This window comes from Uloborus diversus, chromosome 8 (assembly GCF_026930045.1).
Source record: "Uloborus diversus isolate 005 chromosome 8, Udiv.v.3.1, whole genome shotgun sequence".
NCBI lineage: Eukaryota > Metazoa > Arthropoda > Arachnida > Araneae > Uloboridae > Uloborus > Uloborus diversus.
Window position 1 is genome coordinate 16416194 of NC_072738.1, and position 72089 is coordinate 16488282.

The 72089-nt window shown below is 35.6% G+C and overlaps 1 protein-coding gene across 1 annotated transcript; it reads left to right on the plus strand.

Moving 5' to 3' along the window:
• The first annotated feature begins 9612 nt into the window (after positions 1 to 9612).
• On the plus strand, positions 9613 to 39231 carry LOC129227942 (trypsin-1-like). Its single transcript, XM_054862565.1, has 6 exons — positions 9613 to 9616; positions 9799 to 9884; positions 15887 to 15996; positions 16990 to 17261; positions 19446 to 19603; positions 39070 to 39231. Exons 1-6 carry the CDS (start codon positions 9613 to 9615, stop codon positions 39229 to 39231), a joined length of 792 nt encoding a protein of 263 aa, XP_054718540.1.
• Positions 39232 to 72089: the final 32858 nt, after the last annotated feature.

Here is a 72089-nt window from a genome sequence, read left to right on the forward strand (position 1 = left end):
CAACTCATATGATTGAAACTACGCAATATGCATAGGGTTAGTCCAAAATTATCTAGAATCTCACTTACCTGCAGTTCCTGCAAAGCTACAGAATCACATCAAGAAATTTATTCAGTCTCATGGACTGCTCAGTCACTTTGGACAGCCCACAATCAAACTGAAGGTGATATACTTAATAAATCCGCTCATTTAACCTTTAAACTGGTATTTAAGAATATTTTGCACAAGAGTAAGAAGTTTGCTTTCGTGCAACTTGGAGCAATGCAGGAAACTTTTAGTCAAAAATGTCCTACTTGATTTTTGCAGGAAGTTAATGAAAACTAGTGAAATCCGGAAACGTTCCACGGAAATGATCAGTGACGTTAATTTTTTTTACAGTGTCAGAATACTGCTTTCTGATTTGGAACTATGTCCGATGCCAGAATCCACTTTGCGGTTGGCAGGTAATTGTCAAGTGACCTTTTCAATTTTCGTTTTGGGAAGCTGTTACAAAAATAATCACACAACTTTGATTTTTATGTTAAAACTTGACTGAAAATTCCGCACTCGGTAAAGAACTTCAACGATTTTGAAAAATTAAGCATCTTTCAAGCTTTGCATCAGAAAATATCTCGTGTCTACAACGTCCCCGTTCGCAAAGGGAAACTTTTGTGTGCAATAGTTTTTCAATATAAATCTATCCAAGAACAGGGGGACTTAGATGGGAGGTCACAGATTGGAGGTCACTGTGACCTCCCCCAAAAATTCTCTTTTCAGGAAAGTTTGACAATTCTACAGATTCAGAGAAAATAGTGTAACACTGTTTTTTTTTAGTTTTAAAAGATGACCGATGTTTTTTTCCCATTTGAAGTGGGAAAGTGAGCATTTCGTATTTTACCATGCGGTATAATTTAGAAAATTTTTAAACTGAGAATTTCCCCCTCCCAAAATTGTAAAACCTGTAACATTCTATGACCCCTCAAAACAATTTTGAAATTTAGATTTATCAACGCCCATCCAGGTTTCAACAAAATATTTGAACTTTTTATGCAGTCGGCTGCGCCCGAATGGGGGACCTCTAGAGGTCACTGCGACTTTCGAAAAATTTCTTTTTTCGGCAAATTTTGTCTGACCATTCGTAAAATTATCATTGTTCGGCAAAATTTGGAGTTCCAATCGGCAATAGATTGTCTGCATTCCCAAAAAATTAAGTTAGGGACGCTCCTGCCTGCAGTTAATTAAAGACTTAGAATTTTTCAAACATGTACAGCCATCTCCAGTTCTGATCGCTTCTTAGATTCGCTATTTAATCTGCAATGCCTGTTAATTGAAGTAAAATTATAGATATTTACTCAGCTTCTTCCTTAAAAATATTGCCCAACAGTCCACATCACAGAACCCGTATGCAGAGCCGGCCTTAAGCCGATTAGAGCAAAAGAGTCTAATCGGGCCCCGCGTTAGCAGGGGCCCCACGCTAAATTTTTTTTTCTTTTAGATAAACAAAAGAAAAAATGTATGAAAAGGGGGAAAAAAACCGTATAAATTTAATATTTAAATGACGCTTAATCTGGCAGAGTGGAGCTTTTTAGCTAATTTTTAATTTACTAAACGCATCAGGAGTTAGCAAAATATATTTCCAAAACTACTTGTGTCAAATAAATTTCCGGAAAAAGTTAAGCTAACAGTTCATTTGGTCATCTGAAATCAATGGAAATACCGACTATACCTTGTCCCTATATTAACCGGTCAGGAGAAAGGGAACTATGTAATAATAAGTCTTGTGGCTAGGGCCTCAAAGAACAAATTTTCAATGATTATTGTCTATTAGTACGGTGAGTAATAAAATTAAGGTCTCATCTCAGGTCCTAAAGCTATCGCATGAGCAAATCGAAAAATGTCCCGAAGCACCCAAATTTTCTGGCCCCAAAGCTGTTTTTTAAATTCAATGTGTATATTTGTTTTATTTATTTTGGCAGAAAAAGTGCAAAGATTCAACAACGATGAAATTTTATGTCATGTACAATTTACAACAATGTACTATATCAATGTATATAATCTTGAATACCAGTTGCTCCAAATATCATCAGTACTCTTATTATTGTGCAATTGTGAAGGAAAAGTATCAACATTTAGCCTGAAATTTGTTTTTTAAAACCTCAATGTCAAAAAATTGTCAAGGGACGTCTCCAAACTGTACTCTTTCTTCTAACGTGATCGTTAGCAATTCTCCACAGATTGCCTCAAACTATGCCTAAAGTTTTCAATTTCAAAACATTTCCAAGGGATTTTCCCAACGTGGGGAGATTCCCCTCTCCAAAGCTAGCATCAAGTTGTGATTTTAAAACTCCAACTTCGGTAAATTTCAGGGAAGCGGCCCCGAACCTTTTATCCCTTTACTTACGATCACCATTGATAGCTTTAAATTCAGCTTTAAGACCAGGTCCGGATTTAGGGGAGGGCAGGCGCGGCTACTACCCCGGGGCCTCCACAACAAAGGGGCCTTCACAATAAAATTTTTACAAAATATCCTAACTTTCACGGGTCAACAAATTTTACGTTTTTTCTCCCCTATAAATTCTAATAATAATAATATCAAAAAATAAATAGCAGTAACTTCAAAATGTATTTACTATTAAATACTATTAAAGTGCTGATCGAAAACATCGGATATATACATATATATCAAAACATTCGGATATATATCAAAGTATCGGATATTTTCGAAAATGTGATGATCTTTTCGAACTCTGATTAGGGTCCTCCACTCCTTCATTGCCCCGGAACATAGTTCTCCTCAACTTTCCTTAAAATAGACCTAAGTTGACGTCAGTTTCGAAAACCATACTTGAGGCTGCCATCTTCTTTTTCCACTGTCGTTATCAAAAGATTAAAATTGTGTTTCCACACTTCAATATTGAAAAAATGGAGGATCATCCGATCCCCTAACATTGTCAAACTTAGCTTAAATTTGACTTTAGTTTTGAAATAATCCCCCCCCCCCCCCAGTCGAGAATTTTTATTATGTATCCCTTGATTTGCTCTTTGAATAAATTTGCTGTTTTGGGTTTAGTTTTCAAAGTTTTTCCGGGAGTGGCATTTGAACCCCTCTCCTTTCTCAAACTTCTTCTGACTAAAACTGAGTTTTTAAGTCTTCAATTCATAAACTTTTCCTGGGGAGGTCGCCCGGCCGGCCTTGGCCCGGCTCCCCACTTTTGTCCTATTGCTGATGTCACCAAAGACAGTCTAGAATTTCATTTTTACGTTTCAGCATTGGTACATAACTTTTCTCTCAAAGCACTGAATTGCGGATCAAGAATCTCTCTGTGTTAAACTTGTCTAACTTTTTTAAAAAAATCGCTCTTATTCTGTTTTTTGTCTCAAATTAAATGCAATAATTCATAAAGGGCACCGCCAAGATTCTCCAATCGGGCCCCGCGTTCGTTAAGGCCGGCTCTGCCCGTATGGAAATGAATAGTGTTTACTTTGGAGTTCGAAGGTCATTTCAGGAGCCGACAGAGAGAGAGAAAAAAAAAAACAAATATCCTTTCACTGGATCATGTTGTCAACCTTGTTGACAGTCGCTAAATACAAACTGCTAATGTGAAAAAGTCATCCGCGTCGTGATATTGACCCTCAAATCGGCTCCAAAAAGTGAAAGGGAAACCGCCTTCATCACAAGGTTAACGCCAGCCACCTGTCGGAGACCTCGGTCTTTAACCCTGGAACGCGTAATAAAAAAAGAAAGTGAATTAAAAGACAAACTTTTTCACTGTTGTTGATGATAGTGCAGTCGGGGCAGTAGGTCAAACCAGCATGCGAAAAAATATTGATCAGCCGTTTGACCCACATGATCTTGAGGTGATGTTTAAATACTTTCTCCGATGACAACTTCGACTCCATCATTGTTATTCTCTTCATTATTAGACCTGATTTCGATCGCGAAAGAATGCGAAGTATTAGTTCGGTGTTGATCTTTTTTTGTGTCGTTTCCGTGGGATGTAGATCAACAGGTGAGTTCAAACATTTTTGCACTTATTTCAAATATTTTTTTACTATTGTATTCCATCTGTTATTTGTTTATTTATTTTTATATCCTGTAAAATCTTTAAAAGTAAGGGAATATGGGACGAAGTGAAACGGTTAAGAGGTTAAGATTAACTTCTCTTTTTAAAATTAAACAAATTATGTTTTTTTTCTTTTTTCTTTTTTTTTTTTTTGAAAATTACAAAGCGTACACAGAAAGTATATACATATATATATATATATATATATATATATATATATATATATATATATATATATATATATATATATATATATATATATATATATATATATATATATATAGCTATATATACTTGCATTGAAATATTATGTTTCATTTTTGGCAGTAAATTTGTAAAATTTGTGCCTTCTATAAACAGTGGGAAATATATCTTTAAAAATATATTGGACAAAGTGAAAAATAAAATATTTTCTATAAAATATTTTTTACTTGATAATTAAAAATATTTTTCATCAAATGAAAATGTAAATTAAAAAAAAAAATAAATGATTAAATAAATAAACTAATAAATAGATGAGAAAATATTATTGCATGAATAAAAATGTTAGTACATGAATGCATAAATAAGTGAACTAATAAATAAAGAATTTCAAATGAATCAGTTAATGGATGAATACACAACAATGATGCAATAAATAAGTAAACAAAAGGAAAATTTTCACTTTGCCCCACGAGCACTTGAAAAATTGTATTAAGCAATTAAAATCGAAACATGCTTAATATTAACACATACGTTTTTTACTGGACATGAGTAGTTCTCAATTAATATTCAAATTGTTAGCAATAAAATCTGCATCATTTTATAATAATGAAAAAGATTCTTTATAAATCATAAAATATTAATCCATAGTAAGCAAATTTTGAAAATGACCCGTAAGTGAGATATACTGGATCTTTAGAATAATTTATTGTTAGTGTTTCTACACATAGTATGTTTAAGAACATTGTTAAAATATTGCTAGGTAGGTGGCAATTCAAACTGTGAAAATAATTTGCCACTTCTCTTAGCTGTACATTTTCCTACTTTCGATTTATTTATTTCGTTGATACTTCAAAAATAACGACTGTGTGGGCCTGATTTAATCATACAGTCATACAGAGAAACATTGAGCCCCAATTTATCTACTTGAAGCAACCAAATTTCTGCATATTTTTTTTTTAAATTAAAGAGTAGAAAAGTTATTTCATAACTTTCCCGGGAAAGTGCTGTTCAATGCTTCTTTTAAAGTGAAATATACTATACATGTTCGAAGTGGTGCGAAAATAACCAGCGTGGCTCAAACTAACCCTGAATGACTGCATGTGTCTTCAGTCTCAGTTGTAACTGCATTATTCCAGTACTTCGCACATCAGGGACGGATACAAGGAGGGGCGATGGGGGCAATCGACCCTCTTTTGAGGGACTCTTCTCCGGTAATTTTTCGAAAATGACATTCAAAAAAGGCAAATTTAGACGAGTTTTATTAATGTTGGGAGAAGGTAGGTTTGGATTTGGGAACCTATCTCAGAACTGTTTCGGAATTGAAGTCCAAAACCTTTGTGATCAATATTTTAAAGTCAGTATGCATAGTAAAAAGTAAGTAATAAAAATCAATCGCCCATCCTTTTCTGCATCCGTCCTTGTCGCACATAAAAACAAAAAAACTGTGTTTTGTACACTGTTGTGTTGAACATTTTATAGTGATGATTTTTTGTCCGTTCTTTCAAAGTAAATAGAGCTTTCTTGTTAACAGGATAAACCTAAACACAAAATTGCGAAAGGAAAAAACAATATTTGCCAGTTTTGACTCCATTTCCTCACAGAAAGTACTCGCTAAAAGGCTAAAACAACCCTGTGAGCGCTCAATTTCCAGCTTCAAATTACTTGATGCCAATATTTTCAATTTATCGCCAATGCAATTTACACATTTCTGTTGACAAGTGAGCAGGGCCCGATTAACCTCTGAAATTAGGGGAAGCTCGGCCTCATTTTGGGACCCCCCACTTTTGTTTGGAGAAATTTTTATAAACATTCTATGCACATTGATACAGCACTGGCTAATGCGAAGCGACCCAGCAGAATACAGATTTAAGTTTATTCTGTCTTACCGACTAACAGAAATTTTGTTTATTACATACGTTGCACCTGAATTCTCAGCAAATATGGATAGTAACATGTTGAATCATATTTGGCACTTCACAAAGGAAATTTACTGCCATAAAAGTACTTTGTAACAGCGTTGAATCAAATCCCACATTTGAAAATACAGCTTGTGGACACATTTTATCAAATGCGTCTTCATTTTCCATAATTATTTAATGCTGTCAAATATTTTTATTCAGCAAGAACCAATTTTTGAAATCTCTTTAAAAAACACAGTTAAAAGCAGAATCTTAGGGTCATATTTGGGCCCTCTAAAAATTCTGAGGGGAAGCTCAAGCTTCCCGAGCCTTTTGGGTAATCAGCAGTGGCGGATACAGCCGGTCCTGCTTCGGGCCGGTACAGCAAAGTATTTCGGGCCTCTCTACTAGCAGCAAAATATTTCGGGCCTGTCTACTAACAGCAAAATGTAAATTTTGCACGCATGTGTTTAGAATAACGCAACTTCACAAAACACAGCCTCAGCTCCTCTTTATGCATTGGCTAAAGCTTGCGGGTGGAGGGAGGCAGGGCCGACACCAAGAAGGGGGGAGGGGAAATTTCTGAAATGGGGCTGCCCAGGACCTGATTACCACACAGGCTAACTAGACCTAGGCCTGGGACTTCATATTCCTAAGGAGCCCCAAATTTTTCATAGAATTATCCATAGCATTGCAACGATATGAAAAATACATGTATTTAAAAATAAAAAAAATATGACTTATTAATTGGAAAAAAACTACTTTAAAGGGGAATTTTTAATCATTCTGCTAGTAACGAATTTCCTTGGTCACGATTATGAGGGGGCCCAAAGGGGATTCATAAATGCACATAAGTAATTTATACATAGTTGTGTGATTAGACAAAGAGATCTCCAAAAGTGCATTCGTGCTTTAAAAATGTAAATCAAACACTGCATAGTCTTCAAGGGGCCTCCAAATCAATATGGACCTAGAGCCTCACTTTTAGTTAGTCGGACCCGGGGGCTGCCAATATATTTTTAGTGGTATAATATATTTATATAGTGGTATAATATCTCGGAATCTATCTCGACTTAAAATCACCAAAGATCTTCAAAAACTGCGTTTTCAGAGCTAATATATTTTTAAAACTTTCAGAGGAGAGCCCCGGGAACCGCTCTTCATAGCATGTACTCGAAGATAAATAAAAATTCTGTTTTTGGATTTCCACGTCCGAAAAATTGCAGCAGGAGAAACCCTGAACCTACGCTCCCCTAACATCACCAAATATTGTCTAAAATTGAGTTTTTAAGACTACAATTTTGAAAATTTTCCCGGGGAGAGGCCCCCTGGACCCCCCTATTTCAGACTCAATGTTAATCTTTCCATTACGTTTATATTGCTAATACAATAATGACTCCCAGAAGCTAGAAAGCTAAGTCCACTCTCTCTCTCTCTCTTTGTATTGATACATGCGTTTGAAGAAAAAAAAATAAATAAGAGACTGTCAAACTCGTACCCGACCCCTCCCACCAGGTTTTTGACCTCGTATCGAGTCTGGGGGTCGTCAGAGTATGGTAGTATAAAAAGAGGAATGTTTATGGACAGGGCCCAATAATGTATGTTTGAGTCGAGGGACCAATCACGTTCTAAGACGGCAATAGTCTTTTACCCATGAACATCGCTAGATCAGTTTCATAAAACAGGGAAATTAATTTACTTGTTATGACTGCAGAAAAGGACATACTAGCCAAACAGTGTTATCATTACGGAAATATTCAATCAAGTTCCGGGCATTATAAAAATACGTAAATGGAGAATTACAATCACAATTTCGACCCAAAATAAGGTTTAGCTAAAACTGCATCAATTTGTTCATCATTAAAGCGTAGAAGTGTTCCTATCTGTTAAATTTTGTTTAAATAAAACATATTTAGTTGTTAAGAATAATTTCCTCATATTTAAGTGATATCCCAATCGTTAGGTAAAATTTAATATCTATAAGAGCTATGGGGCCGCTACATCTCCTAATGCCAGGGCCGATTTTTTCAACCAATCCGCCACTGGTAATCAGGCCCTGCAAGTGAGTAGCAGCCAAAACTTTGAAGCTGTAAATATCTTTGATTCCTGAATTTGATTTAGTATCATTGAGCTATAATAGTAATTCGCAACTCCAGTGCTCGAATACGCTACCTTGCGGTGATTAACAGTACTAAAGGAAAAGGTAAAACATTCCATTCTACGTGTTTCTTTGGGATAAATTACAGGCTTCAGACAGTTTGTGATGTAATGTAATTTCAGAGGAATAGAAAAGAAAGCTTCCCACAAACACGATGAAAAATTACTGTCATTCACTAAGCGTCAAAGCAAGCCATAAGTTACGGCATTTGTTTGTTTTACCTTTTTCATCCGCCATTAGACAGTGGCTGCAGTGCCCCTGTAGTTTTTTGGATTTGCGAAGAGGATAGACAAAGAGAGTATTTCTCATTCTTCGCTGACAAAGCTCGCAGTCTGGGTTTCGAGCGAAGATGGCTAACCCTCCGCATCTTGCTTAATGCATGGAAAACGCCCGCCGTGCCCAAAATAAAGTTTCAATTTGAAAAGAGGGCTTCTTTGCGATTTTCGTTTGTCGCTGCTGACCTTATTATTGTTTTGCTAAATCATGAATTTAGAATTTAGGTTGTAGAAAAATTAAAAAATAAATCTAGAACAGAGTTTCCTGAAGTGGTCGATACCTACCCTCTGGGGGTCAATAAAGCTCACAAAGGGGTCAATGAGTCCTAGGAAGTCAAAAAAATTTTAACCCTTGAAATAAACCGTTGTGAATGGCCCCTGGCGAACTGGGTTTTCAGAACTTTTAATCATTCAAAATTGTATTTTCACCAACTAAACCTTGATAAAATTAAAACTGCTATTCGGCATGAAAAAAAAAAAAAAAAATCATGTACTTATGAGTCAGACTACAGTTTTCTGAACGATTTTAAGAGCAAAAAACCAGTGAGGATGATATTTATCCTGGTCTGAAGTTTATAGGCTAAAAATGGGTTCGTAGTTGTCAAAACTGAGATAGCCACAGTAGATCTTGACTTTAGAGCAGAAGTAATAAATGGAGGGAGCAAGTCTAATCATTGGCTTAGCAAAAGCTGAGGCGAAGACCCCCCAAGTCACGTGACTCAGCAACGACGAATAGCTGACACACTTTGTGTGTGTGGATAGGGGAGGTAGTATAGATCATTGTAGGGTCATGCCCAGTATGGAATACAGAAAACGGATGGAGGCATGCTAGTTCGAAGCAGGGCGGAATACGCCTAAAAATGTCATTTATGCAACTGATTATTTCTTGTTCAAGGAATTTAAATGCTCAATAAATAAATAAATAAATAAATAAGTCAATAAATAAAATCTGAACTCCTACTAAAAAATGTTTTAATGGTGCACATTGCGCCATGATCCTCCACTGTTGGCACTCTTGAATATGGCTTAAAATCATGGGTATGGAAGGTTCGCCTTTTCACAGCGCCCCCTAATCGGTCAGATTTTTCGGATCAGTAAAGGGTCCTTGGTGTGTGCTGTGGGCAAATGACTTTGAGGAGCATGAGAAACAACAGGATGCCCCTTTCATCTTATTTTTCTGAATTACTGCATTTTCATTCATTTTTCTTTATTTTACTTAGGACAGCGTAGGTGTGGAAGGCCTCTTCACAGGACATCAAAGATCATTGGTGGAGAAAATGCTAAGAAGGGAGAATTTCCGTTTTTGGTAAGTACATTTTATTTTTTGACCAATTACAAAATCTCTCTATTCAATCTATAATTTAATTTCTAATAAATTTGTTACTTACGACACATACATACAATGTGACATAACTTGTGCACAAAAATACATAAATGCGGACTGACATCTAGAAAAACGGCCGATTTCATTAAAAAAAAAGAAAGTAAGTGCGCAACTAGATTGTGTGCTAAACTTTCTGCACACAAATACATAAGTACGTATTGACGTCCGGACAAGCGGCATATTTCAATTAAAAAAAAATTAAGAAAAAGCAGTTGCATGCATAGATTTTGAGTTAACTTGTGCGGCCCCTTGTTCTTATACCAATATCAGTTAATTTAAAAATAGCTACAATAGATGTACCTGACTTTTAAAATTTCCTTTCTTTCTAAAACTTTGTCTTACAATATTATCTGTCTCTTTTTTTTTTTTTTTTTGAGCAATCACATTGCTTATTGTTCTCATTTGACTGTTTTGAATTCTTCCGATTTTATTTTACCCCGTATCCCTCTGGCAGCACCACCGTCCACCGACCCCTCCCAATCTGCTCCTCTAGCGAGCAAAGTCTCCAGGTTGCATCCATATCCTACACACACATGCATACATACACACACACACACATACCCACACTCATGCCTGCATACAGATACAAACACACACACACTCGTGTTTGAGAAAACATAATTTAAATTCAAGATGTCAAAATTCAAATTAATTTTTCTTTTTTTTATTTAGGTGAAGCTCTCTCTCTCTCTCTCTCTCTCTTTTTTTTTTGCGCAACTTATACTAACTACTTAAGAAGGACGAAAATTCCAAATCAGAAAATGATAATTTTCCGATGAAGTTGTGTGGAGCAAAAAGGATTTTGTTTGAAGTGCGTTCTTAAAAGCTAATAAAGGAGGATTCATCTAAGCCTACACTTAAGCTTTTCATTTTTTAACGTATATACAATGATAAAACATCAGAAACGTTCAAGGAAAATATTGAACAGTTGGTGTGCCTAATATCTGCCAGTAACATATCTGGCAAAACTAGGAAAAATTATCTTTAAAAATCAGTAACCTTCTTGAAATTAACCCGGAATCTTTCTGAAGAGTTCAGAACATTTTGCATAAAAGAGAATTCCAAATTCTGGAATACATCAGGAACCTTTCAAAAAATATTAACTTGGCATTTTCCTAATATTCTAGGCATTGTCCTGAATTAGCTGTATAGCCAAAGCTAAAGCAAAATTGCAAGCGCATACTTGAAAATAAATTATAAGTTCAAACTTAATATTTTGGAAACAGCATAACATTGAGAAATTATTAAATATTGACCCATCATGATTTTATTACGAGCCAGAATAAAAATGGAGATTTCTACGAGAAAGTGCTTAAGATTTTTTATTTATTTGATTGCTTATTAGAGAATTATACGAATAATGTAGTAACATGAAAAAGAGAATCGAAGTAGGTAGCAGTCGAAAGCAGAAGCGGAAACAGCGGAGGTTCATAGGGGTCAGCCCCCTCCCTAAACGGGCGAAACTTTTATACACCAACTTTGTGTTCAAACAGTTTATGAATAAAAAATTTACAATTGCAGTACTCTAATTAATTCATTAAAATATTTCAAAAGTAAACATTTGAAATACAGCTTGTCTTCATTGCTTATAAAATTAATTAGTAACGTTTATGCCTTATGATATACCTTATTCTTGACCGATTTGGTGCTTTTTATTGACACCGGAGCTGTTTCAGAAATATTTCGTGCCTAAAATCGTAAGTTCGTTCTTGGAAATGGGGAGAGGGCGGGGTCATTCCTCATCAAGACCCACCCTAAAATGGTAGTCTACCCGTCTCTGATTGAAACCAGGGTCTTTAGAAGAGGAGACTAGGGTTGGACCATCTCCCGAAACAGGTTGTGGGGGTATGAAATTGGTGACGTAGCTCCGGAAGCACTCGCGGAGCACTTTAAGACGATTTCAATAGGAAATAGCATTGCTTCGCTCCTATTTTTGGACGTAAAAGCATAATTCGGGGGGGGGGGGGGGAATTAAGTCTTCGTGTCTTAATTTACCTTCTTTGATACTAGTGTCTCACCCATATTTTACGAGAATTATTTTGAATTCGAATAAAATGGAAGAACAAAACTTGATCATGAGTGATGTCAAACGATAATTATTATGAAACTAAACCAAGTTTGAATACAACTTAAAATAATTTTATTCGAAGAAAATGGTAATCTATAAGAGTCATTAAATTCGTAAACTGCTACAAAAAATCTTTTCCTGATTTGGAAGAGAAATTACTGTTATTCATTTACTTTAAAGTTTATCTTCAAAAAATTGTAGAAGAGAGAAAGAATCATTATTAATATTAATAATATAATAAATTAATATTAATTCTGAGAAGTAAAAAACGAATTTTTCAATGAATAATGATTGAATTTAATAATATATAGTTACTATATTAGTTCAAAATAGTTATATATTTACATTTATAAAATATATACAACAACATAGAGGGGAAAATACAAATACTCAGAAACTGATTACCACATGGTAATGCTTCATTTATACGTCTTTTATGAAAGAAATTAAATACCTCATGAAGCATTTTTAAAGCAATTACTGTTATTACAAGCAGATATTTCCCAAGTACTGTTACTCGTGTATAATGGAAAGATTTTATAACTACTATGTTGATTCAAAATGCAAATAGCTGTGTACATAAATGACTACAATAAATACATATATTAAAATATTATTTTTGCAGAATATTAAAATAACTATAGAGGAATATGTACGGAATATCAGAAGCTGGTTGGTACATAACGTTTCTTTAATAACCCCCCAAAAAAATTATCCTATGAAATATTTTTAAGATCAAACCTTTACTTTAAACTGATATTTCCAAGAACTATTGGCTGTGACTTTTCAAATGGGTACCACTAATAAACATTCAAAGTATGATCAACTATGTAATTACTGATGTCTATGATTCAAATAAATGAAATAAGCTATAATAAATACATATACTGCAAAAAAATTGCATTTGTAGAATATATGCGCAACTGTAGATGGAAAAATATGCGTTATACGAAACTGACACAACAGGTTGGCACATAACGTTGTATTAATATCCCCACAAAGGAATATTATTCAATTGAAACATTTTTTAAAACAACTACCTTTACTTTAAACATATATTTCCAAGAACTATTGTTGTGACTTTTTAACTGGTTATCAATGATAAAAATTCAAATTATAATCAGCTACGTAATTACTGATGATTATGGAACAAGTAAATGAAATAAACTACAATGAATACATGTACTGAAATGTTTGCATTTGTAGAATATATGTACAACTCTAGATGATAAAAATATGTATTCTCCGAAAATGACACCACATAACGAGTCGTTGAAGTTCATCATCCAATGATTTTTTGTTCGTTCGTTTGTTTTTTAACAGTTTAAGATGTTGCTAGAAATTAATCCATGAAATATTTAAATTTGCAAAATAGATAAAACAACTAAAAATGGAAAAATATTGATTCTTTGACATTTAAACCACTCATTGTTCCAATATTTAACTGCTGTATTAAGAGATTTATTATCCTATGAAACATTTTTGAGAACTCATACTATATTTCAAAGAGATATTCAAACAGCACACTCCGAATTGAAATGAAAAGATGCACAAGTCATCAAATATATGCATATTTTTTATTAATCTCCAATTAATTTACATTCTTAAATAATTTCATTCAATAAACATCATTGATTATGAAATAACAAAAAAGTGCATAACATTTCGAATTCAAAGGTAATTTTTAAAAAAACCACTCTGAAATCCATAACTATTCAGGGGCGGACAGGATTCCCCAAGATAGAACCAACCTTGACTCCCAAAGGTTTCAAAAGAAAAAAAAAAAAACCTCGAAAGTCCGCAGGTTTAAGGGGGGGGGGGGAACATCCCTAAAGCGCACAGGTTTTAGTCCGTAAAAAATTAAGTAAAATAAAATAAATAAACCGAAGGTACACAGGTTCAAGAGATGAAAGAAAAACTGAGCTTAGGTTTGAGGAAACAAGGAAAAAAAAAAAAAAGAGGCTCAGGATTGAAGGGGTGCAAAAAAATAAAAAAAAAAGAATGAATGAAAAAAAAACCGAAGTCACACAAATTTGAGGGTGCAAAAAAGAAAATAATAATAACCAAGGTACGCTGAGGGTGCATCGGCCGGCGGGCCCGTCCGCCCCTATCACTGTCTGACCCCTTTTTTTCCAATTATACCAAAACCTATGTTGCAGCTGCTCTTAATTTTCGTCATTAGTTATTTTATTTTTGCTTCTGTGTTTTAAATTCATTATAAACTACACCCCCCCCCCCTCACCGAACGAAAAAGGGAAAACAATATAGAAAGGAATACTAAGAATTAAAGAACTTATTTCAAAACACTAGGATAGTTTTTGAAAAATAATTTAAATGAAGTATAAAAAATTCTCCTGGTTCTTGGAAATGTCATGCCCAGGGCACGGGCAAGGGGACCCCGTGCGATAAACAGTGCGAGCAGAAAAATTAAAATTGAAGATGCAAACCAGTATTGAGCTATGGAAATACGCAAGTCAGTGCTTCCAGGATGTCGTCAGACACGGCCGTTTCCCCCCTCCTTTAGCCACTAAGCGGCGAAACTGAAAGATCAAAGACACGGTCCCACCCTCCTTTTCCTTCACCCTGGATTGAAACAGCATATTGAGGCATATTTTTGAATGCGTAAGTTATTTATCCACGCCCGCCTATTATGGAGATATAAGGTCCTAAAGTCTACCGAAATTTCAAGAAAAGTCGCCAAACTTAAAGACTTGATTAGAAATGAAAGACTACGTGACTTTAATGTCTGCATGTTCAGGACATACATCTAAAAAGCTTTGAAAGATGTGTAACCTTTCTCACCAGAGTTCGTTAAACTTAGATTTTTCGTAACATTTCGACGGACTTAAAAACTAAGACCACATATTTCGATAACAGGCTAGCGGGGACAAATAATTTATGCTTCCAAACACGTGTTTTCAGTCCCTTAATTGCTATTTTTTTCGATTAGTTGTTCATTATTTAGTTTCTCAAAATATACCATCACTGAAACTAACAACTAATATTAGAGACGCCATCTGTTGAGTAACTAGTCGAATACAGCCCTACATCGCCTGTAACAATATTAATAATTTTTTAATTCTTACTGCCGTTGGTTACCAGGGTTGCCAGACGTCCCGGATTTCATGGGACAGTCCCGTATTTTGAAAAATTGTCCCGCGTCCCGGGGAACTTCCATACGGGACGGCTAAAATCCCGTATTTTAGCTGATAACACTATTTTACAGAACGAGACATTACTTTAAGGGAAAAAATAAAGTAAAGCAAAAAATGCAAAATAATGAGCCAGAAGAAAATCTTGTGGCAGCAGACAAAGAAATTATTTTCTTTTAATTTGGTTTGTATATTTTTGTTTCGGCGGCAGACCATGACGAACTGAATGGTTGCTTCTTTGCTCATTGACTGATGTTGGAGAATATATTTCTGAGGAGTGCCCACCCCCCAATAGCCAACCCCCCCCAAAATGAAACCACTTAAAACATCCCCTCCCTAAACATTTCAATGGCGTAGTCTGCGCCATGACCCTCCCATAGGTAGGCACCTCTGCATTTCTGCGCATGCGTCGTCAATTGCAACGAAAACAATTTTTATACTTTGATAGGCGACATTTTGTGAAGTTTAATGCTCCGTTGAGATTAAATTTTTCAGATTCATCATGCATAGACGTGTCATTAATCTCCCCCCATTCCCCCTTTTCACTCGTAGAAACCTATCCCGTATTTGCTGTTCTTAATTCTGTCAACCCTGGTTGTAACAAACTTCGTAAGCACGTTTGTGTAATTTTGCGTTTGCTGTTTGCTCCCTGTACTTCTTGCGTTTCGAAATTGGTTGCTGACAGATTTTCTTTCAATCCTCAGGTGTCTCTGAGAGGACCCGAAGAGCCTCGTGCTGTCGAGATGCTTCATAAATGTGGAGCCGTCCTCTTAAACGACCGATGGGTCATGACCGCAGCGCATTGTGTCTTCGAGTAAGTTTACCTTCAATAATAAAACAAGCAAAGAAGAAATCAGAGTTACATGGTATAGTTGCAATAGAAAATTTTTAAGTTAATATTAAGAAAATTATTTCGAAAAGTTGAATTTGTTGCTGACAAATTAAAGCTCGCGTTTTCAAGGGATGCAACGAACTTTTAAAACGCTCTTTCTTTTTAACGAGCTTTTATTCTCTGTTCTCTATCGAAGTCTATTGTGGATTACTCTTGTCTTCAAAAAATATAGTTTTTTCATTCATTTAAATCTACATATTCATTTTTTTTTTTGAGCAATCACGAATTACTTTTGCTCCCACTTGACCGCAGTTGAAGTTTCTTTGATTTATTTTGCTATGTTTGTAATGCAAATTCCTCTGATACACGAACCTCTGCGAGCATGTGCCTCCCCCTGCGCGGCTGAGTCCATGTTCCAAGGAATCGACTTTATTTATAAACGATCCTCTCGAATTTGCACAATCTTCTTTAGACAAATTCAGCATTCAGCTCAAAACCTCGTGCATTCAGCCCTTAGCATTCATTTGACGTCTTGAATTCAAAATATTTTTTTTGCAATTATGATTACGATAGGAACCATTTATAGATACAAAAACCCAACGTGTAGGGTCCTATCGTGACTACGAAAAACTTAACTTGAATTCAAGACAAATTCAAATGAGTGTCTGGGGCAGAATGCTGGATGTTTTCCTATTTATTTTTTATTAATTTTATCATACTTAATATTATACTAAAAAGCTCTTATGCAACATAATATATTTAAAAAAGTTGCACTGTAATGCAATGATGGCAAACCTATGACCCGCGGGCTAGGCGCTCACCCTCGAATGCTTTTTAACCGATCCACCCGTTAATTTTCATATTTCATTTTATAACGACAAGGGTAAAATCACTTCAACATTATCTCTTCAAAGGGTTGATAACAAAAAATGCTTATTGAACTCTGTACGCACAACTTCACTAACTCTTTTTCAGATATCGCAGGAAGAAGCATTTAGCCCTTCTACGAGTCCGTCTTCTTGAGCATGACTTGTCTTCTGGGACTGACCACAAGGATTTCAAAGTGGAAATGTTGGTCACTCATCCGCTCTACCAACAACCCCATCAGATGAGCAATGACATCGCTCTTCTGAGGTTAGAAGCGATGGCCGGACAAGAGGCTTGGCCAGTTTGTTTACCACGCCCAGACGAGAATATTACGGGTTTGAACGCAACAGTAGCTGGATGGGGGCAGAGTTTTAAAGAAGGTAACGGACTTTCTTCGTATTTCAATTAGAGATGCAAAACTCTGAAAATTCCCCGTTTATTCCAGGGAAGTCCCCCTCCCCCCCACCCAACACTGTACATAAATTCCGATACGTTGCTGGTTATTTCCGTGGAGCGTCTCGAGATTTTACAGACTTTAATTTATTTCCCCGTAAAATCAGGTATCTTTGCAAAAAAATTTCCTGAATTTCTACAAGTTGCACGAATGCAGACTTTTCACTATTGTGGAAAATATTTTTTGCTCCCAGTTTAAAGATTGACTGAGCATGCTTATTAATTGTATCGACTTAACCACAACTACTGCCCTTGCAAATAGACTGCGCATCCAATCGGAACGAGTGAGTTGCTGTATAGCTGCGGTCCTCGTAAGGCAAATGAAATGTCTGGTTCTTACTTATAATTCTGCCATGGCAGTTTTAATGCTTCTGGAGGCTTTCTGTGTAAATCAGGAAGGCTCAAATAAATTAAACCTAGCTAATTTTTTTGAAGGTTCCCGAGTAATGACTGGCTTCAACGTGGGGGGTCTCCCAATTCTTCCAAAAGCTCCAAAGATAATTTCAGAAAGGTTACTTACTGACTTTCAGCTGAAAACGTTCCTGGTTTTTCCAAGATATGTTACTGGCAGAAATAGGGCACATCAGTTGCCTATTAGTTTCCAGGAACGTTTCTGAATTGCTTTTACAGTGAACCCCAGGGAATTTAATTTGAAATCGTGAATTTGAAAATTTTCATTTCACGGAATTACCCAAATTTTCATGTCAAGATTTTTTTTTTCTCCTTCAGCAACTTTTTTTTAACAATATATTTTGGTGATTTGCAAGACATCGTGACCTTGGTGTAATGACAAGAAAATATTTTCATTAATCAAAAATATTTTGAATATTTTTTTTCATTTAATATTCACAGGTGTTTCCACTTTCTCAGCATTGTAGTAAAGAAAGATGAAAAAATATTTTAAATTGATTGTGGAATGGATTACCTTAATGAATTAAATTTTAAATCTCTGTTCTCTACATTTATTGTATAAATATACTGTGCGTAACAAATAAACAAATTCAACCAAGAATAATCGGTGATGGATTTACCTATAAGCTTACCTATAAGCTAATAGGTTCAGGAATTCCACTTTGTTGGGGGTCTCCCTAGTAGCAACAAATTGCATGATTCGTTCCTAAAAATTTTAAATGCTTGAAAAAAAAATAAACTTTATTTTCAAGTGCCTGAAAACCTTGAAAATTTGGGAAATGTAATTACACGTCTTAAATATTAAAACTTCTTACAATTACGAAGATAAGGGAAAAGGCAAATATGTGCAAAATTCAGCCCATTGCTACATCCTGGATTAAAAATTTAAAAATCGGGGTTCTCATGTTTCTGTAACATATTGTTTGAGATAAATTTTTGTGACTCGCATGTGTCATATCTTGCTAATTATACAAACCTAATTAGTTTCTTGAAAAGTACAAAAAAAAATTTTACATGTTATTTGGTATGCTGATTTCAAAAATCCCCGCCATTTTTCTCCATCAGGTCTGAGTTTTTGTGAAGTTGATTTTTATTTTTACTGAAATCTTCCATGTTAAAGAAAACTCTCGGATAATTTTCGTGCAAAATCTGACAACATTGAGCTTTTTTTCATTTGAATATAAAGAAAGGAATTTTTTCTTGGCGATACACATTTATTAATCCGTATTAAATTTTTTTTAACGGTTTAAATGAAAAAAAAAATCTTATTCAGCTCACAAGAATTACCTCTGCACTGTAAAAACGATTCAGAAGCGTTCCTGGGAAATGCTACCTGCTTTGGTGAGGTAGCGTGTTTTCTTTCTTAATTGTGGTAGTAGAGTATTTTTGTTTCTTGATTAACACTATGTTAATCCACGCTACTTCATTCTAGCAGACATTGCTCATCCATTGCTCATCCTAACTCTCGACGTTTAGCGACTTTTCTTAAAAGTTCGGCAGACTTTCAGACTTCATATTTCGATAACGGGGAGGCGAGGGCAACTAATTCATGCACCTAAAAATATGCTTTACAACGTTCTTTCGATTACTACTCATTTGGACTTTTTCCATTGCAACACTATCGCACGGTTTCCTGTTTAAATGTGCTCCGTATCTAGTCAGTAATAAAAATTGATATTTATTTTCATCGATATTTTCAGGAACTTACTTTAGAAAAGACATTTTGCAAAAAGTCGTAGTTCCTGTCCTTTCAAATGGAGATTGTGTTCAAATGTATGGTGAAGCGGGTCATATATTTCCTTTGGAGGAAAATCAAGTATGCGCAGGTTACAGAGAAGGTGGGAGAGATTCATGTCAAGTAAATATGTTTTGAATATTTTACTCATTTTTTGAAAATTGTGTAAATTATATGATGAATATCATGGAAAATATATTGAGCACAATGCGCTTGCAGGCATGAAAAATAATTTAAAACGATAAAAAAAATAATTTATAAGTAGTGTTACCGTACTTTACGTAGTCTAATTCCGAAAACCTTTCTCATAGTGGCAGGGGGGGGGGGGGAAATGAAAGCAAAAGCATAATATTGAACCAACCAATTTTTAAATTATACTTGGCAAGAAAACGTTTAGATATGTTGCTCAAAACGCTAAGGACCACTGCCGAGTACGGCGATAAAATTGATTCAACTGCCACACCGAAGCGGTTTCGTTATTCGATTTTTTAAAAAAATTGTAATCTTATATCATTAAAAACTGAGCGTGTGTACCTATGTATGTCTAAGTTTCTTCTTCAGAACGACAGTGAGCTGACCATCGAACCGATATCGATGGATTCGTAATCTTTCCGTCTTTATGTTTGGCTATTTAACATATTCCTCTGATAATAATTAGCGGAGATATCAATTAAAAACTATTAATTATGACACTTAGATTTTGACATGATATCCCTATTTTTCGAAGGCTTTCCTTCATTCAAACTATTATTCAATGCTTCATCTCAACTTTCCGTAACAATGCTTTTATTAGAATTTGTAGCGTGAAGAAAATCATGAAATGAAAGATCTGTTGCCATTTTTTTTCTCGAATATGAACAAATAAAATTCTGGATTTTGTTTTAAAGGCTTTTCCTGTAATGGAGGGATTTAAAATGTTTACATTTTGGTTATTTTTCCAGAATCTGCCGCAAAATTGTACTGATTTTTATTTCTTCAAACCTGATAGTCACTTGACGTAACTTTTATTTTCGAGGTAGACCGAGCAAAGCCGGGCGATGCAGCTAGTATTTATAAAGACCAGTTATAGTCTTCCGTTTCCCTGACCGTTTTCCCCGATTTTATTTGAGACCTGACCGTTCTGTTCTTGACGCATATTAGCGCACTCAAGTGGTAATTCGCACCCAAGTGACGTAATGAAGGGAGGGAGTGGGGGGCAATACCTCTCCCATGAAGATGTAAAATTCATAGCGTTAACAGTGCTAATCAAAATTATTTTTTTCGACTGATGCAATTGTGGTAATCAGAATTGAAAATTACTAATACTGTGTGTGACAATAGGGAAGTTTTCGATTTTTCAATTTTATTTTTATATGATAGAGTAACATGTATGAACATCATAGGTGAAAAAAATTTTGCGATAGGATAAGTAGTTTTTTTTTTTTAATTAATTTTCAAAGTTCAAGCACTTGTGAAGTTAAATGGCATAGGAAGTGACGTCATGCGCTCTTCCGATAGGGGAGGAGTCGAAGGTCACGCATTCGACTTCGAAGACGAAACGTAAAAGGCTTATTTCATCGCATTTAACTCCTGGCGTTTCTAGAACATTAAACCTCTCATCCTCTCGGAAATATTTGAATATCATCATTGGTGTTACATGAGGAAGATTATTTAGATTGTGCTTTAACGAATCCGGCCTCCATAATGTGTTCAAAAGGTTTATTGAATTTCTAAAAAATAAAAATATCAGAACGCTCAAAATGTCCCTTGCGAAAACAAGGGATCTTCGGCGGAAGGCTGCCCATTCGCGCCCTGTGACGTAGGCTCGTGACGTTTCAGAAAAGCGCACTTTTGCGTATGGATTTTTAAAAATTCATTAAAAATCAACCACGGTGTTTTAAAATTCGGCGATAGTGAATTTTTTAGTTTTGAGGGTCAATTAACAATATCCAATAGCCAAAATATGAACATTTAATAGGCTGCAACTTCCCTATTAAAAACGTCCGTTTCTAAACTCTCATTCTTTTAAGGAACTTAATTTAAAATAAGACTGTTCATTGTTTGAATAATATAATACTCACAAGAAAATCGCCCGTCAAGGTATGACTGGTGAAAATTGCTTCTACATTTGAACGGAGCAATTGACTGTTTAGTTGTATTTTGATAGTGAAATTTTAAACATAACTCGAGTGGATTAACCCTAAACTTCAGGTTTATCCCCAGTTTCGCCGATATTTCAAATTTCCTCCCCCCCCCCCTTTAATGTATCAAAAGATGTTATTGAAACTGAAAAACAGGGGGAGGGGGGAGAAATTGCATGTTGGCGAAACTGGAGAGACACCAAACTCCAGTAGATAGTGATAGTTGTTGAACCACTTTTTCGTTTCTTGATTCTCCTAAAATTAGTCTTACCAGTAAAACAGTTAAGTTACCGGATCCAGTATAGTCGTGTCCAAATAAAGCATTTCCCTGCACGTCAAACATTGCCACAAAATATTACCAAATTACAAATAATGTAGTGAATTTTTTGTGCTTCGACAATGAAATAATGCCGTCACGCATGCATTGGCGCAAGTTTCATTGTTGGTGACGTCAGCGTTACTCGATCAGTGATTTTGGCTATTTACATATAAGGTGACGGTGTTTCTTTGTTTCTTTCTATGTTTGTACCCGATAGCTAGAAGACCCCATAGCACCTACAGCACTGAAACTTGGCATAGAAATTTGAACGTACCCCGGGCCCGTACACATCGAAGCCGAAATTCTAAATTTCGAATGAGTTTTTTTTCAAATTAATTAATTAAGCTAAATTTCGGCTAATTAGAGGGTAAAAAATCTTCCCACCCCCAAACATTATATATCGTTGGAAAAGGTTTACCTTCCCAAACAAGATGATGTTTGTTCCATTTTTCTCAATTAATTAGAACAGGAGACATAAGCGATTCTAATTGAGCCAATTTTCAAGACTTCTCTTTCGAGAAATTGCTATAACACTAGGTCCACTTTCCAGGCAATTTTCAACTACAACACTAGGTTCATTTTCCAGACAATTTTTCAACTACTTTCTTTTCAAATATTTTGGGGGAAGTTGTTGCTTATGAATAATTTACTGTTATTACTTTATTTTAAATTCATTGTGCGTATGTTAATTGATTTTCTTTTTAATCAGAAAGTTGCTTGGCAAATTTGGCGATGAATTATGGAGTTTTTTTACATTTCAAAGCTACTGCAAATGTAATTTTTATGTAATTTGTTTTTCTTAAATTCAACGGATTTTCTTTAAATTTTTTGCACAGGCATCGCTGTGCGGGCGGGGTACTGCTAGTTATATATATGAGAAGGCTACGTGAAAGATAATAAACAGTCATCGCAGTTTTGTCTGATTTAGTTGCCAGAAATAAAACTTATGAAAATAAATAAGCCGAGGGGGGGTGGGGGGGATTCTGGGCAATATCCTGTGCACTTACTTTCTTACTCTTTTGTTTTACTTTCTTTGACCATAGAAAATACTAACTCTCCTAACACATTATCCTTCGAAATGTATTTTTCTTGGCTACGTTACTGATAAGGGTTTATTTTGATAATAATGTAGTGAACAAATAAATTATTGAAAACAATTTCCGATAAAACAACGATTTAATTGTTTTCCCCAAAATTACTGCTTATGCAATAAAGACTAAATATTGTAATCCTAATTTTGAGGTCGCAGCATATTTCTTTTAAATATTGGTTTTATTAAATAAATCCAGAGGTGACGATTGGGACTGAAAAGTGGGGGGGGGGGCAGAAAAAAGCTGCAACTAAAAGCCATAAGATTTTCAGAGGCAGAAAAAAAAAAATGAAAGCAAAAAAAAAAAAAAAAGAGAAAAAAAGTTTTGATAAGGCTGGTTTTGAGAGCATATGAGTGGTCATTGATGCAAATCTAACGTTTTAACTCACGTTTGTCTTAAAAAGATTTTTATGATTTACGCACTCAGTAACTTTTCCTGAAGAAACGCTTGGACATGAATAAGACTTACATTATTTATTTACCCCTAAGTGATTTGAGATGTCACAAACACTTGGAAATAATTTCATTTAGCAAGTGCGGCTTCTTTAAGTAAAACAAATGGTTCACTATTATTTAATTACAAACAATAATAACAGCTAGCAAATAATTACGATCTGAAAATTTTGACTCTTCTGTTTTTTTTTTTTTTTTTTAATAATTTCTAGTTTTGGTTTTTAAATTGAAAAAGAAAACAAAAAAATAAACCATTAAAAATCCCCCCCCCCCCTTTCAAGGGAGTCGGGTTTAATCTTTAAGGTAGCACAACCATTGTGACGTCATAGGAAGAAAGGAATAGTAGAAGAAAAACTGCATCAGAAGAATATTGGGAAAAAAAAAGACGCTCTAGACAGTTAATGAGAGGAATAAAACAAATACGCATAACACAGAAAATTAATTTTGATTACGAAACCATCGAATCTCTAGCAGACTCAAAATTTAGAGCAGCGTCATCTGTTGGAAGTAAAAAGCAGAATGAATAGCGAAAAAAAAGAAAAAAAAAACACTTAAACATAATGAGAGAAGAAAATAATTGTTGAAAGAGCAATTACGAAGATGTATACATACATATGCAACACTTAGAAAAATTATTTTCGATAACTGAACCGAAAAATATTTTGATTTTGTCCACAAAAGTATTTGTAAACCCTGTTTCGACGGCGCAAGATACGAGTGATAAGCATTGGAATAGCTATAAAAACCATTCGAGAGAAACATGAGGTGAACTATTCCTTTAGGAGGTTGTGTGTGTGAGGAGGTTGGATGTTGAGTCAGTGTCATTCCCCCAACCTCAAAAAGGGCTTATTGATTTAATACGCAGAAATCCAATCAGTCTAAATTTCCGTAGACCCGCAAATGGCGAAATGTTTCCGCTGCGGACTTTAAAAACCGGCCCAGCCACATTGGGTGGAATAACTGCTTATCTGGCAACACTACCCCTGTGAAAAGAATATGTTTCTATATTTTCCCGCCAAAAAATGTTAATTTGAAATTCCCAAGGCTGAGATAAACTAAATGAACTAGTTCAATCAATTGAACTAAAATCTTCCATCCCTGCAAAACGCAAAGTAAGGAAAACAAAGAGTCTTTAATTTTTTAATGCACGGAAATCCAATCAGCCCAAGTTTCCACAGACCCGAAAAACGGCAAAATAAATCGCCGCGGCCTTTAAAAACCAGCAAAGCCAAATTTGGCAGAAAAACTGCCTGTCTGGCAACGCTACCACTGTGTAAAATGTTACTACATTTTCCCGCCAAAAAAGGCAAAGCGGAAAGCTAGGAATACTAAGATTCCAAATTTTTAAAGCACGAATACCAACACGATGATGCACTCAAACGGAGTACGTACATCACATTTTGAAAGTAAGTATGGAACGATTAGTCACACCTACTTTATCAGGAATCATTTGTATCGAAGAAAGAACAAAGAACCTCTCGAGGAAAGAAGTTTTTTAATTAATACAGCACTGAATCATTTAAAAAACTGGGAGATATAATCGGTTCGATCAGAAAATGCTAGTGTGGGTGCAGGAATAGTAATTGATACTTATTCTATAGCTTTCCCGCAAGAAAGTAGAAGGCGCGTCTCTCCCCCAACAAGTTCATATGGCGTCTCAAATTTATACTCTGATACAAAAAAAATTTTCTTTAAGCAAAAAAAAAATACTTAGTTCAAGTAAATATTTTGCAACAAAAATATATTAAAGGTGACTAAAAATCATTCCATTATTTCCAAATACAATGTAAGGGACTATTCCCAGCAGTGGGGGCCCAAATTTAGGCCTCTGGTGCATCAAAAAAGTGGTGGGGAGCATGGGTGGTACTGGAGGAGGGGAGATTAGGTAGTCTGTACCACTTTAACTGACTTTTTTATGATTGAAGTTTAACGCTATATTAACCAAATTACCACTCGAAACTTCGGGACGCGACCTTAAAAATCGGGATGGATTGTTACAGCGGACTCTTTTCTTCCAATTTAAAGCTCCAGTTTACTTTTTACGAAATAATAGAATGTGAACCCACAGTTTTTAAGTCAATTTTTCTTTCTTTAAATACTTGAATCAGTCAGTTTTTTTTTGATCGATTGGTAATTTTGAGCGTGGAAACGTGGAGGGACAAGGCTCCATTACTTTTAAAAGTGAGGGGGCAGTTGCCATCCCCCCCCTGCCTCCCCGTGTACTGACCACCTATGGAACCAACCTACGGCCTGCGGGTCAAATGTAGCCTATTGTTATGTTTAATGTTACACATGGAAAATATATATTCTAGAACCTTCCAAATCAACACATAGTCTTATTCGGTATTACGACTTATTGCTATCAATTTGAAGAAAAATAGTAAGGAATTTGTTTCTAAAAAACAGACGGAAACTTCGCATCAATAAAATAAGCATGTAGCAATAATAGTTATACTTCTTGCTTTATAATTTTCTTTACATTTCCACTTTTCCCCATACGTGTTCTGGCACGCGAGACTCATCTAAGCATTAGGTGTGGCCCTTATGTTAAAAAAGATTGGGCACCACTAGTTTAGAAGATTTTTATGACAGTTTATATCTCTATATTTCTGCAACAGATGGCGCTAGTAACTGCAGCAACATTTTTGCAAAATCTTGATCTTGTTTAGCTTAATTTAGCCTCATTCCTTAGGGGCCATTCATTAATTATGTAAGGATGATTTTGGCAATTTTTGACCCCCCTTCCCCCATGTAAGGGTAAGTAAGATTTTCCACCCCCCTATCTTACGTAAGATTCTGTTTAGCTTTTTCAAAATAATAAAATTACGAATCGTCACTGGAATCGTTCTTAAATTCACTATTATTGAATTTTCCTTAAAAATGCTTTTGCGTGAAGAAATATTTACTGAAAAGAATCTACACAATGTTTTTCCTCATAATTTTTTGCATTTAATGCTGGACAATTCTACCATAATAGAGACGGAATTTAGGTTTTGAACCTTAGGGTAACCTTATTTGGCACACTTTCGAACTTACCTGAATAATAGGGATGGACTAGGGTACCGTGAGAAAATCCTGTTTCTTCAAAGGGTGCCACGAGTCGAAAAAGTTTGAGAACCCGTGCCTAGCTGATTTCTAAGCTTTGTCTTCAAGAATCTCCCAGAAAACAGAGGCGGACGGGGCACTACTCTCTCTAGACACTACTGGCATGGCTTACTAAATTACCGCTTGGGATGCGCCAAAAGGTGTTCCAAGTGGTCATAAGGCAGGATCGGATCCACGGGAGGGGAACTGGGGGAACGTTCCTCTCCCAAAATCCCAAGTGTACCAATAAAATTTTCAGAACAGAATACAGCGAAATTCTTCCGTGTTTTAAAACTTGAACTTCAAGAAAGGCGCCAGGAAAAGCGAGGAGAGAATCGCAAAAACAGATCGAAAGAAGAGAACTGTGAAAATGCCCCCCCCCCCCCTCAAAAAAATCTCAAGTGTGACTAAAACTGTTCAGAAAACAGGAGCACATAAAAATATTTTCGTTTTTTACAACGTGAACTAAGATATCAAGAAAAGCAATTAGACAACAGCAGAAGCAGATCCACGGAGGGGATTGAGGGAATGTCCCCCCCCCCCAATCCCATATATACCTAAAAATTTTCACAACAGAGCAAGGGCGCCTATATATGGGAGGGCAAGTGGGGGTACAAGCCCTCCTTAGAAATGAGAACTTCCTTGCTTTTAGTGTTTTTTTCCTTTGAAAAAATGTGTAAAAATCTTTTCCAACCATTAATGAATAAGTTATTAAAAATGTCAAATTTTAATTCCTCTAATCTGTATTGAAATTGGTTTCCATGGGGAAAATATTCTGCTAAACCATGGGGGAAAATTTTCAGCTCCCCTCCCCAACTTTAAATTTTGCATATGGGCGCCCTTGCAAAAGAGTGCAGGAAAATTCTTCTATTTTATAGAATTTATACTTGAAAAAAAGCTCCAGGAAAAGCGATTAGAAAATATCGAAAGCGGATCTACGGAGGGGAATTGGAGGACTGTTCCCCTCCCCCCAAAATATCATGTGTACCTGAAAAGTTTTAGAACAGATAGCAGGAAAAATCTGTTTTATAGAACTTGAAGAAAGGTGCAAGGAAAAGCGGGTTGGAGTTGACTCTAAGCTAAAACGAGAACATCATATTATTGACACACTTTATTTTCAGGAGTTGATACATGCTTTGATATAGAAAAAATGTAATTGCTCAATAAGATCTTCGAATGGCGGGAACAGATCTGGGATTTCAAAGGTCCCTTTATCTTGTCTCAAATAAGATTTTAACAAGTTACTAAATTTTTAAGTTGAAAAACTTAGAAATTTAAGTCTTCACGATCACAAGCTAGTCTTGTGCCAATTAAGTGATTGCTTCAGAAAAAAAGAAAATATCATCATGATATTTGGTAATAATTACTTTGTGACTGTATAAATTTAATATTTAAACAGTTTAAATTATCCGCGAGAGATGATGCAACTCAGGCTCTGGTTGGCTAGGTAAGGAATCATGGGAAAGCGAAATGAATTCGTGTCTACTAGTGTGATTACAGGAATCGCATTGCCGGATCTAGGCAGCAGCAAGCTGCCTAGATCCGCTAGGAGGGACCCGCTCCCTTGGCTTACCTTTTGTACATAGTCCGATACTCTATGCCCCCCCCCCCCCCCCCCCGAGTTGCTCGGGTAGCAACTGCTAGGAGGAAGCAAATTTACACTATTTCTGATGTTTTTTTCTCTGAACTTAGGTAAAAATTTTTAAGGAAGGTGGATAAGGGAGGGGGATTTAGGTTTTGCTCGGGTTCTGAAAAAACAAAGATCCGCCCATGCAGGAAGGTAAAGACAGTTGTAGAGAAATATAAAAATGAAATGCTTCCGTCACAGGTTATAAGTTATGCTAATTCAAAATTTAGAGCAGCGCCATCTATTGAAAGTAAAGGCAGAATGAAGTGTGAAAAAAAGAAAAAAAAAAAAAAAAAACCGTAAACGTAATGAGAGAAGAAAATAATTGTTGAAAGAGCAATTGTAAAGATGTATACATACATATGCAACACTCAGAAAAATTATCTTCGATAATTGAACCGAAAAATATTTTGATTTTGTCCACAAAAGTTTTTGTAAACCCTGAATCGACGATGCAGACACGCGTGACAGGCATTGGAATAGCTATAAAAATCATTCGAGAGATATATGAGGTGAACTATTCCTTTTGGATGTTGAGTTAGTGTCATTCCCCCAACCTCAAAAAGGGCTTATTGATATAATACGCAGAAATCCAATCAGAACTAATTCCCGTAGACCCGCAAATGGCGAAATCTTTCCGCCGCGGACTTTAAAAACCGGCCCAGCCACATTGGGTGGAATAACTGTTTATCTGGCAACAGTACCACCCCTGTGAAAAGAATATTTTACTATATTTTCCCGCCAAAAAAGAGTTAATTTGAAATTTCCAAGGCTGAGATGAACAAAATGAACTAGTTTAATCAATTGAACTAAAACTTCCATCCCTACAGAACGCAAAGCAAGGAAAACAAAGAGTCTTTAGTTTTTAATACACAGAAATCCAATCAGCCCAAGTTTCCGCAACCCGAAAAGTAGCAAAATTTATCCGCCGCGGCCTTTAAAAGCCAGCAAAAACAAATTTAGCAGAAAAACTACCTGTCTGCAACACTGCCCCTGTGAAAAATATTACGATATTTTACCGCCAAAAAAAAAGTCCTTCACAAGGCTGAGATTGGAATTTCCATCCTTACCAAAACGGAAAGCTAGGGATACTAAGATTCCAAATTTTCAAAGCACGAAAAACCACACGAAGGTGCACTCGAAGGAAATACAATAGACCCTTGTTTTATGCGAGGGTTACGTTCCACGGAAATGCCGTGTCAATCGAAACCGCGTAAATTGAGACCTTATAGTAGTGTTTAAATAGGGGTTAGGTTCCGTAGATTAAAGAACTACTTCATTCTAGTGATGACTAATTGTATAATAAGTTTAACATGTACTTATATCGATTTTTATGCACAATATGCATAAAGAAAACATAAAATAATTTCGAGTTCTGTTTATAAACAGGAGATGACAATGATAGTCTTTTGGCAGTCATTAGGAATTTTCATATGTAATTCTTTGCAGAGCATTTACGCATTCATGGCCACTGCGTCATTTTCATGATAGAATCTTCCTTCACTAACAAATCAGAAAGATCATTTCTATTGTCTAGAAATAGCTCAAAATTTTCAATGTGAACGTTTTCGGTTGTGTGTCACCGATTGTCGGTATCTTCGTTGGTTTTTGGTCGCCTTTGTCACTCCGAAAAGTTCTTCTTAAAATGAGTTCTGAACTGTGTGAAATTAATTACTTTAGTTCTGGAAAGAGCTCTGGAACCAATTGCATAAAATATCTCCAGTGGCCCAAGCTCGGTTATTTGCACGCCAAAATGCAGATTAGTACGTGTAATCTTCAATCTTTAGCATTTTGGAAGAGGGGAAATTTTTATCTGTTTGCAATGCCGCATCCGCGTAGAACCGAAACTCATCCATGTGAAATAAAAGAAAGGTGACAAATCTTAAACCGCGTAAAACGAGGGTCTACTGTACGCTACATTTCTGAATATAGGAATGGAACGTTAAATCACACCTAATTAAGCATGATTTTATTTCCTATAAGTGCACATGTTGAAATAAAGAAGTTTTTAAATTAATACCGCACTGAATCATTAAACGAACTGGGAGATATAATCAGTTCGATCTGAAAATGCTAGTGTGGGTGAAGGAACTGTAGTTGTTTCACTTATTATAGCTTTCCCGCATGAAAGTACAAGACCTATCTCTTCCTTAACAAGTTCATATGAAAACTCAATTTTATACTCTGATTTCTTTTTCCTTAAGCAGAAAAAAAAAGGTCAAGTAAATATTTTTCAACAAAAATATATCAAAGGTGACTAAAAATCATTCCATTAATTCCAAAAAAAAAATATAAGGGACTGTTCAGAGCAGTGGGGCCCAATCATAGGCGTCTGGTGCATCAAAAAAGTAGGGGGCCAAAGGTGGTACTGGGGAGAGGGGAGATAATGTACTCTGTACCACTTTAACTGACTTTTTTATGATTGAAGTTTAACGTTATTATTAACCAAATTATCCCTCGAAATTTCGGGACACGACCTTAAAAATCGGGATAGATTGCTACAGTAGACTTTTCTCTTCCAATTTAAAACTCCAGTTCACTTTTTACGAAATAATAGCTTGTGAAAAATATAAGACCCACAGTTTTTAGTCAATTCTTCGTTCTTTAAACACTTGAATCAGTCAGTTTTATTATTTTTTGATTGATCGGTAATTTTGAGCGTGGAGACGTGGAAGGACAAGGCTCCATTACTTTTAAAAGTGAGGGGGCAGTTGCTCCCCTTGCCTCCCCGTGTACTGATCGCCTATGGGACCAACCTTCGGCCTGCGGGCCAAATGTGGCCCGTTTCACGTTTCTTCTTCTTCTTCTTGCTTATCTCTGTTCTGAATCAGATCAGATCCATGAGGTTGTTCGCCTTAATCAACTTCAAGACAGAAGCAGGTCTCTTCAGTAGATCCTCGCGTACCAAACCAACACAAAAAATCAAATGTTGTGCAGTGGCCTCTTCAGTATGACATTTGGTGCAAATTGGGAAAGTCCAATTACCATGGGAAAATCTGAGGGTTTTTAGATGACCTGTGCTCAGGCGAGCCAAAGCAGTTCGATCTCTCCTGTCACCCTCAAATCCAAGGGAAGCACCAGGACCCTCGCAAAAATACCATGGATGCTCAGGAGGACGTCTCCAAGAGCTGTTTATAGTAGCCTTATATCTGGAGTATAGTTCAATGTACGTCAGAGGATCCCCACTATTCTGAGTAGAGCCCTCTTTCGTCAGTCCATCCGCAATATCGTTATATATCAAATTCACATGAGATGGAATCCATTGTAAATGGAGGTCACAAGAACTGGACAGACTCTTGAGTTTTTTAACAATGTTTATTCCCTTTTGATCTGCAATGATTCTCCAATTTTGCAAGTATTGGATTGAACTGCGGCTGTCTGATAGGATCCATGTCTCTCTTGGGAAACGTTTCTCAGCAATATAATCCAGAGCCATGTCAATGGCGATTAATTCCGAGCAAACACGGAGTAGTAATCAGTGTTTCTACGTTTAATTAATTTCTTCATCTCCAGACTTAACAACAACTCCACTTCCAGTGTTCCCTTCAATTCTGCTGCCGTCTGTGTAAATCAGAACAGCCTCAGTAGGAATGCTATTAATTACTTCTAAAGCAACCTGTCTTAAGTATTCAGGATGTTGAGTTGTCTTATTTGTGCGGCTAAATAACTCTGTATGAAAATAAACCCCAGGCATCAGGTCCAATGGGGATTCGATGGTCTTTAAAAAATTGAATTCCACAGTATGTTTCAATACGTTTAACTTCTCAGCACTGCTGAGAGGACTATTCCTTTTCAATCTTTGGTTATTTTACCATCCACATACAAAGTTTGCAGTACGATGCTGATCACGGTAACTCATGAGCTTGCTGAAGTATTTTGTAAGGTTATGAATACTTCTTAACCACAACGGCTGCAAATCAGCCTCATAGAGGACAATATCGGTTGGGGTGCTTTTTCGTAGACCTGTAATCAAACTTACCGCACTCAGCTGTACCCTTTCTAGCTTTTTAAGATTTGTATCTGTTGTGACATGATATATTTGATATCCATATTCAAGAATAGGTGTAATTAAGGCAATATAAGTTGTTTTCAGTGTTCTGGCGTCAGCCCCCCCAATCGCAACCGGAGATGAACTTAAGTATATTGAGTCTCTTTCTAGCTTTAGTTACAATCAAATCAATGTGTTGTTACACGTTATTTCAGGATCAAGTACAAAACCCATATATTTGGGATTTCTTTCACACTGCAAGAGATGACCATTAAAATAGCTTTTTGGACAATATTTATACAAATGCTTGTTAGTTGTGAAGAAACCAGTGACAGATTTAGTAGGATTGAAACATAATTTATGTTCTGTAGCAAAAAGCTGAATTCTCTGGAGTGAGCTATTTAGACTGGACTCCAGCATGTTAATGTCAGATCCACTGCTCCAAAGTATAATGTCATCAGCAAACAAACCTATCTTACAGTCACTAGTAATTACAGATTCTATCCCAGAGATAAATAAACTAAATAGTAGAGGACTCAATACAGAGCCCTGAGGTATGCCCTATTTTGAGCGGAAAGTGCCAGAAAAAGTACCGTTGTAATTGACATTAAATACTCTATTTCTGAGAAAATCGTAAATCCACAAGAGGGCCTTCCCATCAATAGAGAATTTTTCGTATATCTTAGTTATTAGTCTATTTTTCCTTATGTTTTATTTTTTATCTATTGAGAGAGTAGTCCCCGGCCGCCTCAGTTTTCTGCGAGATTCTTGAAGATAAAGCTGCGGAAATCAGCTTCTCAAACTTTCTCAACTCGTGGCACCCTTTGAAGAAAAAGGATTTTCTCGCGGCATCCTAGTCCATCTCTATTAATTAGGTAAGTGCGAAAGTGTGTTACCCTAAGGTTCAAAACCTAAAATCCGTCTCCATTATTGTAGAATTGTCTAGCATCAGATGACTCGTAAAAAACTAAGAAAAAATAAAATCAAAGCAAAATTTAAGTTTCAATTGTATTTCTCCTCAGAAAAGCGACTTAGTCCAGTTAGGAACATAGGCCCGAATAAGGAAGATTCCTTGCAACGATTACTCCACGAAAAGTTGAAGACAAAAAGGCTAAAAACGGATTATCAAACTGAAACGAATCGAAAGAGTCTTTAATATCAATATATATTAAACCTTATTTGATAACCTCAATAACGTTGCCAAAAAATTCATAATTACTACCATGGAAAGTAGGAAGATCAATCGTCCTACTAGGGAAAACTGATAAGTCGTAAGCTTCTGGTTTTTTTTTTTTTTTCGGTTCCTCATGGGCACAATTCGTGCATGAATGTGCAGCATATGTTCCACCATCCGATACTCCGGTGCCTGATTATAAAGACACTGGAGTGCTAAGAAGGCTAACCACGGCCTTAATCGTTAATAATCTACTTTTCTTGGTTGTCAAATCACGTGGGGGGGTTGGGGATAACGGTACGCAGCGACATTGATCTTTGTATTAATCAACTACATAAACTAAGTTACAAGAACAATACACATTTTTTTTTCTTACACTAGTAACCTACAGTGAACACAGGGCTGCCAAAAGCAAAAACTGGCCCTCTCGTCAGTTTAGTCTCTCACCGGGTGGCTCTCCTTTACCCCTAAAACTTGCCAAATTTATGCGTCTCCCAGCGTAAGCAGCCCCTCCCCCGCGTAGTGATGCAGAACAATAAAATTTGCCATTTCTTCCTGAAGTGTTTCAAAGGAAATGTAGACAGATGCCGCACAGATCGGTTCTTCAAGCCCGTCCAGTGTTTAGGGATCGTTTCAGTAGACTGTGTCTTTCAATGCACCCCACAAAAAGAAGTTACATGGATTAAGTTCGGGCGAGTACGGCGGCCAGTCTACGCCTATTCCTGTTAATTTGGAATAATCCAAGGCGATAACCCTATTCTCGAAGTATTTCTCAAGGAATCGAAACACCGGTTCGGTCGATATGGTCTGGCCCCATCCTGCATGAACCATTCGTGAGCCGGATGCTCCTAAAATGCTTGCTGCGTGAAGAAGAATTGTTCCAAAATTTCAACGTAAAGTTCACTGCTCATTTGTCTGAACTGAGAAACGGTTTTGTAATTCCTGTGCTACGTACCGTGGCCCATGTTCACTCTGGGGAAATGTAGGCGTTTCACCTCACACAAATGAGGGTTTTCGCTTCCCCAAAACCTAGAGTTTTGTTTATTCACGAAGCCATTGAGGTGCAATGTGCTTTATCTGGAAACCAGATGTGACTAACAGGAAATCCATCTCGGTCAATCATTGTGTACATCGTGTCCAACGAAGGGGTCACCCTTCGTTGGACAGCCCCGAGCGGTATGGCTTAGTGAAGTTGAATTTCAATGGAAACATGTGTAGACTGTATCGTATTATTTTCTGCATGCTGGAACGCTTTAAACTTGCTTCAGCTACAATCGCTCAGCTTGCTCGTCGAGCACTTTTGCTCGGATTTTGTTGCATGATCTAGAAACTGGCAACATTTGCAGGCTTTATTGCTGTTTGCTTAGGTCCTACATTACCCACTAGCTCAGCGGCCACGCTGCCTGTCCTTTGGAATTTGGCGAAAAGTTCCCGGATAGTTTATGGGTCAAGGCCTGTAGGAACATTAGACTGCTTTTGGAAGCTTCGCTTTGCTTCCGTAGGACTGTGGCCAAACCTGTGACATTACAGCACCAGAAACATCCGTTGTACAATGGTATACATGTTTAAACCTCATTTTACGTTTCAACGCATAAAATTATCCTCCAACCCCTTGGCAGCACTAGTTATAGGGACTTCTAGTGCAATAACAGCGAGCGACAGGTGGCTCACCTGTAGGCAATTTTTTTTACTAATTTCAGAGTTTCTGTACATGATTTTTAAGGGTTTCACAATAAACGTACCGTTTATTTTATTCCAATATTGTCCTTTGTTTTCGAAATATTCAATTTTGAAATCAGGGAGTCCTTCACGGGACATCCTGTTTGTATAAATATATATATTAGGGTGGTTCAAAAAAACTTTTTTTCAGTTAGAGTCCAGGACACACCCTATTTTTTTAGACTTACTAATATCATTATGCTGTAAAAGTTTTAGCTCCTTACTTAAATTTTAAGACGGTGCTCAATGACCCCTCAATTTAACATTAACCGTACCATAGAAAATGTCGGAAATTTAGAGACATTTAATTTCCCCAGCTGTTTTTTTTGTAAATGATTATTTTATTGCAATGTATATGCATAATACTCGAGTATATTATTATATGTAGCGTTGTTTTTTCATTTAAATGTATTTTTTAACCCCCTCCCCATACTGATGAAGTTTGGAGGAGGGGGTTAAGCACCCTCTTTGAGTTAAAATAGGATGCTAAAATTCTTCAAGTATATTGTCATCCGCAAGTCTAAAAATATGGAGGGGTGTCCTGGTATCTAGTAGAAACTGTTTTTACATGTATTTTTGAACCACCCTAATGTATATATGTATAGATTTATATATAAATAATATATTTAGTTAACAGTGAAGTAAATACCGCAAAGAAAATAATTTATTTTTGCTCAACCTGACGATCACAAAACATAAAATGACCTTAAAACGTTGATGCAAATTAAACTGTTCCCACTTGGTAGTGGGAGCATTGATTGCTACGAAAGGAGGCAAATTATTTTTCAAAAGTGTTGGCAACCTTAATTTGCATTAGTTTTTTTTTTCATTCGTTCTTTCCTTCTTGCAACAAGATCGCGTCAGCAGAATATGCAAATTGCCAGTAGCATTTAAGCTCCCGGCACTTTGCCTCATTCTCTTTCAATTTCAACCCAAGTCAAACTTTGTTGTTTTCTTTCGGCAGCTCAATTGAGTCTGTTCGTTTCTGCCGATTGCTTCGGCTTACTGCTCTTGCCATGACTGTCATAGCTCAATATGTTTAACGTTTCATACTTTGACTTAGAATACTGACTTCAAAAGTCATTTAAAGTATAATGAGCTACTTAATATTGTAAAGAGCGTATTTTCAATATTTCGTTTAACATGTCAATGTATATATCATAGCCATAATAAATAAGTTACTTTTAATTTTGGCTCTTCTTGATGTTGCTCAGGATAAATATGTTTTTTCAAGAATTATCACACGTACTGGTTGAGTTTCCACTAAAAGTTAATAATCTGAGCACGTTTAAAAGCTCACAGTTTAACAAAAATCTTCAAGTATATTGTTATCTATAAGTCTAAAAATATGGATTTGTGTCCTGGTATCTGGGAGAAACTGTTTTTACATGCATTTTTGAACCATCCTAATGTATATATGTATAGATTTATATATAAATAATATGCTATATTTAGTGTTAAGATAGGTTCCTTTCCATGAAATAATTCTGCTGCTAGCAGGATTTTTATAGGTAAACGCCTACTCTCTATTTTAGCGCCATCTAGTGAAAGGAAAGTAACTATTAGTGTTAGAAGCTAACTATCACCCACACAAGTAGGATAGGTAAAAATATTTTTAAAAATCAAGAATTCTTCCCTTCCTCGCTGTTTTTCTCGTTGAAACTAATTGGAAAAACGAAATTAAAGGTTTGTGTGTTTTAATTGAAAACGGGAAACTGATAATACCTGTAACTGTGTCCGCAATAATGGTCATCGTATAGACAGCGCCATTGAAATATGATTGGTGTTTTTAAGAACCTTTTTCACTTTTACAAAGAAGATGTCTCAATTTTGAAAGAGAAACTCTCTTCCTTTTTAATCCAAACCGGGAGTTGAGTATTTCTGGTCCATAGAAGTTCATTTTGTTATTAAAATAAAGTATTAAAATGAAAATTATTATATACCACTGATTAAAAGATCTAATTTTTTGCAACCGTGTGAGTTTTGAAGGTAATATAATATATATATTTTTTTGTTTGTTTTGGCGAGTGACTGTAAGTCCTAGTCCCGTTCTTTTTTTTTTTGGGGGGGGGGAGCGGAGGGAATACTCGTTCCTGGGAATTGCGTCCCCACAGTTGGGGCCTTAACATCACTATTGGGATGATGGAAGGGGCACCCCTGCCACAAAAGCTTAAGCTAAAAAAATATTTTCCAAATAAGATAACTTTGCATCAATGGTAAAGTAATTATGTTTTTAGAAATTTTCAGTTCCAAAATTCTTCAGTACATTTTAATCTGTCATTCATTTTTTTTTGCCTTCAAAAATCTCTGTGATTAATTCAAAATAATATACTATCTATACTTGATCTTATTACTATTAATTCCTGGACAAATTTTCGAGCGAAAGCTATCTAATTTATATTTAAATTAACAAAATCTAAAAACTGAAAAGTATGAACTTAACGTTATTAAAATACGCGATTGAACGACCTGAAGGATTAGTTTTTCCCTGAAAAAAAAAAAAGTGCAAGCATCATTAGTTAACTTTAATATTCCGATAATTTTTATGATAACTTGAGCCTTTTAGTCCGAAAGGTCCCCATGGGGGTGGGGAGGGGGGCAATTCACAGACCGCGTCATTCATTTTTGGGGTATTTTTATGGGTATTTTCCTTCTGGGGGCGATGTGGAATGGGGGAGGGAGAGCGGAGGGAATACTCGTTCCTGGGAATTGCGTCCCCACAGTTGGGGCCTTAACATCACTATTGGGATGATGGAAGGGGCACCCCTGCCACAAAAGCTTAAGCTAAAAAAATATTTTCCAAATAAGATAACTTTGCATCAATGGTAAAGTAATTATGTTTTTAGAAATTTTCAGTTCCAAAATTCTTCAGTACATTTTAATCTGTCATTCATTTTTTTTTGCCTTCAAAAATCTCTGTGATTAATTCAAAATAATATACTATCTATACTTGATCTTATTACTATTAATTCCTGGACAAATTTTCGAGCGAAAGCTATCTAATTTATATTTAAATTAACAAAATCTAAAAACTGAAAAGTATGAACTTAACGTTATTAAAATACGCGATTGAACGACCTGAAGGATTAGTTTTTCCCTGAAAAAAAAAAAAGTGCAAGCATCATTAGTTAACTTTAATATTCCGATAATTTTTATGATAACTTGAGCCTTTTAGTCCGAAAGGTCCCCATGGGGGTGGGGAGGGGGGCAATTCACAGACCGCGTCATTCATTTTTGGGGTATTTTTATGGGAATTTTCCTTCTGGGGGCGATGTGGAATGGGGGAGGGAGAGCGTGCCATTGTTCTTGGGGGGAGGGAGACTTCTGATCTCTAGATACTTTGAAGCTTTTTTGTTTATAGCTTCATTTTCAAACGAATTCGTACTCTTCAATGTGTTGCAAAACTAAATAACAAATATGCCTTCTAATAAATTATATCCTTCGCAGAAGCAGTACTGTCATACACAAAAGTATTATTCAGAATTTTTATTTTAGGATAAAAGAGTCTGAGTCGAAGGCATTCGAATTTTCATAGTCGGAATCGGATTCGGTCATTTCTCACCAGAGTCCACTATTCTGTCAGTACTGCGGAGTCGGACTCGGACTAGTTTTGGGGTAAAGGAGTCTTCATAGTCGAAGGTTCTAAAAATCCAGGAGTCAGAATTGGAGCCTGAATCGGTCATCAGACTCCACAGCCCTGATAAAAATAGAGATGGAAATCTTACTTTGTGATTTTGTCGTAAGCAAGAAGGATTTGGTTTTTGTCGATATGATTTCCGTATTTTTATTTGGAATTGATTTTCGTGTACGTTTCGACTTTAATTCCACATTTTTTCTTTTTTTCCTTTTCTTGGTTTCTTAAAAGAGAAAAACTTCAACTTCGTCCAAAAATGTGGATTTAAATACACTGTTTAAATCCACATTTTCTTTTCTTTCTTGGAAACAAAAATCCTCCATGAAATACGAGGCGGAAGAATATTTACTAGACATTTATGTTGAAAACCTATTTTTACAGGGAGATTCGGGAGGTCCACTTTTCGTCAGTGATGATAGAGGCCAGATCACGGTCATCGGCTTAGTGTCGGCAGGAATCAAGTGTGGCAGTCCTCTGTTACCTGGCATCTACACCAGAGTTCAGTCGCACCTCGAGTGGATAGCGGAACAAATGCAAGGCTAAAAGAAAGTACTGGAAAAAGAAGAAGAAATATGAAAACAAAAGAAAGCTACGAGCTGCTGAAGGAACTAGTACGGGACATTTTGCTTGTTGATATTGCAGCTAGTTTTTCCAACTTGTAACAAGTGGAAATATAACTATCGTATCTGACGTGGTCGCAGTTGTTCTCTAGAATTCAAGGCATATTGAGAGTTCTAGTATGCTAATATGCATACATGTAAAGACTTGTATGACTAAACTCACGCCAGAGGAAAATTTAAGCTTATATGACCCTCTTCCATCGAAGAAAAAAATTCTGGCTAGACCTTCCAAAAGTGTCCCGACTCGTCAAATTTCGTCGAACGATTCGGCAGAACTACCATCATTTAGCAAAATTTGTAGTTCCTTTCGGCACATTGAGGATTTCCGCCCTCCAAAAAGTTTAAATTCTGGGTTCCACTGCTTAGGACTCCTTTCTACCAACAAAAAACCGTGGCGAGACATGACCAACCCATCAGGAGAAGACTCGGGCTACTTATGACTCTCTTCCACCAGATGAAAATTCTGGTTTAATATGAAAAAGTCTCATAGAAAAAAATTCTGTCTAGTCATGACCACCCCACTTCTCCACATGCAGAAAACACACAAAATCCTTACAATATCAATAGAGTAGTAGTTTTCATTGTCACTTTTTGAGGAAGCAGAGTTGTCGTTAAATGTAAGGCGTACTCTTGTGGTGCTTGGAAATATTAAAAAGAGACGCACTTTTCTAGTCACAGGATTTTTCATAATTTTGTTTTAAGAGTAAGTTTTGTCAAGAGTAAGAATTCGATAGAAATATAAGATTCAAAATACAAGATTTACAACACAGCAATGAGATCATCATTGGTACGACTGTGCTAACGACTCCTTATGTGTACATTTTAACAAAGTGGTTTATTTTGAAGTTTTGTGCCATATTTCATTTGTACCGGTAGTGGTTACATGTTTTCCTCAGATGCCCAAAGACGCAGATTCAAACACTTCTGCCGGTGGCGTTTCAAGATACAGAAATTCGTTAGCGTCCATGTCTTGCGGTTTCGTGGAATATAAACGATTCGTAGAGTATTCATTTGGCCTTGTATACTGACAGCAAAATTAAATTACTAGAGCATTCCGAAATATCTGGTGAGGTAAGAGGGCGTAAAAATTTATTGACAGTGGCTGTCCGCGGATAGAGGTGACACATGAGAGAATGGATGACAGCTCAATGTGAATGCGCAAGACCAGCAGCCCCACTACAAAAGAAAAGAAAAAGAATATTTATCGAAAGCATGTCAACAATTGAACCTCTGTAAAATATGAAAAAATTAGTATGTCAGACGAAGAGTGAGTTAGCGTTTAACTCCCCAAAACTCTTGGTTATTCGAGTTTTGTAAATTAAGTAATGGTGATATTAGTGTATGAGAGTTTTAATGAACTTTTCGTACAATTTCATTACATTGTTTCGATGTAATCACCAGCAAAGCTTATAACCTTTCAACTCAAACGTCGGGAAACCATTGGAGATCACTGGTTCATTGTTTGATGTCAGTGACGCAGCTCCCTAATGCTCAGGACGCAGGTGACAGAAAACAAACTTTAAGGTTAAGTATCAGACTTCCTATCGACGGTCTATTTAAAGGAGACCACTCAAGAATGTTAATCCGATCTTGAGGAGTGGTGGGCCGACCTGTGAGTCGCAAATCCTTAGCTTCATTCCGATCTCAATTAAATACTTTAAAGCTTTCCTGCGCACGATCCGTTTACAGAAATGCGTTTTAACCACAGGCGTCCGGTAATCCTCGATACCATTCTTTTGCAATTCCCACTTGCAACCTCGATTTTAGGCCATGATCGTTGATAACTTTTTGAGAATTTGCTTTAGAGCAATGAAAACAAATCTTGTTATTTTAACGCCACATAACAACTACCCGTCTATAGTGCATTCAGGGAGAATTGATAGCTGAACTAAAATAAAGGGTTGCTATTTCACACCAACATTTGCCACTGTCATGAATTACTCATTGATTGGCGATTTTTCTCAGGAACATTTCGCTTATCTGATTGGCGCTGTTTCCGCCTTCCCATCAGCAGTCAGACTACTGTGTCTAGAATGTCACGTTGCTTTGATTGCTTCCATTATCATTCTGCTGAATTCACTATCATTAGATCAACTCCTTTTTGCTTTCAACACATCGACAACGGCCCCACCGCACCACTAACATATCCTATGGCCTGCCCCATCTTCTGCGAGTTTCTGGGTTAAATTGCCACTATTTGAGTCAATCCTCTTGCATTTCAATTCCTCATATTTTGAACAATTCATTTGGAGGCTTCATGCATAAATAATTTGCTGTGAATTTAATTGTGCAGCGTTACTTCCAAGTTTAATATATATGTTAACTGAAGCATGATCAACTTTTACTGCTGATTAAATGCGCATTTGAAGCTGGTATTTTGTTCAGACTTTATGAAAGCTGTTTATGACATTAGCTGAACTATTTGTTCTTTATTTGAATTTGGAGGTAAAAAAGTAATATTTAACTTCCTAAAACATTTTTATTAAAAATGTAAGGTTTGTTGTGTATCACAATGAACTCAGGTTTTTAAGCTAAACACATATTAAATGAAGGATAATAAAACAGGCTTTGTGCTAAAATATGAGAGAAATGTGAAAAATAGCATAACTAAAGCGAAAATTGTAAAGAAAATACGACATACAGTTATATTTCAGGGCTACAATGGATCCTCTTTAGCAGAGCGAAAATGCTCAACGCACAACAAAAACAACGTGAAGGATTTTTTTTTTTCTTTTTCGTGCTGAGAAGAGGACGAAGAGGGCATCTAGAAAAGGTTGAAAGCATGACTGATGAAGAGGCTTCAATGTTTCCCTGAAATTGCAAAATGCTGTATTCCTTGAAAATGTAATACGCAATTTACGTTGTTTTTTACATTTCAATAGTAACTCAATATTGCTAATAATACGGTCATGTAAACGTGCGACTTGTAGCAATTCAGGAAACTGTTTGACAATGATTTTTGATTTTTCCAGGAAGTGGATAGAAAACCGTTGAAATCCCGGAATGTTACACGGAAATACTCAGTTACGTTTCGGAATTTTTTTACAGTGTATATTTGAAAATACAGTTATAAGTACCTGATGTCAAAAAATAAAGCCTAGTGGCACAACAATCCATGGGGGGAAAAGGTTAACTGTGTCTATAACAGTTTTCCTGGCCGACGGTTGTGTGGTGCAAGGCAGAAATTCCGGTTAGGTGGTCAGCCGAAAGTAAAAATCCCAAGGGTTTAGTTCTTAAGCACGTTTGATACTCATTTTGTCGACCCACTGAAAGGATGAATGGTCGAATCGCCATTGCCCAGACCGAGAGTCGAACCCGGGTTGACGTTGTGGAGGTGTGTGAAGCAAAACCACTGTGCCAGTAAGTTTCAAATTTATGTCATACTTGTTCTTAAATAATTCAAAGAAAATGTATAGTTCCTAACATATGAAATGTTTACCTGAGCCTGTTTCACTTTTTAACTAGTCAAAAACAGTAATGTTTTTATGTTTGTTGATTGAATAAAAACGATGAATTTTATCAGATTCAGATTGTTATTATTTCTCGCTGTATTCTGTGGTGCACTTGCTTCTGCGATGTCATGGTATTTTCTATTAATTCATCATTTATCACTACAGTTCACAAAACAGATCAACTCAGTAGGATGGGTACACATTTTCAATTGGCGACTATATATATATATAAAAAACATGTGTATTGACAGTCCAAAAGTAACAAAATACTTTAAAAATAAATAATGCCCAAGAGCTCAAAGTTTGGAAAAAGGTTAATGAGGGTAAATTTTAAAAAAAGTCTTTAAAATGCAAATATTTTAAATATTTCTTCTAATACCTTTTGAACACTTAATTTAGAGTACAAGGTGATCCAAACGTCAGGAATAACTTCAAAAATGAAGAGTTCAAAAACGAATGAAGATAAAAAGATGCGGTTTGCACTGAAGGAATCAAAAAGAAGCCGGATTTGTGTGGAAACGAAACAAAAATATTTCTGTTTTTGACCAACAGAAGCCGCTAGAAGGAAAGTTGCAACCTATTAAATGTTCATATTTTGGCTATTGGATATTGTTAACGGACCCTCAAAACTAAAAAATTCACCATCGCCGAATTTTAAAACAACGTGATTGATTTTTAATGAATTTTTAAAAATCCACGCGCAAAAGTGCGCTCTTCTGAAACGTCACGAGCTTACGTCACAGGGCGCTAATGGGCAGCCTTCCGCCGAAGATCCCTTGTTTTCGCTAGGGACATTTTGAGCGCGCTGATATTTTTATTTTTTAGAAATTCAATAATCCTTTTGAACACATTATGGAGGCCGGATTCGTTAAAGCCCAATCTAAATAATCTTCCTCAAGTAACACAATGATGATATTCTAATATTTCCGAGAAGATGAGAGGTTTAATGTTCCAGAAACGCGAGAAGTAAAATGCGAGGAGATAAGCCTTTTACGTTTCGTCTTTGAAGTCGAATGCACGTCCTTCGGTTTCTCCCCTATCGGAAGAGCGCATGACGTCACTTCCTATGCCATTTGACGTCACAAGCGCTTGAACTTTAAAATTTAATTAAAAAAAACTACTTATCGTATCGCAAAAATTTTTTAACCTATGATGTTCATACATGTTACTCTATCATATAAAAATAAAATTGAAAAATCGAAAACTTCCCTATTCTAAAATACAATTAAACTAAACGGGCTTTCTCAACTATGGACAGTATTTCAGTGCATATTAGCTTTGACCATCATTACCTGCTGGCCTTGGTCCTTTTATATCGTATGTTGCTTTGAGATCAAAAATCTGAAAGAACCATATTTCGGTCGCCAACAGAACTATTTTTGATTCGTTGGCAGACAAAACCCGGCTCCTTTTCCATCTGTTAAGTGCAAACCGTCGCCTTTTATTTTTATTTGTTTTCGAATTATTGAATTTTAAAGTTGGTCCTGACTATTGGATGATCCGGTACGTTTCACATACCTTTAAAAGTATTTAAATTCCTGTACAGGTTTTGGTTCGCACGTAAGTTTTAAAGTTCCACAAGATTAACTGAAATGTTACATTCTTAGTTTTTTCCCCACATTACAATACTTCACATTTCCGTGTCCAGTTTTCCAATTTTTTGTAATGAAAATTCATCGCATGCTTATCGTGATAGAGATTATATAGCGGAAGTCCATCGATTACGCATTAATGTAATCATTATCGTAATCTAAACATTAAAAATCTATGTAATTGTAAGCATAACAAAATCACTATATTTTGACAAAATTGAAAGATTAGTTCCGTGTACAACTAAAGTGTAAATTGAAACTTTTAGATACGCTAATTATCCATGATTATTCCTTAAATCAATTTTATTAATTTTCCAAAGTACCAAGATAATTCAGAAAAAAAAATCAAATTTAATTTCAATTTTCATTATATATGCGGTAAAGAACTAGATTTTTTTTTCTTCTAAAATTAGCTTTCGAAAATCAACCAAATAGATTTCGAATAGTTTTGTAGTTTAATGCTCTTTTGTTTAGGTCATGATGTTTCTTTCAAATTGTATCATTTTAGTACTATATTCTTGTTTTTAATTATACTTGACCCTTGAATCAAAGAAGGTGGTTCGTGATCTAATTTGAAAATTGGTCTTTTTATGCAAAACATTCTTAAAACTCTTAGTTATTTGTAACATGGATATAGTTATAACGTTTCTCGATCGAGCAAAATAAATGCACATAAAACAATACGCCATTTGCCTGTATACTAAGTTAAAATTTAACCCCCCCTCCGCCCCCCCCTGAGGGAAAAATTGGAAGTGGGTAACAAAAATGAGAGAATTTTTCAAAAAAATGTAAAAAACAAACAAACATTACAGAACTATTTGTGAAGAAAAGCCTTGGGTATTAATATTTTTTAAAGAAAAATTTTGAAATTATAATGGAACGAATGGTTCCTTATTTAAAATGGTGTTTTTTTATGCAAAAAATTCTTTAAGTGTTTCTCATATGGATTTATTTATTTATTTTTTTTTCGCTTCAGCGTGAAGAAAATACATAAAAACATTACTTGCCCAGACAGTGTTGTCAGATGTTCAAATACAGATTTCTCCACTTACCTTCAAATTGTTCCCCAAAAAGTGATGTTTTCTATCAAAATTCCCCAAATGTAAAAATCATTTTTCCACGAATATTCTCAAAAAAAAAAAAAAAAATGAATCGACTTTCTATGATATTTTTTTCTCTTGAAATTTTTTTCCCCCCTAACAACCAAATTTTCTTCTAAAATTCCACATTCCCCCCTCCCATTTTTTTTTGTCTTCATAAATACAAACGCCTGCATCAAGAAAGGACTATTACTCATATTGGATTTGATTCCATGGACCATGGCCCTGACCGGCCGAGAGATAAGAAAAAAAATTACCACTGCATTTACTACTCTGCTTCTGTACATTTTAACCATGAACTTTGTATATATTTACCCAAGAACATTCTTCATCACGTTCACATATTTTTGCCATGTTACTCAAGCAGAACATTAATGTGAATTCCGTTTTACATAATATTTCACATAATGCGAATTCTATAAAGTTGAACAAAGCAAAACCAACACTTTTTGATATACACAATCTAACTACCAGGGTAAGTTTGGAAACACCTCACCGGTCGCTAAAAACCGCGCGCGGTTGGTCAGGTTGCGGTAATGACACCACTGGAATTTTTCTGGTAGCCTTGTGGAACACGCCCAAATATTTTAGCTAAAATTTTTCAGAAAGCCGGGGATCTTTCAAATATCAATCAGGAAAACATAACAAAGCATTTTGTAAAGAAAAACCATCTTTTCTAGCGTTCTGGCATAGAAAATAACAATTTTACCGGACTAGATGCCAATTATGCAGATCCTTGATGTCATTTGGAATTGGAATTACAATAAAGCCCACCCTGTGTGTGCTGGCCTAACGGAAGGGATTCTTCCAATTAATACTGTGTTTAACTGTAGCAGGAAGGAACCTACTGTTCAAACCTGCATTTCATGAAAAGGGTCCGTGCAAGGATTTTACAGATAACACGAACAAGAGCTTTTTCCATCTTGTAGTCTACTTTGACGTTCAAATAACTGAAAGCAAAAATTATACGTACTGTGTAACCAGTAATCTTAGTGGCTAGCATAAAGACTTGGAAACGTGAGTTCTGTTATGTTTTTCTAACTGAGAAATAAATGGCGAAATATTCCATTTGAAGTGAGACAAAGAGGTGTGAAAAGGCTCACATGACCAGGGCTTTGCAGCCGGAGATGGATCATATTGATTTTGGGTCAAAGGAGCCGGACTCACTAAAAACATAATGGCTCTAACTTTGCGAATATTTTTTTTTTCATTCATTTTACTGACGCTCTTTGCATTTTTTCGCAACTCCTTCTTCAAATCTCTTAGGGGCCATTCATTAATTATGTAAGGATGATTTTGGCAATTTTTGACCCCCTCCCCACATAAAAGGGCACATGAGATTTTTCAACCCCCCCCCGGGCTATTCTTACGTAAGATTCCATTTCGTTTTCCAAAATAATAAAATATTGAATTTACGAATCTTGTATCACTGGAATCGTTATTAAATTCACTATTATTAAATTAGACCTTATTATACCAAGAAATATTTACTAAAAAGTTGGAATCTAGACTAACTGTTTTTTTCGACATTTTTTTTTTTTGTATTTGATGCGATACTGATAAAAAATAAAACATGACATGCAAATTGAGATATTTTATTTTATTTTACACCATTCATTCTTTGTAAAACAAATAAAAAACAGCTCATCCTAATAATTGTTCCATCTTCCAGACGCAAATGAAATATGATCCCTGCCAAACCACTTGACCGCGCGATTTCTAATGTAAAATATCGACTTGAAAATATTACGTAAGAATGGGTTTGGATTCCCCTACCCCAAGTAAGGGTATGTAGAGTTTTTTCCAACTCCCCTCTCCCTCGGGACCCTTATGTAATTAATGAATGGCCCAATAGGCCCCTTTCACACGCGAACGATCGGAACGGTCAATATAACGGTTAAAGAAAACGGAAGGAATGTGCCGGCGCATCAGGAACATTCACTACCAGGGGTGCCCACTTGGGGGGGGGGAGGGGGTTCATGGCTCAGACTGCAGCATTGAAATTTTTGGGAGGTGTTTTGAGGGGTATTTTTCACTTTTTGTGGGTCTCTTGCTTTGGGGGGGGGGGGGCTACGCAAAATTTAGGGGGTGGGGTGTGCCCTTGCCCTTCGAGGAGGTGGGTATCTCTGTTCACTTCTCAACTTTTTGATGAGAATGGTAGCGACACATGTGTTATGCCGAAGACACCAAGCATTAGTTGATTGTCTTGTGCAGGATGCCAGGCGGTGTTTTCTCCTTTCTTCCTGATTACGCTTCCTAATACCTGCACCACACTCTACAAAGTTGATTCAATTAAGTTGCCTCGTGTAGATTAGGGTTTGTGTTCTGTTACTGAATGTCTTATGAATCTCTTATATCGTACTTAAATTCCATGTCCGCTTAATATGAGTTCTGGAGAATATAGGGCTCCCGCAATTTTTTATTTATTTATTTTTTTATTTTTTTTACAATTTAAGCAATGCTTATTAAAGCATCTTTCTCCTGTGCATTTTCCCCCTCTACGAATCTACAATTTGAATAATTTTCTCTGCGTCGTTACATTCACTCGCGTGAATTTCTTACCACTCCTCACTTTTTGATGGAATTTCATTTGTAAGGAGTACTGAACTACGTTGAAAAGGGTCCAAAGTTTCTGTTTTTGAAAACTGTCCACTGCAAGAGTATGTATATCACGTTTTAAAAACTTCTGGAGAACTTTTTTGTTTTTCCGATTTTAATTTAGCATGTATATTTTATTTGGAATCATTTAGCTTTTTATTCTCGTCACTCATTTTCATTTGCCTCCAAGACTTAAAATTAACAAAATGCGATTTTTAAATGGATTAACGATGTAAAAGTGAAAATCACTCAAGAAAACACCTCTGAATTAACTATATTTGGTGCTGAAAATTTTAGTCAAACTCCAATATTTTTGCAATTTTTGGCCAAACGCAATGACACTTCCTTTTGTTCAATCGATGACCAGATTTCATCTTCACAGTTATTGTTGAACACTAATCTATTACCATGCTTGAGAAATATTTCATTTTCAAGAAAAGTGTGGAAGCAAACATTATTAAATAACAAAGAAAAAGGATGTCGCTATGGAAATGAAAGAATTTCACTCTGGAAAACTATAATTTAAAAAAATGTGTTGTTCATGCAAAATTTGCCGCTTCTAAAAAATACTACTCTACCTATTGGGATATTAGGCCCTGATTAAAACATACAAAAAGAAACTGGGAAAAAAAACTCAAAACGGCCCCACAGTTCCAAAACTAGATTTGCTTTAAACGATACAACTTAAATTTTTACATACGTCAAACTCAAACTATTATGCACAACAAGAAAACTTTGTTTGTAAAGAACGAAACGCATATTATCTGAAAGAAAATCTCAGTTTTTCAGTAGCAATAAAATTTATCTGAGCAACTGCAGCGAAACAAAACATAAAATCAAATAAAGAGAATTATTGCATTTATTTTATTTCTTATTTTGTTTCGAATACATTTTTTTAAAATTGTTTGCGAAATTTAGCTTACGTTTAATGCTAGTGTTATTTTCTTTATTGGGTACAAAATAATTGTCATCTTTTTCCTTTTAGAACACTCATGATAAAAATAGAATTTTTTTAATCTTAAAAATTTGTGTTATGCGGGCAAACCTAACTTTCGAGCCATAGACAGACACAAGTTTTCGTATCAGTTTCTTGAAAACAACTTATTTTGTTAAAATATTTTTAGAATTAATGTCACCCATTTTTAAGTGTATAGAACAAATATGGAATTCAATCTTCAAAGTGTAATATCGAATTCGTATTATAACAGTGCAAACCTCGTACCGCGTAATATCGAAAACGTGTCGCAGAAATCCCGCGTTACACGAGAGACGCCTGTATTGCGCTGTTACATCAACTGAGTTCCGATCTCATATGTAATATATATACTAGCGGCCCGTCTTAAATAAATATCAGAAAAGTGTTTTGTAATTTGAAAATTAATAGTAAACAACTTTTTTTTTTTTTTTTTGTTTTTATGATGTTTGAAACAAATGGATTTACCACATTTCCTTATCAAGGGACACTAACGTGTAATTCCCACTGAACAATATGTAAAGTTGCACTACGTATCGTATAGTTGTACGCTGAAGTTTCAGATTTGATGATGGTGATCGCATAAGAAACTTTCATTGGATATTGTAATAATTTAAATTGGAAGAGGAAATAATATGCAACTACCTTGTTCTTGTTGAACATACGGAGTCTTCCTTAGTACTTGAAATGTGGAATGGACAGTTTTTTTGCTCTAAAGTAAAGTCTCGGCAGTTCTGGAAAAAAAAAAACTTCGCAAAAGCATGTTGATTTACTTTTTGATAATGTTGCATTTATTAAGTTTTTCCAGTTCCACCGGGTATGCCGATCAACATTAATTTGCGTTCCTGGATTTCATGCACCAATCATGTTTCAATGTAGTCGGACCTCCATATATCGCAGTAGCAAACTGGAGCCTCATTTTATCCTAAAAGTCTCCTAAAACATTAAAATTAAAGCTAGTTTACATGTATGAAAGCCAATTTCTAATTAATACGAGCATCGTATTAAATATAAGTCAATAATTAAGAAAATAACAGAAATTACATTTTTGCGCTTTCATACATCTACATTCTTCTTGAATTCCACTTGATCCGCACTATTAGTGGATTTTCGTTTTGACAATGTAATCGAGAGATAAGTAAAAAAATCGATCTGCCTAACTTGAATGGTTTTTACTGCAGCTAAAAACACTAGGAATGATAATCAACAGACAAAAGGGAGAACTTGAAACAGATTTTACAATGTAACTGGTTACAACTAAGATTTGAAATAAATTTGAAGAAATTTAAGAACTCCAGAACGAAACAACGACCTATCTACACGCTCTTCAACCCCATATTCCTTATGAGTTTCGTAGCAACCTTTAGTGAACATAATTTTCTCTCCTAACTTTCATTTTTCACGAGACAAACAGTCTAAAGTGGTAAAAAATCTACAGACGTCTCAAAAAAAAAAAAAAAAAAAAAAAAAAAATTCGCGATTTCTAGAGATATCTTCGATATATAAAAACAATTTTTCTGTGTAAGGAACATAGAAATTTGCTAGGATTTCGATATATAGAAAATTTCGATATATGGAAGTTCGATGTATGGAGGCTCGACTGTATTTGTTTTCGTTGATTCTCTGAGGTGGTTGCAGACAAAAGTCCCCTATTGAATTTCCGCTTCATTCACAAATTTAGCCTTTTATTTTTATATTGCTTGACATTGAACGACAATCATAGTATTTCGGCTGACGCTCTCCTTGCAATATATTGTCAATGCTATCCTTTTAAAATGCTTTCTATAAAGCAATACGGTGTTAACGTTAACATAAAAGTTAAAATAGTTGTAAATAATTATTTGAGTTTAGGAGCGGAGTTTGAAAGTTACATGTACCAACTAATGTTAGTTTCCAAGGTATGTCGCCGTCTATAAGATCGAGTACTTTATATGCTGCTTGATACGTAGGCATAATCTTTAACTGTTAAACGACTTTGTAAATATGTAGGAGCACGAAAATGTTACAAATGAATTCTTATGCGACGAAATTCCAATCAGCTATTAGGATGAACAATGTATATTCTACTAAGAAGTGTGTCTTTCTCAATCTCGGAATGTCTTTCAACCTCTTGTACTTGTTTTGTTCAGAAAAGTTACGTTTTTCACATGCACCCACCTTTTTTTTTTTGGCAATTTCTTTCTGCTGAGATATTTGTAAGCTATGTATTTTTAACCGTTTCGTTTTTAAATGCAAAAATACGATCATCATGAAATAGTTCTCCAAATAACTTTTTTTCCCTCTTTTTTGTTAAATTCTTTTCTATCTAATTTTGTTTTTGTTTGTTGTTGTTTTAACTCTTAACTTTGAATATACGGTAATTATGCGCAATTACTCTTTCAGTTGAGAATTTTCTATATAATGTATTAGCTGATGTTTCTCATTTCAATTTTATTAGGAATAAATCTTATTGAAGAATAACCCAAAGTTCTTGCAAAATTTCAATTTTTAGAAACTTGTATTATTATCGTCTACCTGCACAACTTGAATTCAAAAACTAATTTGCCCGAAATGAATATCAGTCCAAAAAAATTGGGTCGCGATTTCTAAAAGTTTGAGAACCCCTGATATGGAGTATAGATTCGATTCAACATCCTTCTCCGACGTCTGGTCCTAGCCCGGAAAACGAGATGGCACAGCGTCTTTCTTTTATTGAATCTACCAGTAAAAAGACCTTTCTAAATGCTATTTAAATCGAAACAAATTTCCTCTGATTATATTCATGAAAAATAATTTAATCGATTTCATGCAATAGTGTTGGAAAGTTGTTACGTAACAACTTCCTGCACAAAGTAGGAAAGATAGCGGAAAGCAGCCATCGCCATGCAAGCATATATTCCCTTCCTATCCTACAGCTGTACGCGATATGCGCCATGCATGAAGAATGAGGAGGGATGCATCCTCCTACTAAAAGTACCCATAATGGGGTTGCTTCCTTCAGTCAAAAGTACTACTTTTAGTCACTGAAATTGATAGAATAAGCAAAAAAAAAACATGAACCTAGAAAATATATTTGTATTCCCAACAATTATTTTTTAATTATTTTTTTTAAATGTCCGATTTCTCAAACAAGACGCAGTCTTCATGACGTCACAAATGCTGCACTTCGGCGCATTTCTCTTCTGCGTTTCCACATTATGATAATCAAGAAGCGAATTAAATATTGCGCTCTACGCTCGAAGTGACTCCGCTGCCGGCTGCCCGGACGTGCGAAGATAAACATTCTATGCGGCCGGCCGATGATGTCATCATATTCCTATGCCCCCTTTTGCCGCGCATTCAGAATGGGATCGCCCAGCGTCCAACGCGTAACGCTGGTAATGGTCAGGTATGTATTTTTGTTTTAACGCATTAATTGCTTATCTTTAATTATGCCTTTTATGATTTCAGAATGAAAAGCTTCAACACTTTCTCTGCTGACTTGGGTTGGGTGAGAAATCAATTTCTGAAATTTGTATAGTTAAAATGTTCTTTATTTCCAGGTTCCCGTCATCCCGATGTAGAATTGCAATTCAAGAAAGAATCAAAATTTAAAGTGATTCGAAGTAAGTCATTTTAAGTTCACGCATTAACATCTCAAACGAAATTAATGTGTGTAGAAAAAGTGAGTATTTAGTATTATCTGCATTTTATTGGCAGCCAATCCATATGAATTGTCTCGATATTATTGTTTAATTATGTGTTTTAATGAGGAGAAATTTAAAATCCTGTAACCTAGGCGTGTGTGTTACTTAATAGACATTGTAGCTTAATTAAACAATTTTTTTAAATTGAAATATTTCTGGGGGAAATAGTTTTGAAATGTGAATTATGTAGTATGAACAATTGTGTGTACATTAGTAATTATTTTATCCTTGTTTTAATGCATAATCCTTTACTTGTGCTACCTTAATTTACAAAAATGTCATTGATTATAAAAAGTAAGTCCTCCTGAATATATGTGTATTTATTTTATTAAAAAATATCTTTGTTCTGTTAATACTGTTTTCTTTTCAATTTGTTTCTCTTGCTGCATTTCTAAATTATTCAATCTTCTTTAATGAAAAATTCGCTGCATTCTGTGAATAGTGATGTCATTTTGTAACTAATCTTGGATGTGCTCTTTGCATATACATTTGGCTAGTGCTGTATGTTATAAAAATCAAGTTTCGGAAAATTGCTTTAGCAAAAGAATAATGTAATACAGAAAGTAAAGCAACTGGAAAAGTGAAATAAATAAAACAACCAGAAGTGAAGAGGATAAATTTTAGAAAGGAAGGGGGGGGGGATTTGTTTTCTGATAGTAACAGGTAAACCGAAGTTACTTTTACAGAAGTCAGGGAAGCTAGGATAAGTCTAGCTGGGCCCAGAGCCTGTTGCTGGTCGTCACTTTTGTATTTGTATAAATAAGGATTGAGGATCAAACTCCCGAATTCTTTGTTTTAACACAAATTGCCAATAGTAATAAGAGCATTTTGAATTGATATCAAGTCCTTAAATTACTTTTCAGTGGATACCGAGGATTTTCTCCTCGTAAAGGGTGCCTTTCTTCTTCAGAAATTGCAACCTGACAAGCAAAATATCAGCTCCGCTTAGAGACGGGCTCCTACACATGAGGGGTACAAAGCAACCCACCCTGGTGATGTTTTACTTATGGATATCAGCAGGGAAGATCAAACGGTACTAGCCCGACTACGAAGCGGACACGCTCGAGCACAGCAGCATGTGGCAGGTCTCAAAGGGCCCTAAAATATGTACCGTGGACCCTTGATTATGAAATGCAATGTATTGCTTCAAAATTATATGTTTCTGTGTTAGTTTATGTTGCTTTTATTTATAGGTGAAGTATGTTTTTTGTTCAGGTATCCAAAGTTTTACTGAATAATTACATTATTTACTGAATTGCAAAACACCTTTGTTGTGTTGATATTGTTTCTATTCTAATTTCTCTTTGTGTATTTTTCAAACTACAGATCTTTCGAATCAATATTAATTTTTAGAAAGGGTTTGTTTTCTGATATTAGCAAATAAAATACTATTTTATTGCAAAAACTACAAAAAAATTCTGGTTGAACAAATTAAGATCAACTATTTGTTATTGATTTGTACAGTGAAATCCCTCTAATGCAGAAACTGACGGAACAAATTTTTTGTCCACAGGACACGGATTTAATAATGTTATTTGCATTGGAAGTGGGGAATTAAAAAAGCTCCGCATAAGAGGGGTGTCCGTTAGGAAGGGTTTTACTGCATTTATTATATATTTTAACTTAAAAATGAATGCTTTTTTTCTACCCTCCAAGTGCCTGAAAATTTGTGGCCGCTCAAAACTGAATGATACATAGTGGAGAGACTTGGTTTCATTTTAGCTACCATTTCCTCTGCTTGTGTTTTTCAGTGCATCCTCGTCAACATCTTTTCTGTTGGTGCCCCACACATTCTTCTATTGCTGAAAAAAGGGGTGCTCGGCTCTTAGTCTGGATCAAGGAACAGTAATCTTCAGGGTCCTAAACCATGTACAGTGGACCCTTGATTATAAAATGTAATGTATTGCTTCAAAGTTATATGCTTCTATGCTAGTTTATATTGCTTTTATTTATAGGTGAAGTATGTTTTTTGTTCAGGAATCCAAAGTTTTACTGAATAATAATTATATTATTTACTGAATTGCAAAACACCTTTGTTGTGTTGATATTGTTTCTATTCTAATTTCTCCTTGTGTATTTTTCGAACTACAGATCTTTCGAATCAATATTGAATTTTAGAAAGGGTTTGTTTTCTGATATTAGCAGATAAAATACTATTTTATTGCAAAAACTACAAAAAAAAAAAAAAAAAATTCTGGTTGAACAAATTAAGATCAACTATTTGTTATTGATTTGTAGAGTAAAATCCGTCTAATGCAGAAACTGACGGTACAAATTTTTTGTCCACAGGACAGGGATTCAATAATGTTATTTGCATTGGAAGTGGGGAATTAAAAAGGGTCCGCATAAGAGGGGTGTCCGTTAGGAGGGGTTTTACTGTATTTATTATACATTTTTACTTAAAAATTAATGCTTTTTTTTTTACCCTCCAGGTTCCTGAAAATTTGTGACTGCTCAAAACTGAATGACACATAGTGGAGAAACTTTGTTTTCTTTTTATCTACCATTTCCTCTGCTTGTGTTTTTCAGTGCATCCTCGTCGACATCCTTTCTGTTGGTGCCCCATACATTCTTCTACTGCTTCAAAAAGGGGTGCTTGACTCTTGGCCTGGGTCAAGGAACAATAGTCTTCAAGGCCCTAAACCATGTACAGTGGACCCTTGATTATAAAATGTAATATATTGCTTCAAAGTTATATGCTTCTATGCTAGTCTATGTCGCTTTTATTTATAGGTGAAGTATGTTTTTTTGTTCAGGAATCGAAAGTTTTACTGAATAATAATTACATTATTTACTGAGTTGCAAAACACCTTTATTGTGTTGATACTGTTTCTGTTCTAATTTCTCTTTGTGTGTGGTTTCTGCGGTTTTTGAGTAATTTGTTTAATTAATGGAAATTATTTTTTAAAAAGGATTTTTTCGTCTACCCCCCTCCCTTTCCCCTCCAAAAACCGTCGCGCAAAATGCTTGGGCTTTTTACAGTTTCTTACTAGTACGATAAGAAGTAATTTGCAACAGGTTGAAACTTTTTTTGAGGAGGGGGGATGTTTGGGTTTGACTATTTTTTCACCAAATTTTACTGTACTATATAAACGAGATCGTACTACCTTTTTTTTTTAATTATTATTAACTTTAGCTTCCAGTAAAAAGAACTTCCTAAATGCTATGAATTTCAAAACAAATTTCCTTTGTTGGAGTTCTGTCTTCTAAATTCATGTCCTTGTGCTGGAAATTTGTGCTGCATCAAATGTCTACGCATAGAAGAGACATTTAAGAAGTGACAACTACCTGCGAGCCGATGTGAGCGTGACGAAGAGGCATTGATAGTGATCTTAGGTTGGTTTCAGCGATCGAAGGCACTGTTTAAAATTAGGAACTGATATTTTTCAAGTTGATGAGCTAGAACTATTCAACGAAGTAATATCGTCACACTAAAGAAAGTTTCATACTATCACCATCTCGAGTCAGAAAAAAGAACTATTCATACCCGATTTTTTGAGCAATCACGATTGCTTATTGCTTTAATTTGACTGTTTTGATGTCCTATGGCTTTATTTTCCCGCCAGCACCGTCTGCAGCATCACCCCCGACCGGCCGCCTCGCAATGCTGCTCCTATAGCGAAAACCGTCTCCAGTTTGCGTCAATATTCTACACTTACACGCATACATACACGCACCTACACAGACACACAAACACATACATACACCTACACACATACACAAACACATACACACACTCAAGCACACACACGCATACATACAAACACTTACACATACACGCACACCCACACACAACTACCCACACACTCATGCCTGAGCACAAACACATATGCCTACACAAACATACACATCCCCCCCCCCCCACACACAAACACTCATACACACAACTACTTACACATTCATACCTGCACACAGACACAAACACACATGCCTACACACACATACACACACCCCTACAAACAAACACACACATCCCCACACACGCACTTATAAACACAAACGCCTGCATGCACACACAGGCTCTTGATTGCGAAAAACATAATTTGAATTCAAGAGGTCAAAATTCAAATTATTTTCATGTTTTTTTTTTTTTTCCTTCGCTCGTTTTTTACATTTAATTTTTCAAAATAAATATCAATCATCTAATATTCTCAAGCATCATTATCACGTATGAAAATCGCCTTTTTCTCGCGGTACGTGGTTTTTACATAGCACAACATGATTTTTACATGTAATTACACAATTTCATTTTTCTGCATTTCAAGTTCAGCTTTCTGAAAGAAATACCAAATTCAGAAAATGAACTAACGTTGCTTTTTTTTAAATTTTTCAATAAAGATGCGCTTTATTTGGTGACAGAAATTGATGTTTTAAATTGATGTTTTAGTTGATTATCTCTCTCAATTTGCGTTTCTTTGTAATATTTAATTAATTCATAGCCGCTATTGCTTTGTGACATTGATTTCTTTCATTCTAAAACTGCTTTACTGGCCCTTGTTTAATGTATAAAGTCAATTTTCATATTTAATACGTTCGAAATATAATTAACGAATGGCGAAACAGCCCACGGAAAATTTAATTAAATGGTTTTCTGTTTCAATTAATTAATATTTCTGAGTAACGTATTATATAATCGTTTTCGAAATTGTTTTCCATAGGTTGTTTTCTTCTCCCAGCATATTATGTGCATTTTTCTGAGCAATCGTAAATTGCTTTTTATCATCACTCGTTCAAAGTTGATGTTGCTCTGATTTTTCAGATTTCCATGACGTTGGTTCTTAATATTTATTTAGAGGGAGAAATTTTTGTTCTCATAGTTAGAAATTCTCAGCGGTTTTATTTTATTCATTTTTTTTCAGGACATATCTCGAGCAGATTTTATTTTCAAAAGGTAGTTTTTATGCAAAATTTCATTTTTTCAGGACCTGTTACCTATGCAGATGAACAGTAACCTATGCCTTAAACATTAAAACATCATCTATCTATAAAATTGCCATCTTACCAATTTTCCTTCTTTAAGATTGATAAGAAATAAAAATATAAGTTGAGTTATTTTGGGGTCTTTGAGTTAGCGGTGCTCATTAAGGGCACGGGGTAGGGGATCATGAAAAATACTGCACTATTGATTTTTAGCGGATGTTTTTAGGATTAATTTTGTTCTGGTGTTACTGTGGCTGCACATAATTTGAGGGGGGGGGGGGGGTAGGTGTACGAATATTGCCCTTGCGGGGCTTTTCTGCTTTAGTAGTTAAGTACTTCGCATCCTCTTTTTTTTTAATAAAATCAATTTCTAATGAATGGTACTCTTTAATATAGTGTAATACCAAATGACTACAAAAAAATTATGTCCTCCTCAGAAGAAATAATACTATACGCAATGAAGCTAAAATATTTTTCGGAAATAAACGAAAATATACAAATAGATGGTGATTTGAGACAGTCAGAGATTCGCTTTGCTCCAGGATAAAATTCGGAAGAAAGATGAAGTGAGAATGCTCCAGACTTAACCCAGCGGACGCGTTAGGGCAGTTGTATTGCTGGAAGTTATTTCCAACTGTTTCCGGCCGCCGAGTTGGAAGAGAAATCGAACCGGACCTGATGCAGCGGACATTTCACTAGTGCTTAGTTGAGGAAATCAGACCGCAGATACTATCCGAGGTAGAACTCAGCTCGGAGCTATTTCGATTCTTAGCATGATTATTGCGGCTTTTACGATCCGAAAACATATGCAACTGCCTCTTTTTTCCTGTTTCAAGCGCTTTTGCTTACTAAAGAAGTACCAATTTCAGAATGTTTTTTTTTTTTTTTTTAACGGAGCTGCGTTACAGCCATTACCTTTTGTACAACTAGAGAGTTTCCCGGAAATAGCATCCATTTTTTTCATGTCTAAGAATGCACTCCCTAATTTCAAAATTAAATATCTCGAAAGCAGAGGTCTGTTTTGGAATGAAATAAACAGTATGTTTATTGTGAAACCCATAAAATTCATGTTCAGAAACTTGGAAATTAGTAACAAAAATTGCCAACAGTGGGCGTGGCACGCTGTAATTACAGTAGAAGTCCCAAAATTAGTGCTGCGAAGGGGTTGGACGATCATTTCTGGAGTAAAGTTAAGTACCTCAGAGAGGCAAAACTGCTGCTGAAGCACCTAACTCCTTCGCAGCACTATTTATAGGGATTCCTAATGCAATAGCCGCGTGCAGTGCCTCCTGTTGGCAATTCTTGTTACGAATTTCCAAGATTCTGTACATAATTTTTATGGGTTCCACAATAAACATGCCATTTCTTTTATTGCAATATACATCATTGTTTTCGAGATATTGCATTTTGAAATCAGGGAGGCCATTCCTGGAAACTCTGGGGAATTTTGACGTCCATTTTCTTTACCAGATGGAGGCACCTGGCCTCTATTCGAAGCGAAATCGCTCTAAGATTTTAGTTTTGCCAAGAACACTCTAAGCAAGCCAAACGAGCGCTCGGGGGAATTAACCATAATCAGGACTGTCGATTTTTTGCATTTTGAAAATTCACCGACTGAAGCCTGGACCCCGGAATCCCCTTCATCGTTAGAGACCAGTGTCTAACTACTACACCACTATGTCAGCGTGAACTAAGTTGTTTCTTTTTCTCTTTTTCCATTAGAATATCCTTTGCGAGAAACTGATCTTTTTTAGCATCACCAAGTTGACATTTGAAACTTTCGCTCGTTTTGTAGCGGATATATCTCTTTCTCTCTCTTTTTTTTTTTTTTTTCAAAACTACTCCACTGACCATTATTGCTTTATGAATAGGGCGGATTTTTCATATTTAGTACTTTCGAGTAATAACATATGGCAGTACAGCCCATACATAATTAAAAGAAGCAATGGCTTGGTTTAATTATTGATATTAATATTTCTGAGTAAGGTATTTGCATATATAATTTGTCTCACTTAAACATTTCAAAACTACTAAGAGGGGTAGGGCTTAAAATCATATGGCAATGCGGGGTCGGAAATACTTTTCAAAAACGGTACTCAGAAGCACCATCGAGAAAAGAGACCGTAAGTAAAAAATCTGTTTAATACTACGTATAAAAAAGCAAAAGGTACATGCGTCAAAGTAAGTGTTCTTCTTTTTTTTCAACTGGCTACAAGGCACACCTTATATATTCGACGCATGTAACTCCTAACAGTCGAATATCCCTGCCATGTCTCAAAGTTCTCGGGTAGGTAAAGCATTTCCAACCTCGCATTGCGAGGTGATTTCGAGTAGGAAGGAAGCATCTTAACCCTCTTAGGAGTTCTGAAATATTTAACTGTGACACCCTGTCTGATTCTTCACAATTGCTTTGAAGAGTTGTGTTCCTTTCCTAATATGTTGTATATGAGTAGCCTATTATCAAAGCCGGATAAACGTCATTTTTGTCGATTTTGAGGTAGTGGCCAATTCTGAAACTTCGAAAGTTTAGGAACACAATGCTTAACTTGTTTGATTTCATAAATGGACATTTACCACAAATTTTTATACTCAAAGTTGGTGTTAGCATCAAAATCAGACAACTGCTTGAAGAGTTAACATCAAAAGTGGACAATTGCACTTCTACCAATCAGAGTTTAAAGTTTGATCACGTGATTCGTTTTGACTTAGAGGAGGGAGATTTTCTTCGTAAACAATAATGGCGGTACGTTGGTTTTGTGCTGTGAATTTGTTGTGAGTTTTTATTTCTGCTATTGTTAAAAAACCCCAATATGGATAACGAAAGTGTTGAAACACCGAATAATAATTCCAGGAAAAGAAAACGAGATGAGAGCAAATGAAAAAGGAATGTCCAGAAGAGATTATTGTAAGTAATACCTACTTAACTCACATTTTCAAAGCGATGATGACGCGTTATTTGCTGTTCTCGAAAAACAGAATACCACGAAGTGTTTGAAAAGTTCGGAAACGTGAAAGAAATAGGTAAAGATTGGAAAGCCTACGACTGGAAGCAAGAAGCAAATTCTTATATGAAGACCGCTGGACAACTGCATTTTCAAATTAAAAAATGCAAAAGATTTATTCTGAAAAAATCAGAAAAAAAAAAAAACAATATTTTGGTTAGTGGTGAACTTGCTTACAACACCAGCACAGGAATAGCGAAAATTATCAGCAAGAGAGGTAAAAGCATTTCCCAAGTTAACCCGAAAGAAATACCATTGGGAACAAAGGTAAATAAGGCCAAATTAAAGGACGTCGACAACTTACTTAACAAACATTTCGGTATCAACTGGAAAACTTTGCCATCACTTGATTTTTACAAAGATGTTCTTACCCAAAGTGCTGAAGATTCAGACGAAGAAGACTGTGAATGTTTTAACGATGAACCTGATGAAAGCGATGACATTGTGTTATTAAACGTTTTATGAGATGACAAAAAAAAAAAAAAAATATTAAGATTTTTATTTTGATAAATTTATCAAAATAAAAATCGTTGTAATTTTTTTTTTTAAAACTTTTTAAGTTCCTTTTGATAAAGCATTTGTTTGAAAATCTATTTATAGATTTAATAAATATTTTTTAATGAGCAAAAGTTTTGTTTTTAATACCCTAAGCCTTGTTCACTAGACCAAAAACAGATGAGAAAATGGGCTTCGAACTCAAAAATGAGTTTCGAAAACGGACAAAAGACATTTTTCGGATCAAAACCGGACATAGCATTTTTCGAGGTCAAGTTTTTTATAGTTTAAAATGGGGAATTGCTCGAATTAAGGCTAGTTTGTTTTAAAATGCTCATATCTACCATTTATTAAGTTTTCAAGTCATTTGACAATGTTGGAGCAATGCTACAAAAAATCAGCTGTCCTGAAAAAAAAGTGTAAAGGCGTTTGTCCGTCTTTGATATTAGGCTACTCATATGCTTTAAATTTCAGTCAAACACTTTCTTTTACATCCAACAGATGGCGATACTTTAAATTGAGCTCGTCCACGGGATTCTTAGTTTTAGGTTTTCATTACTATTGCTCTGAGTAAATTGCTTTCAAGAGTTTTTTTCCTTTCCCACTATACCAGGTGATCCAAGGGTCAGACCTAACTTTAAAAGAGAATAATTCGAAAACGAATAAAGATAAAAAAGATGTTGTTTGCACTAAACGGAAGGGGAAAAGGCTGGTTTTTTTTTTTTTTTTTTTTTTGCAGAGAAACGGAACACAAAAATAGTTTTCCTTGTAACGAACAGATGGCGTTGTAAGATTCCTGATTTAGGATTATGGAAACAATAAAGGAGTAAAAAGAAGCAACGGCAGCCGATAGTGGCGGTCGAAGCTTTTATGCATCGAAATGCTGTCCATAGAGAAAGCTGTCCTTGTTATACTGTGCTAAGGTGCTCTAACTGTACTAAAAGAATTATGTAGAAATAAAAAGCCATAAATTGGTCAGAAATAACACTATTTCTGTTTTGTTGCCACACACAACCCTGCTTCTTTTCCATTCGTTCAATACAAACCGCATCATTTTATTATTATTTGGTTTCGAAATATTCATTTTTAAAGTTCGTCTTGACTTTTGGATCACCCTGTATAATGTAGGATTTATTTTTTCTTTCATTACTTTTGCATTCTTTCTTTACTTTCAACAGATGACACTACCTTACGTTTTGAGCCTTCTCGAGAATTTTTGTTTAATTATCAAGATTATACATTCTCCCATTCACTTTAAAGAATATTGTTTTATAATATCGATACATTACGGATGCATTGTTCTTTTATGGGTACATCCTTTAGGGGACGCTCTGTAGCATTTCAGGAGGAATTGTCCATAATGTGCCAAATGTACATTTTTTATAATATCAGGATTAGAAATTAAAAAACAACAACAACAACAACGGTTTGATAAGTTCATCCCCATCACCCACCCCTCAACATACCCCCCATTGGGAATTCAATAGAATAATAAAAATGAAAGTGTTTGTCTGATAATTCATTATGGGAATACTGATAATAATTTTGCTCAAGTGTACTCGGGTAGAATGTTATGTCGCAGACTGCTAAAGGGGTGTTTTACGAATCTTTATTTTTGTTTTACATTTTATTTATTAGGATTTCTCGAGCAAAACTTTCAATTTCTTGCTAAGATATCTTCAGTATGCAATTATTTTTAATTCCGAAATGAAACTGAACCAATATACGCTGAAAACTCATAAAGTTTTGAAAATATTGTTCGCGTTTTCCAATGTGATGCTCAAATACAGATTGTATTTGGACTATCTTTTGCGCGGATAATTGCTCTGATTCGTCTACAAGCTTCTGGGGTGCATTTATATCCAGAGAATACCATGCGTTGGTTATACAGCTTTTTAGATCTTGTTAGGTGGAAGAGGAGAGTGCTGTAGGATGCGTCTTTCAACCTTATCTCACACATTTTCTAGGGGGGTTATGATCCGGACTATGCGGTGGCCGGAGAAGGTGTTGGAAGTCGGGGAGGAATGTGTATGTGTGTGTAGGCATATGTGTTTGTGTCTGTGTGCAGGCATGAGTGTGTGGGTAATTGTGTGTAGGTGTGTGTGTATGTTTAGGTGTCTGTATAAATGCGTGTGTGTGTATGTGTTTGAGTGTGTGAATGTGTTTGTGTATGTGTTTGAGTGTGTGTTAGTGTATGCGTGTAGGTGTATGTATGTGTTTGTTTGTGTGTGTACGTGCGTGTATGTATGCATGTAAGTGTAGGATATTGATGCAACCTGGAGACGGTTTTCGCTAGAGGAGCAGCATCGTGAGGCGACGGTGATGCTGCAGGGGGCGGGGTGGGGGAAATAAAATCATAGGACATCAAAACAGTCAAATGAATGCAATAAGCAATCGTAATTGCTCAAAAAAATAAATAAATAAATAAAAAATTAATTTGAGTTTTGTCATCTTGAATTCAAATTATGTTTTTCGCAATCACGAGTGTGTGTGTATATGTAAGCGTGTGTGTTTGTGTGTGGGGCGTATGTGTGTAGGCATGTGTGTTTTTGTCTGTGTGCAGGCATGAGTGTGGGGGGTATGTGTATGTGTTTGTAGGCATATGTGTTTGTGTATGTGTGCAGGCATGAGTGTGTGGGTAGTTGTGTGTACGTGTTTGTGTATGTGTTTAGGTGTATCTATGTGTGTAGGTGTGTGCGTGTGTGTAGGTGTATGTATGTGTGTAGGTGTGTGCGTGTGTGTAGGTGTATGTATGTGCGTGTAGGTGTATGTATGCGTGTGTAGGTGTATGTATGTGTGTGTAGGTGTATATATGTATATGTGTGTAGGTCTGTGTATGTATGCGTGTAAGTGTAGGATATAGACGAAACCTGGAGACGGTTTTCGTTAGAGTGAGGAGCCGGTCGACGGTGATGCTGCGGAGGGTGCTGGTGGGAAAATAAAATCATAGGAATGCCAAAAACAGTCAAGTGAGAACAATAAGCAATCTTGATTGCTCAAAAAAAAAAAAAAAAAAAAGCAGAAATATGTAATAGTGTACAGGTGTCACTCGTATAACACGATTAATTCGTACCGTGTAGTATCGATACCGTGTCATTCGAGACTTTTTTATAAATAGTTTTTTTTTTAAACTTATTTTTAAAACTAATTAGTCATGGAGGTATTGTAAATCATGTCAATTAGTATCGTGTTGTATCGAAACTGTAATTCGTGTTATATCTAAATCGTCTTGAACGAGACTTTGAAATAATGCTAATCAAGGACTGCGTACCGTGTTATATCGAAACCAAGTCTTATGGTGAACATTTTATAATAGTTGAAATTTACGACAACATTTGAACGAAAATTAGCAACCAAAACGTACAACGACCCGCTGATTTAAAATTAGACTTGTTATAAACGGTACAACTTAACTATTATATATACCTCAAATTAAAACTATTATGAATAACAAGAAAAGCTTGATCGACTTTCTTGAGAATAAAACGCATTCTATCAGAAAAAAAAAATCTGAAATTTTCTATGGCAATAAAGTTCGTCGACGCAACAACAACGAAATAAATAAATAATTAGAATTATTCTATTTATTTTACCTTACATTTTGTTTCGACTACATTTTTGTATTTATCGTTTGCCATATTAATTTAGCTTATGTTTAATTATAATGTTATTTTCTTACAATGCATTGGAAACAAAATAATTGTCATATTTTTGTTTTTAGAACACTGATGTGAAAAATAAAGTGTTTAAATCTTAAAAGTTAGAGTTATACGGGAAAGCTAGAGCTTAGCTTTTGAGCTAGAGACAGTTTTTCGTAAAAGTTTCTTAAAGCCAAAGTAAAAACTTATAAGAGTTAATATTATACATTTTTTTACAGTGTATTGAACTAATATGATATTCCATGAAATACACCAGGCTATAGGGCGGAACTTACTGAATATGATTTTCCATTTTTTAATACTCGCGTTATTGCAAGACCGTGTTTTATTAAATTCAAGTTTTGTACCGTGTAACGTCGCAAATTTGTACCGCGTAATATAGAAACCGAGTTGTAGAAATCGTGCTTTATACGGGTGACACCTGTGCTGCCCGTACATCATCCGAGTTTTAAAATTCTATGCAATATAAAATGCAACATCCTTCTCCGACGTTTGATCCTAGTGCGTATACACGAGATAATAAAGCATGTTTTTTTATTGTATCTACCAGTTAAAAGAACTGTCTAAATGCTATAAGTTTCGAAACACTTTTTAGTCATTGAAGGAAATATGTATGATAATTGCTCATGCCCATGCGCTGGATGGTTGTATTGTAACAACCTTCTGCGCCAATACTAGACTAGAGTGAGGGTTGGCCAGCGCTTGGATGTTTCAACCACCTCGCGGGCTCTCGCGACAAAAACGACCGGATTATCGCAATGGTTCGCAAGAATTGTACTCAAAACGCATGTCTCGGTGAGGCTCCCCCCCCCCCCCCCCCTGCAGATTATCTGCTTGTACCCCTCACTGCAATGGTAATAGAAGGAGTCGTAGGATACTTGAACGGTTTATTGTACCTTATTACATATGTATTTCGGAGGAATAAATGCATGTTATTTGAAATTCCCTTGATAAAAAAGCAATTGAAATGTCCATTTTTGAGCAGAAAGACAAATCCAACGTCTATTTAGATCAAATTGGATAGATTTGTGCTTTAACATCTTTATCCGCTTACGTACCAAGACCAGAGCCGGATGAATGGGGGGGAAGCCGGAGTTCTTGCCCCGGGCGGCAACTTCAGGGGGGGGGGGGGGGAAATTCGAGTGGTGCTTCCGGAAGAAAACAAAAAGACTATTCTTAAGAAAGTCTGGAAAATACTCTAAGAAATAAATACTGATAATATGAAACTGGGAAAAAAAGAGAAAGATATGCAAAAGAAAAACGGGGCGGCAAACAGCAAGCAACTCTCTGCCTCTCTGCACAGGCGTTTTTACGTGTTGCAGAGGGGATAAGTAAGCACTTTTGATGGAACTGAACTGGAACACGTGAACTGTATTCGTCCTTGTTAAAATTAAATAAAAATCTACTAAATATTGATTGCTTCCTCGTTGATCAACTAGCTTCTGGTGTAGGCACCGTACTACATACAATGGCGGCATATTTTAGGGGGCGGCACATTTTACGATGTCAAAGTAAAGTAAAATATTGTATGCTCAAGATCATACAAGAGTTTTTCCTTTACTAATATTCTGAGGCACCCTTTGCTTAGAAACAGGGAGGGGGGGAGCAGAGCCTGTTAATGTTGCGGCATTTACAAGAGAATAAACATACTGCTCTCCATCAGGGGCACAAAAAATAGGGAGATAGTTTTGTCCCCAAATTATAAAAAAGAGAAAAAATGCTAATTTTGTTTTGTAATTTTATTATTATTCCTCAGTAGGAAGTAAAAACTTCGAAAAACGCTATTGAATATATTTTTGCTGGCATTCATTTCCAAAAGTGTACATATTCTCTTTCTTTTTTCTCTTTTGCTCTGGATACGAGGAAATTACAAAATAAAAGTGAAAACTTAGTCATAAAAATGTAATGCAAGAAGAATAAATAAGATATTCTCTCATATTTAGTCTGAAATGAAATGATCGGTGGATTAAAAAAGTAAGTTGTGGGGAATCGTGCGTCTTTGCAGGTTTTTATAATCTCCCCTATACGTTAATCAATCATAATCAATAGAATTCAGGATAAATTATAGGTTTTTCTTTTCTGCATTTGTGTATTGGGTTATAGTTTTGTAGATAATTATCATGAAATCTTGATAAGCCAACTCTTTAAAGAAACCAAGTTAGCTAATTACTTTGCAATAAAAAGACGCCGCCGTGCCCTTCTAGCCGTAACCACGCATAGAAAGTAAAAATGATTTATTTTTTTCATGCGAAAGCTACCCGGGGAATATTTGAAATTACGGGCCGACTTCCGTGACTCAGGTTTATGGGCGCGCATATAGGGGGCAAGTGGGGACTCAAGCTCCCCCCCCCCCTTGAAGCTAGAACTTTCTTGCTTTTAGTAGAACTTTCTTGTTTTTACCTTTTTTCGTTGCAAAAATGTTAAAACATTTCTTCTCCAGTTATTAATGAATAAGTAATTAAAAATGTCAAATTTTAATAACCCTAATCTGTACTGAAATCGGTTTCTATGGGGAAAATATCCTGCTAAACCTAGGGAAACATTTCTGAGCCCGCCCCACCCTCTTAAAATTTTGCATATGGGCGCCCATGCGTTAGTTTGTGTAAGTTTGAAAAGTGTTGATTTGGATTAACTAAATTCAAAATAGGTGTTCATTAAATGAAACTAGGGGGCTGCACTCAGGATCTGCACTAACTAGTAATTAACTATATGTAGTTAGTAATTATTAACTACTATTTAATGAAACAAGGGGGCTTGCTTCGCTCGACAACCCCCGATAATTTTTGGCAAATAGAAATGCTTTTGCCACTAGTATCGGAGTTGAAATAGTGCGCATAGAATAATATCAGCATAACTGCAAGAAAGCTGGTGACAAAACTAACATTGAGCACGCCTTGTCTCTCGGCAGCCCTAATTTTACAAACCCATAGTTTATGGTCCTTCAGTTAAAAAAAAAAATAATAATAACAGATAAATAAATATGATAGCTTCATGGGGGCCGCCGACATATTCACATATGTGACTTTTTAAATAAAAATTATTTTCCTGAAAATCCGAAATATGTTTGAAATAGAAAAAAAAAATTAAATACAAAGAGAGATTCAAAATATTGTGATGAATACTCAGTAGGGTGTCTAAAAAAAAAAAAAAAAGTCGATTTTTCAAGTTGTACACCCTACTATATTTTTTCCTTTTGTGTCAAAACAATTGTAAAAAAAAGTTTCATACAATTTGAACAAAGCTAACCCGTGCTGACTTGAGTCTGAAAGTGTAAGCCAGCACTTGTGTGATATGATGCAGAATTGAAAAAAAAAAAACCTTACTTTTATAAACTCGAAATTTCATGCAGATAAAACGTTGCCCCTATAGCCCCACGTGTACCACAATTCTTTTTAAATTCAGATTGAAAATATTTAGGTATCCCGCACTAGGTATAAAATTTATAATTTTCTTCAAAACATTTATTTTGTTTTCTATATTTTTTAAAAAATGAAAGGTAAAGTTAAAATTAAATTTTTCATTCTTAAATACATTATTTCTGTATTATTCATTTTCAAAAGTTTATTTGAAAATGTGTTCGCTAATAATTTTTGAATTTGATATTTTGTTAAAATTTATGTGTATTTTTTTTTAAAGATGAATAGAAAGAAATCAATTTTCTGCGGAAAATGATAAATTTCCACAGACAAATTCTAGATCTAAATATTTTTTTAAAATTGGGATAAAAATTTTTGAGCTACATGTGGGGCAGTAAGAAAAAACGCTTTATTTACGTGAAATTTCGAGTTTCTAAAAAAAAAACAAAAACGACCTAACACACAAGTGCTGGCGTACACTTTCAGACGCAAGTCGGCAAGGCTTGCTGTTGTTCAAATCATAATGAAACTCTCTTTTTTTTTTTTTTTTTTTTTGCAATTGTTTCGACATAAAACGGAAAATATCGAATTTCGTTTTTTATGGAGCACCCTAATACTCACCCCAAAAGTTCTAAATGTTAAAATGTAAAAATCACAAGGTCGTTAAAACTTAATCAAGAGATGCAGGAGGCATATTGAAAATAAAAGGAGGTGGAAAAAAGACCTAACGTATCGCAGCAAGGAACCACATCCGTTCAAAATATTAGAAGTCCTTTTCCTGAGGCTGCAGCTTGTACTTCTAGCAATAAAAATATTAGGCTGAAAATTGAAAATTTTACTATGGAAAATCCAAGCAGACGATTGGTTTTGGAAAAAGGAAAACGGGGGGGGGGGGAGGAGTTGTACCACAATATGTTTATCAATAATTTAAAAAAAAGAAAAATAGCGATGTAGCCAAAAGGAGGAAAGAGTGAGGAACTCTTCTTTTTACGTTACCCCAGAGATAGACTGTAAGTAAGTTTTAAAACTTAGGTTTTAAAAGAATTCCAGGGAAATATTCTTGAACCCCATGCTTTGCTCTAACGTCATTAAAGATGGCCTACACATGAGGATTTAGGACTGTAATTTCGAAATACTTCCAGGAAAGTGCTTTCATCATAATCCCACTCCCATCATCCAAAATCGAATAAATTTCGTCTTTTGGACTTCAATTTAAAAAAAACTTCCGCAAGTCCCCCGAACCCTTCCTCCTCCTAATATCACCAAAGATCTTCTAAAGTTTCATTGTTAAGGCTTCAATCCCGAAACCCTGACGACGGAGATCTCCCAACCCCCTCCCCCAATAGCATTACTGGAGATCATCTACGATTGTGTTAATGGAATTTCAATATCGAAAGTTGGCCAGGGGTGCACTCCAAACCTCTCTTCCCATTAAAATTACCAATAATCTTTTAAAACTGCATTTTATACTACCTAGAAAATGTTTCGGGTAAAAAAAAGGCGACTTTAATCTCGTTTTCAGTGCTCCAATTACGAAAAATTTCAGCCCGCGAGCCCATTGAAAACTCCACCTTATGTCATCGAAGATTGGCTTGAATTACGTTTTCGGAGCATGAACTTCAAGAAACTGAAGATGAACTAACTTTTAAGAAAGAGAGCCTACAATCGCGTTTTTCAGGTTTCAACTTCAAAATATTTCTAGGGATAGCCTCCGAAACTCTTATTTCCTTAACGTCGCTATACATCGTTTGAAACTGCATTTTTTGGACTACAATTTAAAAATTCTCCCGGACCCCCCTTTCCTGGAAATAATCGAGTAAAATGTACTGTTGTATTTTGGAACCTACAATTCGAAAAATTATCGAGAACCTCCTCTCCCGTCTGACACAGTATATATCTGAAACTGCATCTTTCAAACTTCAATTTCGAATAACTGCCGGGAGGGAGGCCCCCGACACCCTCTTTTTCGGGCTGAATATTATTCTTACGATTAAATTCATACTGCTGGTACTGAAGTATAGTAACATGAGCCCTGCTAAACCAGAAGCTGAATCTTCTCTCTCTCTGCATATTGAAACATGCAATTAAAGGGCTACCAAATACGTATCCCCCCCCCCCCCACAGTTTTTTTACCTAGCGCGGCCCTGCTCACCCCTTCAATTGCTACGGAGCAGATCCCAAAAATGAGTCCCCACAAGAAGATAAAAATCCTGTAATAAAAATTTTAACATTGCAGGCTGTGCCATGAACCCCTTGTAGGCACCCCTTCAAATCTTAACATTTCCCTTTCAGAAACTAATTGTATTCCTTATTCAATGGACGTTAAGATTTAGGCCTGTTCCCTTGCAGCGGAGTGTAGTGGCGAAAACTCGCAGCTTAAAAGCAATGCATTCGTATCTGAATACTAAACTCGTTTTCGAAAAAAGGGGAGAGGGAGAGAATTTTTAATTGTGTGTGTGTGTGTGTGTGCAAGTTGTGTTACACTATATATATATATATATATATATATATATATATATATATATATATATATATATATATATATATATATATATATATATATATATATATATATATATATATCGGAAAATTTCGAGATCGGGCGCTGACCATGACGAACATGTACTATATATGAATAAATTACGAACTTTCGGGACCCGAAATCATAACATTCTCAACTACTACTTCTTTATTCCATAATGGCATATGTCCTGTACCTGTTATTACACTATGCCTAAAAGTAGTGTCATAGTTATTTGGGCTAGCTATATGTTGATTTATTTTTTCTCTGTCTCCCACTAGATGGCGGTAGACGGCCTACGATATAGAAGAAATTCGCTCACATTAGTCGGTAGTCATACGACATTGGTGCAATGTGATTCCGTAAGTCATTTAACAGCACTGATAAACATATCGAATTCATTATCGAACAAGAGTTTTTTTATCTAAATTCTAAGCGTAAAACCAAAATCGTAGCAAGGCGGGAAGGAGTGAGGGGGAGGGGGGAGAAAACTATTCATTCGTAATAGCCGTTACACGTATGTACAGAGCAGTCAGAAATTACGTCTAGAGAGAGGGGATTGGGTAACCCTTCTTCGCGTTTAAAAATCTACCGTGTTAGGATTGGTAAAGGGAAAAAAATGTTAAAAGCTCTGGAGAAATTCAAAACCTTCGCTACGCCACTGCATCTTTTTACAAAAAAGAATACCAGAATTTTTTTGAAAAATACTAAGCACTTTTCATAAAGCACTCAAGAGGACAAAATAACTCTTTTGGTTCAGAAAGGACAATTGCAGTATTCTTGTAGTTTTCAAAAATTCCATGAGAACGACACCACAAACGAAGAAAAGTGCGGCACAAGTCATGAAGAGGATTTCTTATCATTATCTAGCTTTCAATCATAACTTTGAGTGTTGAAACACGCATATTTTTCTTATTGGGAAAGTTTGGTTTGAAATGACTAGAACCGCCCTTTTCTTCGTTTGTGGTTTCATTTTCTTGGAATTTTTGAAAACTACATGAATACTTAAATTGTCCTTTCTAACCCAGAAAAGTTTTGTTCTTTTGTGTGCCTTATGAAAAGTGTTAAGTATTTTTTTTAAAAAATGTGGCATTTATTCTTTTTAGTGTAAATGTATTTCGGAACTAGAATAATGTTACCGTCACGAAACTTCACCTTATTTTTTTCATATAAATGCTCCTTACTAAATGGAAAAAAACGTACAGTGGCTCCCAAAAGTGTTCGTACACTTTGAAATTTTTTAGTAAAACATAAATAATGTGACACTGAATTGGAATATGAAGTCAAATATTTTAATAAAACTCTGTAATTTTTTTCAAAATATTGACGGATCTTCTTTTTTAAATGGGTCAAAAAACGAAGGGACGGAGAAATAATGCGCCACAAAAGTCATTGTTCACTCAAATATTTTCAATCAAATTCATGACTAAAATTATCATATGACGTTT

Coding starts and splice junctions, on each gene's coding strand:
- LOC129227942 (XM_054862565.1), top strand. Junction 15,997..16,989: donor GCAGCGCATTGTGTCTTCGA/GTAAGTTTACCT, acceptor ACTCTTTTTCAG/ATATCGCAGGAAGAAGCATT. Junction 17,262..19,445: donor GGGGCAGAGTTTTAAAGAAG/GTAACGGACTTT, acceptor CGATATTTTCAG/GAACTTACTTTAGAAAAGAC.